Raw genomic sequence first — 72089 nt, 5'->3', positions numbered from 1 at the left:
GTGCCTAAGGACTCAAGGTCCCACTGCTCCTACCTCTTTAGTTAACGGGCGTGTGTGGAGACTTCTAGTGATGTAATCTTATATTCGGATAGCTTCAGGGATCAGAGGTGAAAACTGCTGGTAACATTAGCGTGTTGGTGATAGGAGTTCTGGCGTTAGCGGGCGAAAACGAATGAAAGGCCCATTAGCAGCAAACAAACGCAAGTTAGTCAGCCCAACGTGAGTTTGTTTTGCCTCTATAGCCAAAAATAGCCTATTAGTCATCCTCCAATGAATACTAGGCAAAACAACTATGGAATGCTGAATGGAGTAGCCAGGGCCAAGTGCAGCAACGAGCAACAACCTCCTGAAGCCCCCCAACATCCGGGATGATCAGCCAGAGTCCCAGGGGAAGAGGAAATGCAGGGCTACATCCATGAAAAGAGGCACATCCTGGTGCAACACCAGTGATGCATCACTCCTCATTGCGCACTCTTCCCAACACCATGGCATCCAAAACCTTGAAAGCGTGGACAGTCCCTGGGGCCCGGAGGCCTCGCTGGTCCTGCGTCTAGAGCCTGGATGCCTCGCTGTTCCTGCGTCTGGAGCCTGGATGCTTCGCTTGTCCTGCATATGAAGCCTGTATGCCTCACTAGTCCTGCGTCTGGAGCCTGGATGCCTCGCTAGACCTGCGTCTGGAGCCTGGAGTGGAATGTGGAGGTGCTGTGGAGTTGATGAACCATGGCGGTAGACATTGAGGTGCAGCAATTTCCCTTACCTGGTGGTAAAGTCTGGCAGGGCACGCAAGGACATGTTGCTGGCCTGTGTGAGAAGACCGTCTTGAGTCCCATGGAGCTGTGAATGGTAAAGGCGCTCCTGCCCACCACCGTAGGGAGGTCTGCATCGCATACTACAATCCACCACTACACCGGGTTGCACGGAGGGGATTACCAATGGTGGGCGGTGCCTCTCTGCATCAATGCCGGATGAATTTGCGCTGGCCAGATGCAGAGGAGGGTGAGGTCCCTGAGCTGCGCCGAACTTGTGTGGTGGGAGCGCTGCAACTTCACACCTAAGGGGGCCCTGCTGCATTACCTGTGTTGGGAGGTTTCCTAGTGGAGTTGGTGGTGATTGCTGTACCCAGGCTTGTGAAATCCCAGCTGGCTGAGGCTCCTGCTGGCTGAGTCACAGATTTGGAGAGAGTGAGGCTGATTGCGTCACTGTGTCAATGTCCAGGTAAGGAGAAGGTGGGACGCATAGCAGAGGAGAACCAGGGGTCGAGTCGCCCAGGCCTAGCACCTGGTGTGATGCACCCCCAGTAGTGGCTCATCCGCAATGATGGAAGAGCGTCACCTCACTGCTTTAAAGCAGACTCAGGAGAGCAGGAGCAACAAAGACCCACAGGACCCGGCCTCGAGGTAAGATGTCTTTCATTTAAATATTTACAACACCCGCTAACCCAAACACCCCCATGTCCCCGCCCCATCCAGTGTCCTTTCCGGTGTTTCCCACCTCTCAGCTGTCCAGTCCCCCCCACAGCACTTCTGTATGGCGAGCGCTGTGCACCCATGCGCAGCGGGCGTACCACTGGTGTGCGAAAGGTATATATGACGTTACAACGCACACCATTACATCGCATTCCATTACAATGCATTATAATACTACGCATGGTGCAACAGTAGGGAAAGTGCTGGATAGCAGACATGAAAACATTACTATTGCTACTTCAGTGAGTGAAACCCTAAAACTAACCCTTGCACCCCAAAACACACCCAGGACTCTAAAATTCATCTTTCATCCCTGAAAACACACCCTAAAATTCATATTTGACCCCCAAAACACATCCCAACTTTCATATTTTTACCACATAATACACCCCAAATTTCATCTCTGATCCCCGAAAACCATACCCACCCTAAAACTTAAAAAACACTGTTACTAACATCACAATGCATTGGAGTGGAATGCAATATAAAGACACCTGCATTGTTGTAGATGTTGTAGTTGTGTTTTAAAGGCATTACAATGTAATGCCTGCATTGTAATGGACGTCTCCCGTGCCAAAGGCAAGCCATAGCCAAGTCTGTCTGCGTCCGTCTCCACCGTGCTCAGCACCAAGGCCCTTTCGTCTCGGACACTCCACAGCTACAACGCCAGCAACCTCCTCGCCATCAACCTTGGATGCCACATCGCCTGCCAGGACCACTCTCGGCTCTGGACCGGACATGGCCATCGCCATCACTGACTGCTACTAAATCACCTGCAAGGAGCACCCCGACCATCCAGGAGGAGGCACTCCGACTGACGACACACTCTAATGACCAACGGTGACCATGGAACACCTCAACTTCCATATCTGGACCAACCCCAACCCCATCCTCTGTGGCACCCTCATCTGCATGGACCCCATTCCCCGATACCATTGTAGACCTCATTGCATCCCAGGCTCTCCCTTCCACAGACAACATCCTACTCGGTGTACTCTACTTCCACCTGGACAACTCCAGTGACCAGAATACCACCCCTTCCTGGCGAAGCTTGCCAACATCAGACTCAAGCAGCTAGTCACCACAGCAAGCCACCTAGCAGGATACACAGTTGAGAGTGTCTCCTTCGCTAGCAGGAATTTAAACTACAGCCACACCACCGGACTCTCCTGGACCGACCATCATTGCATACATCACGTCTTCACCATACCCACCGTACACCACAGCCATCATCGCCCCCCTTCGCAAATGGATGAAGGCCACCCAATACCTTCTCATTAACTTCCTCAGCGCTTACAGGTGAATACATCAGAGTGTGCAACCACCACCGATTAATCTCCAACTGCGCTGACACCCTGGCACCCCTCAAGAAAAGACCAGGCAAAATATAGCACCATGTTGAGCTTTATTTGCAAAGTGACTCATGTAGGCATATGCCTGACCTTGTGAAGCCCTGTGCCACATCAAGCCTGCATCAGGTATTATGTATGCAGGAAGTGTGTTCCCACACAACAAGGCCTCAAAGGAGTGGCACGGCAAAATCCTTCATATTTCACTGCAACAATTGTAGGACGGCACTGCGTCAATACCTTACGCCTGCCTGATGGTAGGCTTGAGGGTGATGCTGTGCCACATGGATAGGCCAGCCCCAGGCATTGCTGGAGTTGCGACAAGCTTGTGACATAACTGCAGCAATGTGTCACTTTAGCGCAGACAGATACGTCAGGATTCCAGACGTATCTGTCATTACTTGCGTCATGGAGCCCTGTCCAGTGAATACAGCACATCCATAGTGTCGCAAGAAGGGTGTAGTGAAAAGAGTTGCAAAGCTGTCTTGTCACAGCACTGCAACACTTTTCATGACTGAGGCCTAGGAATGCGCACTATCTTATTGATGGTGCGCACTCCTGCCCTGTAGTTTTGTCGCAGGGCTGGCAAGCAACATTGCATGCAGCGCTGTCCAGCACCAAAACCTGCTGAAATGAGGCCCCAAGAGTATCTCCATTTTTAAGACCATCTATTTTCTGGTCTTAAAGAACTGCCTCTAACTACAGTTAGAGGCCGTTTTTTTGGTCCTCCTACCTTCAGGAGTTACCTTGTAAATATCGCGAAGTGGGGTTAGCAGCATTTTTGCATGGGAACGCCTCCCTTGTATGTCATTATCGCTAACAGAAGTGGCAATCTTTTCTATGGAAGTTTTTGCCGGAAAACTGCAGCTAACAGACGTTAGCAACAGGTTTTACATATGGCGATAAAAATATTGCCACCAAACCGTCGGAAAAGTGCTGAAAAGGCGGCGTTAACTCTTTGTATATATGCCCCACAGTGAGCGTTTTAAAGCCATGGTTTATGCGGTGCTATAGGTTCACAGTAGCATTATGTTCACAAGTAGCCCTTATGTCATATTGTTTTAGTTTCTAAGTACGATTTCATAATACAATCGAAAGTCATCTCCAGGAATTGAAAATATTTTTATGATAATCATTAGCTGACCTCTCAAACATACAGACTGTGCCTAAACTCAAGCACTATCTGAATGAGGAACGCACAGCCTGTCTACTTGTCAGAGCAGGAAGGATCGCCTTGTGGGTTTATCATTGGTTGCAGCAGTGGAGTGTGGCCTGCAGGACATGGTAAACAGTCAAAATATTGAGTTAAAAATATCGAATGGACATAATATCGAGTTTAAAATATAGAATTGACAAAATATCGAATGGACAGAATATAGACATCAAAAATATCGTTTTTGAAGTAAGTAATGTAATATCGAATGTTAAAAATATAGATAGTTAAAATATCGAAGTATATAATATAGGTTATTAAAATTATCGAATTTTTAATAATATCGAATTTTTTATAGTGTTTCTTATGTTATTATATGTGTAAAAAGTGTGTATTTATGTTATAATTTATTTTAATTAATGAATTTTGTTTTTTTAATTTTTGTGTAATTTAATACTGTAGGGGGTTGTGGGTTTATAGGGGAATAGGGTGGGAAGTAATTTAATTATAATGAATTAAATATGTAAATTTATTTATTGGTATTCATTTCTAATTAATTGTTAATTAATTTATATTTGGTAATTAATTAAATTTTATTTGGCAATTAATTTTAATTAATTGATTAATTGCTAATTATGTTAATTTTACTAATTTATTTTTTGTAGTGGGTGGTGGGTTTATAGGGGAATTGGGTGGGAAGTAATATATTTATAATTAGTCAAATATGTAAAATTATTTATTGGTATTTATTTAGAATTAATTGTTAATTAATTTTTTATGGGTAATTAATTACATTTTAATTGCCAAATAATTTTATTTAATTTATTAATTGCTAATTATGTTAATTTTACTAATTTATTTACTGTAGTGGGTTGTGGGTTTATAGGGGAATAGGATGGGAAGTAATTTATTTATAGTTAATTAAATAATTCAATTTACTTAACTGTATTTAATTTGAATTATTGTTAATTGATTTTTAATTGTTAATTAATTAATTGTTAATTTGTAATTAATTTGTATTATTAGGTAAATAAATGTAATAATTAAATTTAATTTGTAATTTTAATTGATTAATTATTATATCACATTAAATTGGTAATTTTTTATAGATATTAATTTAATTTTTATTAAATAATATATGAAGTATTTACTTTCCCTACTGTTGCACTCTCTGGAGTGGAAATAGTAATTTTTACCCCTACGCTTTCCAACGCTTTCCCTACTGTTGCACTCTTTGGAGTGGGAATAGTAATTTTAACCCCTACGCTATCCAACGCTTTCCCTACTGTTGCACTCTTTGGAGTGGGAATAGTAATTTTAACCCCTATGCTATCCAACGCTTTCCCTACTGTTGCACTCTTTGGAGTGGGAATAGTAATTTTTACCCCTACGCTATCCAACGCTTTCCCTACTGTTGCATCCACTGGAGTGGGAATAGTAATTTTTACCTCTACGCTATCCAACCCTTTCCCTACTGTTGCACTCACTGGAGTGGGAATAGTAATTTTTACCCCTACTCTATCCAACGCTTTCCCTACTGTTGCACCCACTGGAGTGGGAATAGTATTTTTTACCCCTACGCTATCCAACGCTTTTCCTACTGTTGCACTCACTTGAGTGGGAATAGTAATTTTGACCCTCCCGCTATCCAACGCTTTCCCTACTGATTCACTCACTGGAGTGAGAATAGTCATTTTTACCCCTACGCTATCCAACGCTTTCTCTACTGTTGCACCCACTGGAGTGGGAATAGCAATTTTTACCCCTACTCTATCCAACGCTTTCCCTACTGTTGCACTCACTGGAGTGGGAATAGTAATTTTGACCTTCCCGCTATCCAACGCTTTCCCTACTGTTGCACCACTGGAGTGGGAATAGTAATTTTGACCCTCCCGCTATCCAACGCTTTCCCTACTGTTGCACTCACTGGAGTGGGAATAGTAATTTTTACCCCTACGCTATCCAACGATTTCCCTACTGTTGCACTCTTTGGAGTGGGAATAGTAATTTTTACCCCTACGCTATCCAACGCTTTCCCTACTGTTGCACTCACTGGAGTGGGAATAGTAATTTTAACCCCTACGCTATCCAACGCTTTCCCTACTGTTGCACTCTTTGGAGTGGGAATAGTAATTTTAACCCCTATGCTATCCAACGCTTTCCCTACTGTTGCATCCACTGGAGTGGGAATAGTAATTTTTACCTCTACGCTATCCAACCCTTTCCCTACTGTTGCACTCACTGGAGTGGGAATAGTAATTTTTACCCCTACTCTATCCAACGCTTTCCCTACTGTTGCACCCACTGGAGTGAGAATAGTATTTTTTACCCCTACGCTATCCAACGCTTTTCCTACTGTTGCACTCACTTGAGTGGGAATAGTAATTTTGACCCTCCCGCTATCCAACGCTTTCCCTACTGATTCACTCACTGGAGTGAGAATAGTCATTTTTACCCCTACGCTATCCAACGCTTTCTCTACTGTTGCACCCACTGGAGTGGGAATAGCAATTTTTACCCCTACTCTATCCAACGCTTTCCCTACTGTTGCACTCACTGGAGTGAGAATAGTAATTTTGACCTTCCCGCTATCCAACGCTTTCCCTACTGTTGCACCACTGGAGTGGGAATAGTAATTTTGACCCTCCCGCTATCCAACGCTTTCCCTACTGTTGCACTCACTGGAGTGGGAATAGTAATTTTTACCCCTACGCTATCCAACGATTTCCCTACTGTTGCACTCTTTGGAGTGGGAATAGTAATTTTTACCCCTACGCTATCCAACGCTTTCCCTACTGTTGCACTCACTGGAGTGGGAATAGTAATTTTTACCCCTACGCTATCCAACGCTTTCCCTACTGTTGCACTCTTTGGAGTGGGAATAGTAATTTTTACCCCTACGCTATCCAACGCTTTCCCTACTGTTGCACTCGTTGGAGTGGGAATAATAATTTTAACACTCTTGCTATGCTACGGTAATAATATTGTATATGTTTTTAATAATAATATGTAAATATATATATGTTTTAACAAATCAAATTGTATTTTTTTTATAACTTAAATTAATTATTTAATAATTTTAAGGTTATTTAAGTATTTTTAAGTACATTTTAGTTATTTATTTTTAATATTTATTTAATTTTACAATAATTTTAATAAATTCGATATTTTTATAAAGTACATATTTTTGTACTTACCTGTTTGTAGAAAGGACTTCGATATTTTTGTAGTCGATATTTTGGAGTCGATATTTTAAATGCCTATATTTTTGTAGTCGATATTATGTCAGTGATCCGCAGGACATACAATTAAACTTCTATCGCTGAGTTTCGTAAGGCTAAAACCGGTCTCTAAATGCCACGTGGAATTTAGCCTGTGTCTTGTAATGGGTTATTGGCGAGTAATATAAATATAACTGTGCTGGTTGTAGAAGGAAATGGTGAGTAGTATAACTTTGATTGTGCTCTCATAGAAGGTCCTTACTCCTCCCCACACATTCCTTCACTATGTTTCACATCATCCTTTCGGTTACATTTGTATTCAGGTTATACAAGAGTACCCAAGGTACATTTTGTGGGAGGAAAAAGCAAAGCTGTTCTCTTTTGTTGGCAGTATCGAGCGAGAAAGAGGGCGGATTCGAAATGGGGCCTTATGGGTCTTAAAAAAGCACATATTTGCCAAAAAATAGTTATAAAGTAAACCAAAAGATAATAATAGGTGCTATTTTTAACCCGTTCCATGCTCGCCTCGGCCAACGGCCGATGCGAGCACTACCTTACGGGTGCTGCGCATGTCCGTTGGCTGATGCAGCCCCACCCACTCTTTAATTCTCCCGCACTGTGGGAGAATTTGCACCGCGGTTAAGCGGTTAAAAGATTGCCGGTTTTCGTAGTGCTGAAAGCTTTTGGTCAAACAACTATGAAAGGATGCAATTTCTGTGTGTTTGTTTATTGAATGTAAGATGACAGTGGACTGGATGCCTGCTTTGCTGTGCTATATGGTCGTTGAACAGGAAGTGGTAATGTTTGTGGCATTAAGTGGAGCATTTTTGAAACAAGGGCACTCTTCAGTTTTCTTGTGGAAAGGAAATTAGGGCCAGATGTACAACCGTTTTTTTGCGGTCGCAAACAGGAATACGGCCCGTTTGCTTCCAGAAAAATAGGTCTGTGCAATGTACAATTCCAATTTTGAGAGTCAGTAACCAATAACTTGACTCGCAAAATAGGGCTTGCCACTCGCTATTAGGAAGGGGACTGCCAAGGGCGTCTCTTCCTAATAGCGAGTCACACTTCTATGTATGATTGTTTTGCGACCGCAATTGTAGTAGAAAACACTTGCAATTTAACAACTATTTCAAAAAGGTGGTAAGCTACTCGCATACAGGAAGGGGTTCCCAGGGGACCCCTTCCCCTTTGTGACTAGCAGCAAAAATATTTTTTGAGAGTAGGCAGTGGTCCTACGGATCACTGCCTACTCTTAAAAAATGAAACAGAAACGTTTCATGTTTCTTTTTTAAATGCATCCCGTTTTCCTTTAAGGAAAACGGGCTGCATTTAATTTTTTGAAACTGCATTATTTAAAAAGCAGTCACAGACATGGTGGTCTGCTGACCCCAGCAGGCCACCATCCCAGTGAGTACTGGCTATTCCCAATGGGGTTGCAAAGTGCGACCTGTCTAATGAATATTGATGAAGCGACCCCATTGGGAATCGCAAACAATGTCTGAGACACTGTTGTACATTCCATTTTGCAAATTGCAAATTGCGAGCCGCAGAACGATGCAATTTACAACTCGCTAAATGGAAGGATCGTACATCTGGCCCCAAGCCCTTAACATTTGTGAAGTCTCAGAAAGTAAGGGTATAGCATCCTCCCCAGGCACGGTAATTGCCAAATCTTACACCACCCAAGGAACTTATTATAACACATCTTTATTCTCTGTGCGTAACCGCGAACCCAACATTCTAAACCTGCTTTTAATTCACTATGCTCTAATGTTTACATTGCAGTTCTACGAAGTCCATCAGGAGCCACAAAGCTTCCATCATTACATACTCACACAGAACAACAAAGAGGAGATGAAAGGCAGGCCTACACTACGCCTTTATGGAGTAGGGATGTAGGTTTGAATCCGAGACAAACAACAGATGATTCATGTCTGGAAAATGTAGTGGCATATTTCCAAGGGCTTATCGCCAACAGAATGTTACATTTTGTGACATTCTGGTGGCTAACCCCTTCGCCATACTTACAAGGTGGCGTTAAGCCGCTTAACGTGGCTTACTACCGCCTTGTAAATTATAACCCTTTCACTCAGCACTTAGCATGAATTTCTAGGGGATTGGGGAAGTTTTTAGGGGCTGAGGGATTCGGGATAGTTTTTAGGGGGTGGAAGGGGGTTTGGGGTAGATTTTAAGGGATTGGGGTGTATTTAGGGCTCAGGGGGAAAAGGAGGGGGTGGTAAACTAAGCCATGGATAGCTGTTTACCATGTATGCCTTAACCATGAAAAATTATGGTGAGGGAATGCGTGGTAAAGCAATTTGTGGTTAAGACGCAGTCGTAGTAGAGACGGCGTTGTTAAGAAAGGCTTTGTAAAGGAACTTGTTGTTCCGACATACAACCCATAAAGAATCATTAGAAAATGACAAGTTACAACTTCTATATGTGCTGTATTCTAGAGCGCACATAGAAGTTATAAATCGCCATTATTGATGTTACAAATCGCCATTATTGATTGTTCCTGCACATAAACAATCATTCCCTGCAATGCAGGCACCCTTACACAATGGTGCAAGGGTGCCTGCATTGGCACTAGGCACCTAAATTTAGCGCTAGTGCTGGGGGAAATGCAGGGATGTGCGTATTATTGTAAACGGTGCATCCCTGCATTTCCAGAATGTTGGAGCACAGCGTTACCAGTTGTGGCGTAACATAATGCTCTGCCATTCTGTTGTACATATATGCCCGATAGTGTCTTGCGAGTTAGAGATGATGAGACCCTTTCGGTTCCTGATGGACTTCGTAGAACTGAGACATAATTGTTTGGGTGTGGTTTATAGAATTCCTTATTTAGAATGTTGAGTTCATGGTTACATGCTGAGGAATAAAGACATGTAATACCAAGCTCTATGTGTGGCATAATCTTTTACATGTATTAAGGCTGGAGAGAACGCTACAACTGAAGATGAGGTAGAAGACCCATAACCTGAAGAATCGACAGTGCTCACCCAGGGAGTGTTCCGTGGTCCAGCAAGATGCTCATGCATGCCACACGTGCCTCAGTCAAAGTGAAGATCACTGCGCTTGCATTTATCGCGCTATTGCTTTTAAATTACCTTTTTTTGTCTCCTTAGTTGTTTTCTGTTAAACACAGTTAGTCCCCTGATTTTAAAAACGTCACCGCCGCATTGCTGCATTATAATTGTGCCCTTCACCGCTATTGGAGCGGGCCGGACCCTCGCGCTAGTATTTTGGCGGGCGCCATCTTGGGTGGGTGCTAGGGAGCGCTAACATTCGCCGCGCTCTAGCAGTCTGGTGGACTGGCTAGAGGCAGCGCGTGGTCTGCTGGTATAAAGGGGCTGAGGTAAGAGCAATCTCGGTCTATGCCGCACTGCGCTTGCATTTATCGCGCTATTGCTTTTAAATTACCTTTTTTTGTCTCCTTAGTTGTTTTCTGTTAAACACAGTTAGTCCCCTGATTTTAAAAACGTCACCGCCGCATTGCTGCATTATAATTGTGCCCTTCACCGCTATTGGAGCGGGCCGGACCCTCACGCTAGTATTTTGTCGGGCGCCTTCTTGGGTGGGTGCTAGGGAGCGCTAACATTCGCCGCGCTCTAGCAGTCTGGTGGACTGGCTAGAGGCAGCGCGTGGTCTGCTGGTATAAAGGGGCTGAGGTAAGAGCAATCTCGGTCTATGCCGCACTGCGCTTGCATTTATCGCGCTATTGCTTTTAAATTACCTTTTTTTGTCTCCTTAGTTGTTTTCTGTTAAACACAGTTAGTCCCCTGATTTTAAAAACGTCACCGCCGCATTGCTGCATTATAATTGTGCCCTTCACCGCTATTGGAGCGGGCCGGACCTTCGCGCTAGTATTTTGGCGGGCGCCATCTTGGGTGGGTGCTAGGGAGCGCTAACATTCGCCGCGCTCTAGCAGTCTGGTGGACTAGCTAGAGCCCAATATTAATCAGTGGAAATGACGCGCAGCGTGTGCGCGCAGCGTGTAAGCCGTCGCTACGCCGGAGTCACGCCAGAGTCCAGCCCGTCTGCGCCCGTCCGCGCTGGGGACGGGCTGGACGGCGGGACCTATAGGTCGGACATAGTGGGGCATGATATATTGAAATATTCCTTACATGATATTTTACGCCTTCGACCTACTACTGCATCATGCTTCCATAGATTCACTCCTGAGGACCTCCTCGGGTTCAAGGGATGTGGGTGCTTCCAGATAGACCCGGCCGGCGTGAACTCCGCCTTGACCGCCCCCCCCCCCCCCCCCCCCCGGGAGCCTCGCTCGCTAGTATCTCCTAGTGAACTGAGTGCTTGCTCCTTAATGCGCGCTCACTCATTAAAAACAACATTTTCTTTAAGGAGCTTGTTTTGGAGAAGAATCCGACATGGGTTTTTATTACGGAAACGTGGGCCAAGGACTCCTCGGGTCCAGACCTTATTGAAGCAGTCCCTGATGGGTACTGCCTGACTCGGCACGACAGAGTAGGCCGGGTCGGTGGTGGACTAGCCATCCTGCATAGGGACAGCTTTCAATGTCATACTATGCCTCTATCTGACCCCAAGGATGCTATTCAGGTGTTGTACTTTTCATTACATGACTCCCATATCTCTCCATTTAACGGGATTCTGGTCTATCGTCCGCCCGGTCCTAGAGCAGACTTTAGCTTAAAACTGCTTCAGTTCCTGGAGCCCTATTTTGGTCGGGTGAATCTAACGATTCTGGGTGATTTTAATTTTCACTTAGAGTTATTGGAATCTCATGACACTTCCGTGTTGCTGGAAGCACTGACAGCATGTGGACTCACCCAACTGGTGAAAGGACCCACACACCGAGCTGGTCACACGCTCGATGGGATTTTCTCTAATGACCAGAGACTTTCAGTTATGGTTCCTTTCTCCCTCTCCTGGTCAGACCACCTGGCCGTTCCTTTCAACGTGGCCTTCCCCAGCCAGGAAAGTTTCTGGAAAGTTCCGAGTACTTTTGAAGTACGCAGGAATCTTAAAAACATCGGGGAACATTCTTTTGACCCATGGATTCCTAGTATGTCTTCTATTTGGGAGATGGATCCCTCTTCGGCGGTGCCGCATTATGATAACATTCTTACAGAGGCCTTGGACGAACTGGCGCCGGCTCGGTCCTGTTATTCAGCCAGGAAAAGACCTTCAGCCCCTTGGTTCTCTGAACAACTCAGACTCCTTAGGCAGGAAGTAAGGAGACAGGAGCGTCGATGGCATGCCAGTTGGGATCTCAAAGACAGGGAAGCTCACAAAACCCTGCTCAAGAGATATAAGTCGGAAGTCATCGGGACCAAACAAGACTACTTTGTGGCCCTGACTTCCTCCCTTTCATCTCCCAAAGAGCTCTTCAGGATCGTGGACTCTCTCACATCTTTCCAGGTCCCCGATCCTGTTGTTCCATCTCAGGAGCTCTGTAATGACATAGCTCTCTTCTTTCAGTCCAAAATATCCGACATCTATTCTTCTTTGGAGTCACAAAGGGTTTTAACGGCTGAGCCCCCGGCTACTGCGGTCCCGGATGTTTCCTCGGCGGAGCCTCCCTTGGCCGGCTATCTGGAATCTTTCCCTCCGCTCTCCCTACAAGATCTTGACATGCTGCTTGAGAAAACCAAGTCAGGGTCTCCGCTAGATGCCTGCCCTCTTAAGATCATGAAGCAGTGTAGAGGATCTCTTCTACCCCCCTTACTTGAGATCATGAATGGGGTTTTGAGGGAGGGCGTTTTTCCACAGCAGTGGAAAAATGCTGTGGTGAAACCTCTTCTTAAGAAATCCTCCCTAGATCCCAGGGTTTTAAAAAATTTCCGCCCCATCTCACTGCTCCCGGCCCCTGCAAAGATGCTTGAGTCCCATTTAAATAGGCATCTAGCTGCCTTTGTGGAGAATTCGGGCTGCCTGGACCCTTCCCAGCATGGTTTCAGGAGGGAACATAGCACCGAGTCCGCCCTCACCCTGGTCCTCGACTCCATCCGTATGAGTGTGGATGAGGGTCGGACATCCCTCCTGATCCTTCTGGACCTCACGGCTGCCTTCGATACCCTATCTCCCCGTATCTTAACATCGCGATTGAGTGAGATTGGGGTCCGGGGGGCAGCCCTGGGTTTGCTCTCCTCTTTTCTCGATCATAGGGAGCAGAGGGTAATGCTGGGAAAATTTCTATCTCCATCCCTGTCTGTGCAATGTGGGGTCCCTCAAGGGTCGGCGCTTAGTCCCACCCTTTTTAACATCTATGTGACCCCCCTTGCCAGACTTATTAGATCTTTTGGGATGGAGGTAGTTTCCTACGCGGATGACACCCAGATCCTCGTGTCTCTCCCAGTCAACTGAGCTAACGGCCTCCAGATTTAGATCTTGTATGGAGGCCGTCAGCCAGTGGATGATTTACAATTCACTGAAATTGAATGGGGAGAAGACCGAGGTGATGGTGTTTGGCGGAAGGGAAGATATTTGGTCCATGGAGTGGTGGCCTGACTCGCTCGGTCCCTGCCCTAAGCCTACCTCCTCGGCTAAAAATCTCGGGGTGATGATTGACCCTACTCTGGACATGCGCCAACAGGTCAACAGGTCAACAGGACGGTATCTACCTGTTGGGGTATAATCCATGTCCTCAGGAAAATTAGGAACTACCTTTCCCTGCAGGCAAGAAGGCAACTTGCTGTCGCCCTTTTGGGGTCTCGTCTGGACTACTGCAATGCGCTGTATGCTGGACTGAATAAGAGTCACATGCAGCGCTTGCAGGTAGTCCAGAATGCGGCAGCCAGATTCGTCCTTGATCTTCCCCGACGCTCTTCGGCCACGTTGGCCAGGAAGCAGCTGCACTGGCTTCCGATAAAGGAGCGGATTGTCTTTAAGTCCATGTGTATGGTCTATAAGGCCTTGGCAAAAAGTAGCCCTACAGGCATTGGAGCTATCTTGACCTACTACAACCCTGGCAGGAACCTCCGCTCCTCCAATCATTTTCTTCTTCACATCCCTCGCATTCGGAAAGCCAGATGGGGTGGTAGGGCTTTTTCCCTCTTGGCTCCTAAATGGTGGAATGACCTTCCATTAGAGCTCAGGTCCCTCCCCTCCCTTCAAACTCTCAGAGCTGCCCTTAAAACACGCCTCTTTGTCCAAGCCTATAAGTAAGCGTATGAGTGCTGCTTTCTGACCTTTTGTTAGGCGCCTTGACACCTTCAGGTTTTAGTCTGCGCACTATAAGATGCATAATAAATAATAAATAATAAATAAATAAATAAATTGGTGTTTGTGGAGTCAAAGAGCCAGTGCGAAGCTTTCAAACAAAACAAAAGCCTCCCAGAGAAGGTTACTTATTGTTGGACAGAAACCTGCTTTGAAGGCTGTGAAAGAGATACTGCAAATGACGCAACACTGAGCTGTATGTCATACGGAATGATAATGCTAAAGGCAGAAACAACCAGCTACAGAGGAGTGCTAATGGCAGTGATCGCCAAATGCAAAGAAGTACTAAAGGCAATGGAACCAGGTGCAAGGAAGCACTAGAAGATATCTATCCTGATACTGAAGAAACTATAAAGGCATAATGAAGCAGATCCCAGCGGACAGCAGACGGTGCTGGAGAGACCCCCACTTTCAAGGTTACTAAGTTCCACAAATGGCTATAATGCTACTGCCTGACACTGTTTCCAGATAGGTCGCTCCCATGCCTCAATGCTCCACCTGACTGTGCCCGTGTTCCAGCTCTCGCTGCTGCCCCGAGTTCGTGCCATCAGTATACTGTACCTGATCTCTTGTTTTTCCCTAATTGTCTGTTGCTGCTTGTCTGCTGTTTTTTTCTAATCTATCTGCCTTTTTCTTCTCTTATTTTCTCTGTAGCCCTCTTTGTGCGTTTTGGCCCTTCTTTTCTTCTCTGTAACCCTCTCTTTGCATTTTGGCCTTTCTTGCCACTTCTCCTTCCCGCCGCTGTTCCCCTTGTGGCCCACCCCCTCGCTTGCTCATTCATCCCCGCAACCACCTCCCAGCTGCTCCTTCCTCCCTCCCACCTCTCCTTCTTAATGGCGGCTGCTGCGCGGTGAAGAGACCAACCCTTGACCCTGTTTCCAGGCAGGTCACTCCCCACACCACACAGCTCCACCTGATTGTGCCTGTGTTCCCGCTCTCACTGCTGCCGCAAGTTTGTGCCGTCAGTATCCTGTGCCTGATCTATTTTTTTTCCCTAATTGCCTGTTGCTGCTTGTCTGCTGTTTTTCTACTCTCTGCCTTTTTCTGTTTTTTTTTTCTCTGTAGCCCTCTCTTAGCATTTTGGCCCTTCTTTTCTGCTCTGTAGCAATCTCTTGCATTTTGGCCTTTCTTGCCACTTCGCCTTCCCGCCGCTGCTTCCCCTGCGGCTCTGCCCCCCTCGCTCACCCATTCGTCCCCGCACCCACCTCCCAGCTGCTCCTCCCTCCTACCTCCCCTTCTTAATGGCAAGCCCGTCTGCACCTGTCAGCGCCTGGACAGCGCCCAGCGCCAGAACCCCTGGCCCACACGAGTGCCACAATACCCGACACCGCTAGGAAGCCAACATCCTCCTCGAACTCAATGCCGGCCGATCATTCACCTGCTTCCAGGCCACCCCGAAGATCACCCACAGACCCTTCTCCTGCCGGAGCTGCAGATTCACCAGCCACCAAACACCTGCACGTCCTGTCCCTCCAACAAGGGCAGGTCACAACCATCTCAGATGCATACTAATCAGCACCCGCTCCGTCCACAACTATGCCATAGAACTCTGGGACCTACTCGACTCTTCCTCGAAAGATGTCCCCTTCCTGATAGAGACGTCGATGAATCCATCCTCGGCACCCAACATTGCCATATCCTTCCCGGACAGTTACAAGATCAACCTCAGAGACTGCATCAACAGACCGGGAGGAGGAATCGCCATAGTCCACAGGAATACCCTCAGAATTTTAACCAGCACCGAAGACACCCTCAGTGCCGTCGAGCACCTGCACTTCTAGATTCACATCGATCCCAACACCACCCTCAGAGGAACCCTCATCTGCAGACCCCCCAGACCCTGGCACAGTTAAGCGACTCCATCACTGACGTCATCAGCACGCACGCCATTGCATCCACAGACTACATCCTCCTCAGAGATCTGAGCTTCCACCTTGAGAACGCCAATAACAGCAACTCCACCTCCCTGCTCCACAACCTCGCCAACCTCGGACTCAAACAGCTCGCCACGACACCCACCCACTCAGCCAGACACACGCTCGACCCCATTTTCTCCACCAGCAACCACGTCACCTTCAGCCACAGCACCGAACTCCAGTGGACCGACCACCACTGCATCAACTTCTCCTTCAAGAAACACACCACACACAACCACCCGCAATGAATCCCCCACCGCAGCTGGAACAAGGTCACCGAAGATCAGCTAATCCCTACCCTTGCCTGAGACCCACCAACCGACCCAATGACACCAACACAGCCGCCCGCAACCTCAGGTAATGGATCGATGACTGCGCCAACACTCTCGCCCCATCAAGAAACCCTCAAACAGATGCTTGACAGAAGGGCCATCTGGTTCACCATTGACCTCCAGGCATTCAAGCAGACCTGCCGAAGACTCGAGAAGACATCGGAAAACCACGCAGCCCTCAAGAACACCAGCCGCAAGCACCACCAACTCATTTGAAGCACCAAAAGGACCTCCTTCACGGAATGCATTGACAACAATGTGCACAACAGCAAAGAGCTCTTCAACATTTTGAAGGAACTTGCCAAGCTTAGCCCCAGCTCAAACGTCATCCCGCCGTCACAAGACCTCTGCGACTCCCTAGCCACCTTCTTTCACCGCAAGATCACAGACATCCACAACAGCTTCAACACCCGGACCCCCCATAAACCGCCAACACCTCAGACTCACCGCCCGCCAGCCATACCACCCTCCTGCTCTCCTGAAACCAGGTCAACGACGACAACACCATCAAAATCATGAACACCATCCGCTCCGGCTCACCATCTGACCCCTACCCTCACCACATCTTCAACAAAGCCAGCTTCATCATCCCACCCCAACTCCAGAAGATCCTCAACAGCTCCTTTGACACCGCCACCTTCCCAGAGAGCTGGAATCACGCCGAGGTCAACGCCCTACTAAAGAAACCCAAGGCAGACACAAAGGACCTCAAGAACTTCAGGCCCATCTCCCTGCTCCCAGTCCCGGCAAAAGTCATCGAGAAGATTGTCAACAGGCAACTGACCCGCTTCCTCGAGGAGAACAACACCCTGGACTCAGCCCAATCCGGATTCCGCAGCAACCACAGCACCGAAACCGCCCTCATCGACGCCACCGACTGAAGGAATCAAATTTTTGCAAGACCTGACTATACTTACCAACAGCCCATATATAACATAAAATAATAATAAGGCAGTCGGCAATGGAGATAGTCGAATTGTTTATTCAATCAAATGCAAGCCCTGGCAGGGGAGCCTCGGTCTACACGACCCATGGAGGTGCGCAGAGGAGACTGACTACGTACAAGTGATACAAAGCATATATACGTTTTCACACATTCAGGTTAACACCCTACAAGGAAAAATACAAGTTGTCAGTGAGCCAGCAGGAAGACCCATATAAGGCACTATTGATTGCTAGTAGCTAGGCCGGAGCTATTCCGGGGGCAGGTCGGAGAGGTGCTCTCAAGTCTATCTGGAGCCTCGGGAGTACAGGAACAGGCTCTGCTAGAATGCACACATCCCACAAGAGGGGCAGGTGTGACCTTGGGTTTCCCTGAGCTACACACTAAAGAGCAGAGAAGGAGGCTAAGCCTGGCAACATGGTTTCGTACCAAGAGCTAACTCACGTGACTTCTGGGAAGCAGTACATGAACACGGAGAAACGAAACAGGATGGCCGCAGTTATATCAATAGGTCTGAATAGGCCTGCATGAAATAATTGCAAAGCATACATATAATATGTAGTAATATATGGTTATTCATATGCGTATACAGTTATATGGTACATAGTGGGCCAATCATAAGTACATATAATTTTTATATCCCAACAGACGGCCCTTTTGGCCTACTATGGCCAATATAACTACATCACTCCACAAACACTCCCTCATCAATCTGCATGAGGTCTATTACTTCCTTCTGGATCATTTGTTTCTCAATCTTTTCCTGTTGGGAAATGGTTAGAGCAGACGTTATCCTAGTTGCACAGAAAGTGCAACATGCTGGGCCACATTGGAGGCATATACAAGAAGTGAAAATAACTCCAAAGGCTCCTGCTAAGATCATGAATATCTTCCAACCCCAGGTAGCCAGGAGTCCCCAAAACCATCCACTGAGGGACCAAGTGCCGTTCTCTACATGAAGCTTGCTGGCTAATCGATGCAATTTCTTAATAGCGAGATGTATGGTAGGGGCCGAATCGGGAATAAAAACGCAGCAAGAGCTGCCGATCACGCGGCAAGCTCCTCCCCTATCTGCCAGGATGACGTCTAACACCATCCGATTCTGAAGCGAAACAAGCCTCGTAGCCTGAAGCTCAACGGTCTGTCGAGTACTGTCAGTCTGCAATGTATAGGTATAATTACATGTGCTACTCCCTACCTTAACATGACCTCGTCCCCTTATACAGAATAGGGAGGTAGCATTTATTATGGGGATTGGCAAAGCTTTATCATTTGTAACATTGTGGTCCTTGAAATGTTGAAAATACATAGTAGAATTGAAAAGTTCAAAGTCCTGCATTTCTTCCTGCAACCAGGTGTCATTCTTATAATCAGTATATACGTTCATACAGGCTTTTGGATCCAAGGATCCCTGACCTCCATTCCCTTCAGCATCAAATCCTTGGTGCTGCTCTATATACTTCAAAATGGCTTCATAATCTCTTTCAGAATATATTTTAGAATTTTCGACATAGTGTGAATACATTAACGATAACAGTTGAAACCATGCTTCGCAGCTAGCTAGATGGGACAAAGGAAGGGAAATGAATAACTCATGCTGGTGCATGACTGATGGTAGCATCCCACAAACCCAACAATAAGTTTTGTTTGTGGTACTGTGGGTCTGGTGCAACATTTCAATAAAAAAATTCTTCGACTAAGTTTCCCTATGTCTAGCCTTATGTGGAGGCAGAGAATAAAAGAGATGTTCTTCTGGAGCAGGGGGAGTTCTCAACACTTTCTGCACTGGATGCTGAAATTCCAAATATACAAATACACACATCATTATTACAGTAATCTTGGCAAAGAAAGCAACGAATGCCACCTTCACTCTGGTGGGCCATCCGGAAAATAATTGCATGTTATTAATAGGACGCCGGGGGCGAGTGGTCGTTCATCTTCCATCATAAATCGAGCAAAAGGAAACATACTCTCTACAAGTCCAAATCTATCTTGGCCCCTTGCTAAAAGTCCAAAACTAATCTTTGTACCCACAAAGCACGCACACCACCAGAGGGTTTCTTCTTCCCACCAAGGGATCTTCTCCCTGTGTCCGTTTTAGAGCCTCACAGGCAGACTCTTCTCATCTCAATTGGAAAAGCAAACTTTCAGATTCCAAAAGCACGATCGCGGCCCTCAACTCAGTCTTTCTTTCTGAACAGAGCCAAATTAACACACTGTTCCAAGTTCTCTGCAAGGTCAGTCCAGTGTCTCGCTCAGTACCCCAATCACTCTACTCAAGGTTTTTCAACACAAAGTCTTGGTCTAATTTCTTCCATTAGTGAGTGGGGTATCGCGCTGTTTTTGGGGCCGCAGATCGTATCGACAACGGCCAGGTTGCTCCTGGTCAGAAAACAATTTGGTAGCATGGGTAACAGATTTGGTCACCCCTTGTGGCACCTCGGGACTGGCAGCTGCTTCTGAATGAGCTGTCACACCTTCCCCTTCAGGCAACACTTCACTTGATTGCCCTATCTCCTGGGCATCCGAAAAGGGCACAAAGCTTTTAATCAGCTCTCCTTCCTGGCTCGCCACTCCGTGTTTGTTCTGCAGATGAGAAGGCAGGGGCAGCGGCAAGGCGCTTCAGATGGCTCACATGGATCCAGTGTTTCCGGCCATGCACCTTCACCGCCGTCCTCGTAGCCAAGATGATCTGGTAGGGCTCGGACCACCTGGGCTCCAAACTTGATTTCCGTTGATAGTTCTTCACTAGTACCCACTGGCCGGGTTCCAAACGATGTCCAGGACCCTCCGGTAGAGGCTGCAATGTGTCCGATACCTGTTGATGGATAGAACGCAGATCTTTAGTCAAGGCATACAGGTAATCTGTCATCAACGGGTAATCAATATCCCTGAAGGATCGGGGCCTAGGGACTCCCCACACGTTGGCTGGGCGCCCAAAAATTACCTCATAAGGAGGCAGCCCGGTTCTAGTGTGAGGGGTCGTTCTAAGGGACAATAAGGCCAATGGGAGGGCATCTGGCCACTTCAATCCAGTGCTTGCACAAATTTTGGCCATCTTTAATTTTAAGGTACCGTTATATTTTTCAACCAAACCCGCTGACTGAGGATGTCTAGCGGCATGGAATTTTTGTCTTATTTTTAGTCCATCACAAACACTTTGTACCAACAGGGCGTTAAAATGGGGCCCGTTTACCGACCAAATAATTCGGGGCAAACAAAATCAGGGGAAATATTCTTTAATTAGAACCTTGGCAGTAGCAACTGCAGTGGCATCTTTGGTGGGGTAGGCTTCAACCAATTTACTAAAAGCACACACCACCACCAATACATACTTCAAGTTATTCACACGTTCTATCTGTATATAATCCATCTGTATGACTTCAAAAGGCAAAGAAGGCGGAGCAAAATTGCCACTCAAAACAGATTCTCTACCTCCAGGATTGTGCTGTAAACACACCGGGCAATATTTGACAATGTGTGCAGCAGTTTTGGAAATATTCCGGTTATTCCATACTGGGTCTAATATTGCACTAATTCCTTTTGCACTTATATGGGCCGCGCCATGTGCCATGGTCACTACTGCATATACCAATGCATTAGGGAGCAACCATCGCTGTTTCTCAGATCGGTCTATCCAACATTCATTCTTATCCAGTTTCCCAATGTCCCGCTCCCACCTCTGCATCTCTTCCATAGTCGCTTCTTTCTGTAACTCTTTTACACTTTCAATGGTATTGTCAAAAAGGGATGTTTCGGTGGTCCATCGGGCAGATGTACTAGGGAACATGGGACTTCCTTTAGCCTGAGCCGTTTCCTTTGCTACTGAATCGGCAAAGGCGTTTCCCGTTCCAGTAGAATCTGCAACTTTCTTGTGGGCACTGCACTTGATAATGGCCACCTTCTTTGGTAATGTCAGAGCAAATAACAATCAATCAATCAAAGGACCATGTTGCATATTCTGGCCATGTGTAGTAAAGAAACCCCTCTCCCTCCACAGCCTCCCGAAGCTATGGGCAACACCAAAGGCGTATTGGCTGTCTGTAAAAATGTTCACCCTCAGCCCTTCACTCAATTCACATGCTCTTAACAAGGCTATTAGTTCAGCTGCCTGGGCTGAGTGGTGTGAAATCCTTGCGGTTTCCACCACTGTCTTCAAAGTCGTAATGGCATATGCAGCTGTTGCAGTGCCACCTGGTAATTTAAAACAAGAGCCATCCACATACAATTCCCCTTGGGGTTCAAGTAAAGGGGTGTCAGATAGATCTACACGCCCCTTTGTTTCTTCCTCAGTTCCTAATATACAATCATGGACATCATCTCTTTTATCATTCTCAGGGAGAGGCAACAGTGTGGCTGGGTTCAAAGTAGCACATCTTTTAATAGTAATGTGTGGGGCAAACAGTGTCAGCTCATATCCTGTCAATCTAGCACTCGTCAGGTGTTGGGTATTAGTTCTATTTAAAAGGATATCCAAAGCATGCGGTACCATGACTGTGAGGTCAGTGTTTATGACTATTCCTTCTGATTGTCGGATGGCCAGTGCCACTGCAGCAGTGGCCTTCAGACAACTTGGGAGGGCTCGAGCAACAATATCTAAAACCAAAGAGAAAAATGCACAGGGTCTCTGTTTTCCACCAAAAGTCTGAGTTAACACTGACAACGAACAACCGTCTACCTCGTGCACATAAAGTGAAAAAGGCTTCCGGTAATCTGGGGTTCCCAACACAGGTGCAGAACAAAGAGCAGACTTTAAAGATTCAAAGGCTTCTTGACATTCATCCGTCCAGGGCAGGGGTTCATGCACATCTTTGGTTGTCAAATGCAACAAGGGTTTAGAGAGAAGTGAATCGTTAGGAATCCATTGATGACAGTAAGAGGTTATACCAAGAAAAGCACGAACATCACGCTGAGTACGAGGTACAGACATGTTAGTTATAACAGATATTCGTTCAGGAGTTAATCGCCTCCCCGCTTTCGACAGGAAATGGCCTAAGTAGGTCACTTCCTGTTGACAATATTGAAATTTAGAAAGGGACACTTTATTTCCTTTCTCAGCCAAATGGTGTAATAATTTTACTGTAGCCTCTTTGCATCCCTCTTTCGTATCAGAGGCCACCAAAATATCGTCCACATACTGAATAATTGTATTCCCAGCGGGCAGAATTAATTCATCAAGGACTGCCTTCAAGGCTTGACTATAAATGCTAGGACTTTCAGTATAGCCTTGGGGGGCGCGTGTAAATCTAAAACTTCGGCCAGCCAATGAGAATCCGAAGATATGCCTGCTATCAGGATGAATCGGGATGCTGAAGAAGGCATTCTTCAAATCGATCACAGAGAAGTACTGAGCCGTGGGGGAAATCATGGGCAAAATAGCAGTTATATCGGGCACCACTGGGTATTGTGGAATCACTATTTTATTAACCTCTCGAAGGTCAATCACGAAACGATATGTGTCCTTATAATCTGGGGCACCATCAACTGGTGCTTTCTTTAAAATCGGTAAAATCGGGCTATTACAATTATTTGCCGCTGTCTCTTCCACTACCCCCTTCTGAATAAGGTCACGAATATTGTGCAACAGAGCCTGTTCACCTTCTGGTGAAATTCTATACTGTGGAATGCGAGGCAGCTGCGCATTAGGTTTCAGAGTGATTGACACAGGGGCTATTCTTAACAGACCAACACCAGTGTCTCCTGTAGCCCACAGTGTCTGAGGAATTGTCGAAAATTCGGGAGGAAGACGTTCACTTTTTGCAAAGTATTGAGCGTCCGCCAAAGAAGGTTTCTGCATTGTCAAATACACCCCATCCGGTGAACAATAAATCCGAGCATGCAATTTCTTTAAAATATCCAAACCTAAAAGGTTCTCACCACAATTTGATGTCAATAAAAAGGGTGACTGTATAGAAATAGGACCTACAGTTAAAGGCAAAGGCTTAGAAACGGGGCTTACCACAGGTATTCCGGAGAATCCTACTGATACGTTATTTTGGCCAGACAAAGCAGCCCCTAGGACCATTGTATGAGCAAATTAACTATTCATTGCTCCAGTATCCAATAGGAATTTTCCCGATGCGCCCAACAGTTCCCCTTGTACATAAGGACCCTCTTGGTCAACTGGTACTGTAATGTGGCCCCCTCTCTGTCCTTGGCTGTCTCATGCATAATCTTGTCCGTCGTATCCGTCGTCTCTATAATTCTCGTTATAGTACTGCCTGTTTTGTGGGTTATCGAAATAGTTTTTTCGAGAATCCTCCTCTTCCCGTCGCATACTATTTCGATCCATATTTCCCCGTCCTCGTCCCCTACTGGGGCCATTTCTTGCCAACAACAAAGGACAGTCCGCTCTCCAGTGTCCCTCCTGCTTACAATATGAGCATTGATTAATACTGATATTCAGGGGACCTCCTCTTCCTCTACCTGCAGTTACACCCCTTTGGGAGGAACCACGCCCACCTCGTCCCGTATTCTGTCCTCTACTAACCTGCTGTAGCAGAACTCTGGTCTTTAGATCCTTCGTTTTCTTTTCAGTCTTTTCTTTGCTTTCATTTTCTCGATGCTCATAATATTGGCCATACTAAGGATGACGGACGGGGTGGCAGTAGTCCATGTACTCTCGGCTGCTTGGAGATGAGACATAATCTCCGGAAGCAGATTCGTAATAAATCTGTTCACAAACAATCGTATTTCTCCATCTGTGGATAGGTCCTGCCCACTAAAATCTATGAATGTTTTCTCAAACCTGGTAAAGAAATCTGACACACTTTCATCCTTCTTCTGTTTACAAGCTGTTAATATATCCCAATCTATTTTCCTAGGAGGGTCTGCATATAGGTAATAATTTTATCTGGTACTGCTAAAACGCCATCTCGAGGATTCTCTCCAGGTTTGCGTTCCTTATCCCAGGTCTTTAATTGGTCCCATGTTCCTCTTAACTCGGGGACATGGTCCGTATCATGTATTTGTCTCCAAATATCCACTGGAATTAGGAGACCAAAGAATAGCTCGATATCAGGTATCGTCATAATGGCTGAATTAGCAGCTTCGGTCAACTCTTTATAATAAGCAGTGGGATTTGTACGAGGGTCAGGAAGTTGAGCCTTTAAAGTGAGGACCTCACTTCGCTTCCAAGGGGTATAAACCCATTGTTCCTGAAGTCTTGCGTCCACGCGAGCTCGTGTCACTACATTGTTAGCATCCCGCATTTCAGGCAATTCAGGGAAAAAGAGGGGGTGTACTTCTCTCATAGGGTTCAGGGTTCCCCAGTCGGCTCATTTTCTATGCATTCATTCTCGATAATGCAAGAGAGTTGACACATTCTGATATACTTCATCGGACTGCAAATGGAATTTATGGGCTCGATCTCTAATATCCCTCAGTATTTGAGGAGGGAGCCCTTCCTCGAAACATTGCTCCCATAGCGAAATCAGTCGAATCCCCATGTTCTCTAGAGCTAGTTGCTGTGCAACGGGTTCAAGATCTTTCATGGTACTCCAAATGTCGGGGGGCGTGGCCAAGAGCGCGATGTAAGAAGACGTGCCCGGGTAGAGCTCCGAGCGAAGCTCCCCTTCCACGGGCGATTTCTCCTCCAATTCCTGTGCATTCGGGCCCAAACTCCGACCGAATGCACCCGGGGACCTGCCCAGCCATCCCTAGAAATTTCAGGAGGATCGGAGTACCGGACCCTCCAACCGTCAGCTGCCGCTGCACCTGCCCGCCCAGGGCTCACTTCCGGTCGGCGGCCCCATCTACCCAAGACCGGGGATCCGGCCCAACGAGGTAGGCCGCAACACGTGTGCACTCCCCGGCGCGATCCGGAGGGGAAGGAGACCGCGCCGCAACGCCGGCCGCCCACCAGCGCTCCAGCCGTGCAGGGGCCCCAGATTTAACGGCAAGGCATACAACCCTGGCCCACGACAGGCGGTGAAATCGGCCCGCCCTGCCGACCGACCCTGGAGGCATCCTGCCAGGCCCTGTGAGCACCGGAGAGGGGGAACACTCGGACACCTGGGGGCCCATTTGGTCAGCGTTGCCCCTGGCTCCCGGCAGGCCACGGCGAGAATTGACCCGCTCTGCCCCCTGGACCCTCACACTCGCCCGCCGCCTTGTCACTGGCCCAGCAAGGGGGACGAGACAGTACCACAGCGCCCGGTACCCCCGGTGAACCCACGGCACGGGGATACCAGAGGCTACAAGCAGGCACGCCACACTGACCCGCGGCGCCCTGCACTGCTGACCCGCCCTGCCTGCCGGCGCTGGGGACTTCCCGCCAAAACTGGCGGGAGCCGGAGGACGATCGCACTCCACTGCTTGGAGACCCGCACTATCGACGTCGTCCCTGGGCCTGAATGATCGGCGACGGTAACTGGGTGGCCCCACCTCCTGGACACCAGAACCCACCCGCTGTACAGATACAGCCGCTGGTCAACGTCGGACCCATCCAATACTGAAGAGCCCGGCCCGCGCGACACACGGACCGTGGCCACGTCGAGACAGCCCATCTAACAATCGGCCTTACACCAGGAGACCTGCCCAGGCCCTCGCGGGTGAGACCCCAGAACAGCTCCGCATTCTCCACCTCAGCCAATCCGGCACTGAGCTCCACGGTGCCCCACGCAACGTCAGGTGGCATCCAGGATCCCACACACCGCCCGGCACGGGCTGAGCTGACGGCCTGACCAGGAGAGGCTAGTACGCACAGGCCCCAACAGTGTTCACCGTGAAAGCCTGCCTGACCGGCTGCCTACCTGTGACGACCACCCACATGTCAGGGGGGACCAGAGCAAAGACCGGCACCGGTGGGACGCTGGGCAAAGGAAAGATGGTGAAGAACACAGAGGCTGACCAAACCGCCTCCAAACTGGACACTATGCTGGCGGCCATGGAACGCCTGGAGGAATCCATGCAGCTCACCCGTACGTCACTGGAGAACAGGATCGATAAAGTGGCTGTGGACTTAAAGCTCCTTCGAGCGGACCACAAGAAACTGTCCGACCGCACCACGGCCTTGGAGCAAACGATGGCGGAGACCACACCCAAGCTGACGCAGACAGATAAGCACGTCCGTGACCTACTCAACCGGGTGGAGTTCCTCGAGGATAGAGCGGAGGATGCTGAAGGACGGGCCAGAAGAAACAATGTACGCATAGTGGGCCTGCCGGAACGATGGGAACGGAGGGAGACTGCGGAACATATGGAGATCTGGCTCAGAGAGCTCCTACCAGAAGGCACACTGTCACCGCATTTTGTGGTGGAAAGAGCGCACAGAGTACCATCCCGTCCACCCCCGGAGGGCTCCAGCCCGAGGCCAATGCTCATGCGGGTGCTGAACTACCGTGACCGGGACGCCATTCTCCGCGAAACGCGGAAACTGTCGGACATACAGGTGGACAACGCCAGGGTGATGTTCTTCCCTGATTACACCATTCAGGTCCAGCGCCGGCGTCAATCGTTCCTCGAGGTGAAACAACGGCTCAGGCGCCTGGCTCTCAAGTACTCCTTGCTGTTCCCAGCACGTCTCAGAGTGGTGGCGCAGGACAAAACCCACTTCTTCGATACTCCAGAGGCGGCGGCGGCCTGGCTGGATTCAGGAGTGGATGCGAACTACGTACCTGCGCCGAAGGAGCAGCGCCGAAATCGAGGTACCCGCAGGCGGAGACAACGACACGCCTCGAGGCCCGGGTCGCCGACCACAGACGCAGAAATCGGACCCAACCCAGAGCAACTACTGATTGAACATCGAGAGGCCATCCGGAGAACGGCTGAGATCAGTGGATCACAATCGCCCATCCTGATCTCCAACGCAAGCCCAAGGTCACGCGGGAGCGAGGACGACGATTACATGTACGGACTGCCAGATGACTCGAACACTGAGGGCTTGCCGGATGTCACACCCCAAACATCGGATCTGATAGCATAAACGTCCCTCCTCAACCTAGCCCAGGCCTGGGCATTGCGATTGGCATCCTGGGACGGTTTGGTCACTTTCAAGGCTGACCTGTCCGGAAGTCCACAACAGCACTTCCGAGACCCACGGCAGCTACGCACAGCCCCATCTCCGGGATCTGAGCTCCACTCCTGATCCCCCCGCCTACCGGCCCGGCACGGCCCACCGTGACACCGAGAGAGGGGTTGGAGCGGTCCCATTGGCACGTCACTGGGAGCAAGCAACTGGTGGGGTGGACGGACCCCTAGAGGTGAGTGACCCCCCCTGAGGAAGTAGCAGATGGGATCCCCCCCCCGGGGGTGGACTATCCGAGACCAGCGACACTGGGAACCCTGACCTGTCTGCGGACACTGCCACTGACATTTGGTGCCCCTAGACACACTGCCCGTGGTGGGGAGCCGCCACAGCTCTCTTGGCGACTTGAACTAACTTGCTTTACTCACGTGCTGAACTTCGTCATCCCCCTATTGAACTCACGGATTGATTAAGCTCGATAGAGCGTTTGGGCGGCGACTCGTTCTGTCGTTGCCCTTTTGGTATTATGTTTCTGTTAAAGTTCTTCCTTTTGAGACTAGTGTGGACATTGCAATGCTACAACGTGCATCCCTGGGACTGTGGGAGTGGGCGAGGGGTAACAAATAGCCACTGTCCACGGCCGCTGTGTGTGTGTGGGCGGGGTGGGCTGGGGGTTGGGGGGGGGGGCCGGGTGCTTGAGCGCGATGTATACTGTGATGGCTACGGTTAAGTTTTGTACCTGGAATGTCAGGGGCATGCACACACCCTCACGTAGATACCAGGTGTACTCATATCTTAGGCGACATCAGGTCCAGATTGCACTACTACAGGAGACACACCTAGTCGCCGCTGAGGTGGCCGCACTTCGCCGCAGGTGGAGGGGGCAGATATACGCCACGACCTTTTCAGCATTCGCGCGGGGGACCCTGATCTGGGTCAGACCTGGGGTTCCATTCGCACTCACACACAGCAATATCGACACCGAGGGACGCTACGTCTTCATACAGGGCAGACTAGACGGGCAGCAAATTGTCATAGCCTCCATATACGCACCCAATGTGGAACAGGGGAAATTCTTCACGCGCTTGTCGGCAGTAATTGCGCCCTGGCCAGATGTACCCTTGATGGTGGGTGGGGATTACAACTGCGTACTAGATGTTTCCCTTGACCGCTCGTCCCCCCCAGCAGCAATCGCCCCAGCGCAAGCGACTTCCAGGGCCCTAATCGATTGGGCGACGCAATGGAACCTGCACGATGCCTGGGGAGTCAGGAATCCCACCGCCCGGGTGTATTCATATTACTCGGGAGCCCATTCTCTGCATGTTAGGTTGGACCGATACATGCTGTCCCGCGACCTGATTTCCTCCGTGACTGGCGCTGACTATCTGGGACGGACGCACTCGGACCATAACCCGCACACACTGGTCTATGGATGGCGGCGCCCACGCCCGCCCGTACCCACATGGCGCTTACAGCCGGACCTCCTACTCGACCCGCCATTCCGGGAGGAGATGTCCAGGAGAATCATACAATATTTTGAAGACAACACCGACTCGACCTCCTCCCCGAGAATTGAGTGGGACGCCTTTAAGGCAGTCACCCGGGGAGGCTGCCTTAGTGTGCAGGCGGGCCTGCGAGGCCAGGTGGAGAGGGATCTGATAAGGGCGGAGGAGGCCCTACTGGATAAAGAACGGGAGGCGACGGGAGGCGATGATTCCCATCTGATCTCGGCCAGGGCAGATCACGCTGCGTTGATGGAGCGCCTAAAGAACATTAACTTCGCGGCCCACTCCGCGCGCACTCACAACGCGGGGGACAAACCTGGCAGACTGCTATCATGGCTGATACGGCAAGACACGCAGTCTGCGCCGGCGTCGAGGTCTACACCCAGACACAGATCCACGAGGCGTTCACGTCACACTACAAGTCCCTGTATAGCACACGGCTGCGGGCCACCGTGGTGGAGATCGTGGACTATCTAACGACCCTACAGCTCCCGACAGCTACTGCTGCCCACCAGGCGGAGTTGGGTGCTGCAATTACCGGTGAGGAATTACGGGACGTGATTTTCTCCCTTTCCAATAGCAAAGCGCCGGGCCCTGACGGGCTCCCGGCGGAGTTCTATAAAGCCTACTCACTGGTGCTGATACCAGAACTGCTGAGAATGTATAAGGCGGCATTGGAAGATGCTGAGCTTCCGGTGTCCCTAAACGAAGCTAACGTGGTCTCTCTGCTGAAACCAGGTAGGGAGGCGACCGAACTTGGCTCATACCGACCATTGGCACTCCTCAACACCGATTACAAAATATTGGCCGCGACGCTCGCCCGGAGACTTGCACCGCTGGTCCCCGCGCTGGTACACGCTGATCAAAATGGCTTTGTGCCCACCAGGAGCACGTCCTACAACCTACGCCGGTTTTTTAAGATCCAACGGTATGCAACCCCTACCTGGCCGCATTCAGGGTGCATCGTGCTCGATCTGGAAAAAGCGTTTGACTCGGTGGAATGGCCGTATCTCCTCCGAGTCCTTGAGAAATACGAACTAGGCGAAGCCTATATCCAGATGGTGGGGCTCCTCTATCAGGCGCCCGAAGTGCGTGTCCGGACTGGGCGGTTGTTTTCCGACAGGATCCGCATTGGGCGGGGTACCAGACAGGGCTGCCCCCTCTCCCCTATGATATTCGCCCTGGCGATGGAGCCATTGGCGGAACTGCTCCGCACCTCCGGCGCCGCATGGGGCATCCCACTAGCGGACGGCATACACTCAGTGTCTCTATATGCCGATGATCTACTACTGTATGTCAGAGATCTCACATGCATACCTGAGGCTATCGCGGACATCTTCCGTACATTCGGAGATATGTCGGGGCTCCACGTTAACTGGGCCAAATCGGGAACCTACGCATTCAGTAGCGAGATGCCGCAATGTGAGGTGCGCATGATGGGGGAGACGCTCCGATGGCACCCGACGGTATTCAGGTACCTAGGGATCTTGATATATTGAGACCCCGTGGATCTCCTGGAGGGTAACCTGGTGAGAGCTATATCCTCACTCACGGCCCAGGTCATGTTCTGGAACTCCCTCCCGCTGAATGTGCCGGCCAGAGTGGCACTGGCCAAAATGATAATGCTCCCCCGGCTCCTCTATTATTATGCTAACCTGCCAGTGTATGTGCCAGCGCGCATATTCAGAGGGCTGGAAACTCTCACCATGCGCCTTATTTGGAACAAAGGGAGACCCCGGGTAGCGTTAAAGACTCTATATGCGGCCACGGACGCTGGAGGCTTAGCCGTCCCCAACCAGGAGCTGTATTACTTAGCAGCCCAGCTACAATGGGTCGCTTACTGGCTGAGCGGCAAGAACCTGATAGACACGGCCACGGCTGATACCACTCTGTCCCCCGTGCAGGTGCTCACACTCTTCCACCCCCTAACACAGGGGCGACACCCCACACAAGTCCATGTGGCGATCGCGAAGCGGTGCTTTGCGCGAGCCCTCAGACTTACCAAAGGTACAGTGCCCTACGCTCCGAACCTACCACTACTGGGAACTCCCTTAGGCACTAACATACTGTCCTCGACTGCGCTACGCAGCTGGACGGAGGCAGACCTGGACGACCTGAGCGGCCTATATAGCGACGGAGTGCTGCTGCCCTTCGAGACCCTGTCCACAGACACCGAGCTACCAGTGGGTCAATTCCTGGCACACGCCGGACTCCTACATGAACTGACGAAGGCATGGGGTGACATGAGCCAAGAACCGCCCACTCATCTTCTCATCCAGTACCTGCACGTGATGGGCAATGGGTCTCATATAGTGCACTGGCTAGCACAGGCACTACACACCCTTACTCAATTCTCCGCCCAAAGGCTGAGGGGGAAGTGGACGACCGACCGGGGCTCCGACTGGACGGACAAACAATGGACCGCAATATTAGCGGGCGCTAGAAATGTTCCCCGCAACGCGCGATTTAAAACCATCCAATATTATATCATTCATCGAGCATATTTGTCTCCTGACAAACTGAATCGCTATTTCGGACTCACTTCGTCGGCATGTCCCAGATGCGGCCTCCTAGACTCAGACTTCCTGCACGCACTCTGGAACTGCGCCAACCTCGCCTCGTACTGGTCAGCGGTCACTGACACGCTGACGGCGGCCTCGGGCGAAACTCTCCCCAAGACGTGGGAAGTATGCCTACTGGGGCTCTACAGGAGAACCAAGCAGACCAAGCTGCGGGCACGCTTTTGGGACTTAGGCCTCATTACGGCTAAACGCCTCATTACGAAACGGTGGAAAAACGCCAACCCACCTCGCCCTCCAGACTGGCGTCGCTCTTTTGGCAACTGGGCCAGTGCGGAGAGTGTGTCACTACACAGAGAGGAGACCGCTGGCCTACGGAAATACCCGATCGCCCAAGACTGGGACGCTACCCTGATCGCGTACCACAGGGCATGCGCCCGGGCCGGTATAGAATGCCAACCTGACGCGGAATAGAAGGGGCCCTGTCACTTGCTGTCCATATAGGGCACGGAATTTGCCCCCCCGCGCTGCCGTGTCCCCCCCCACCCCCCACTGCCGGCCCCCCCCCTCCCCCCCTCCTTCCCCCCCCGGCGCCAGCCCCGACTACCGAGATCTTGCACAACGAGCGATGTCCCCTGCCGCTCCCCGCCGCTGCCCTTCCCCCCCCCCGCTGCCCCCTCCCCTCCCCGCCTCCGGCCAGCGGCCGCGGGGACACCACATCCTCGATCGCCCCCGCCCCTGCGCAGCCCATACAGGGTGCACCACACACGGCTAGGATTCAAGACACACTACCACACGCACATACACTAGTCCAGCAGTTGTTGGAATGTTTCTCCCTCCCCCTCCTCTTTTAATTCCCAGTTATACCCTTTTGGTTGACGCAGAAACTGTTGATTTTGTACACGTACTAATGCTCGACCCCCCCCTCCCTGTTTCCGTATCATACAATGGCAACTGGGTGTTTTCATGTACAGGCAGCGGAAGCCCAGCGATCCATGTGACGACGGGGGATATGATCCTGCTCCAGCTCGCTACTGTACTGCACAGGGAACATAACTTACTGCAATGACTGTCGGATTTCTTACAACACCCTGGTCCTAGCGCAGTGCTATGAACCGCAAGCGCTGCGGCACGAGACATTTCCTAGCACCGCTACTTGTGAACTAATGCATTACCACTGGCTACTGTTTATTTTCACTCGTATTTAATTGACATGTCATTATGTACTGATAGCCGAGTACCGCTTGTAGTAGTGGTTTATTGTTATGACACTGTGTGACTGCTGTTTAACTCATCTGTGAAACTAAATAAAGTTTGGGACCATTGGTCTTAAAAAAAAAATAAAAAAAAAAAAAATGGTACTCCAAATGTCTTCCATCGTGTAAATAGCATTCCGCATCCATTGCGATGCCTGATTTACTATAGTCTTTCTTTCTTCCATACCTAACGAGGATCTAGTAAAAGTCCGTTGATCACTCAAATCGGACTTAAGGCGCTTAGGCGTGGTATCTAGGGCGGCCAAAGCTCGGGGGTCTATAGCGCTTTGAGACGGAGAGGAGAAAAATACTGGATGAAAGGGGGAAGAAACAACCGTGTCCGGTTGTAACGAAATCAAGGGTGAGGTAGTCAATCGGAGTGAGGGAGGGGGAAGTAGCGCACTCCATACAGACCCGTCAGATGGGCCCGTGGCCACTGCTCCTACTGGATCCTTAATGGCTACCGCAACCCCAGGCCGATCTATTTGTGCCAAAGGCACTGCTGGATATAAGCATTGTGGAGCGTAAGGAGGAGGCGGACAGGCTTCTAATAAGTCCTCCAGCTCATCTCCAGTATCGGGTCGTGCCACATAACGTTTGTCAGTTTCCAGACGGAACTGTCTGTCGATCTGTGCAATATTTTCCTCTACTTTTCCTTTATCATAAGCTATGGCTTTCTGAGTAACAGTCTGTCCAGATTTAATCTTTCCCAATTTCTCTTCCCTTATCTGTCGCCGTTTTCCCTCCTTCAACCATAGGTTCAAGGAGTCAAACATCGACTGGCGGCTCTTCTTCATAAACATTTTATTTTGGAGATAATTAATCTTTTTCTCATCGAATGACCCTGTTAAAGGCCATTGCAAGTCAGTTTTGTCATTGGTGTATTTATGCCATAGGGTATTAAACAGGATCGGGGTAAGACCATGTTTGACATACATATCGAAACTGGGGCTTCCCTCGGGAGGGGTAGGCTGTCTCTCTTCCAGCCGAGCACCTCGCCCACAGCAGCACCCGAAACATATTCTGCTGAAACAAGGCATAACAATAATAATGTCGCAATTCTTATTTATGAATTTCAATCATTCCTTGCATGCAGGCGCACCCTCTTCACCATTCACTCTCTCACTCTTCTCCTATTCTCCAACCATATAAAGTGCTTAAAAGCGTGGCAGTGTTCAAATGAGCTCAATACAACTTCAATGCAAATGACATGTCTTCTAAAACGAACAGAGCCCGTCGACTCCTGTTCGGGGAACCAATTCAAAAAAATTCCAAACCAACCGGAATTCAACCACAAAAAGAACAGTCCGTAGACTGTTCTGAGATCACTTGGTAGGCGAACCACAAACCCACTCTTAGGTCATCCCCTGGTCCTGTTCTGGTTGGGCCGGGCTTCGGGGCACGGAGTTTCAGAACCCTAGCTTACCCAGTTGCTTCCAGGGCTTTCCCGAAGTGAGTTTGGCTAAGCGAGCACTCCGTACTTTGCGAGGGAACCAAGTATTATCTCCAATATTCAAACAGATCCACAAGGTGTCTACCCGTGCAGCCCCTGCGCCGCAACGTTAGACCCCCCTGATTCCCTTGTGGACCGGCTTCCCCGGCCACCAACAAAAAACAGACTGCTGTTACCGAACGAACACTTTTTCCAAGCGTCATTTCCCAATATAATCAGAGAGTTCACTCACCTGGTGCACTCAGGCCGATCACGAATTCTCCACTGCCGACTTCTAGACAGACAGACACAGCCTGTTCTTCTCTCGGGTTAAGCCTGCAAGACTCCGGCGTAGGGTCTTCAGCAGCTGGGAGGGATACTGGGCTCGAGGGCGGAATCTCTAGTTGTCATACCACAAAACGGGTGTTTCCGATCAAAATTCTGTTCGTCCACCCACTTGGCCAGAACTCCTCCCTGTCCCTTCTACTCCTGTTTACAGGAGGGGACGACCCTATCGCAGAGTCCCGGCGGAGTCGCCAACTGAAGGAATCAAATTTTTGCAAGACCGGACTATACTTACCAATAGCCCATATATAACATAAAAGAGTAATAAGGCAGTCGGCAATGGAGAAGGTCAAATCGTTTATTCAATCAAATGCAAGCCCTGGCAGGGGAGCCTCGGTCTACATGACCCATGGAGGTGCGCAGAGGAGACTGACTACGTACAAGTGATACAAAGCATATATACATTTTCACACATTCAGGTTAACCCCATACAAGGAAAAATACCAAGTTGTCAGTGAGCCAGCAGGAAGACCCATATAAGGCACTATTGATTGCTAGTAGCTAGGCCGGAGCTATTCCGGGGGCAGGTCGGTGAGGTGCCCTCTTGTCTATCTGGAGCCTCGGGAGTACAGGAACAGGCTCTGATAGAATGCACGCATCCCACAAGAGGGGCAGGTGTGACCTTGGGTTTCCCTGAGCTACACACTAAAGAGCAGAGAAGGAGGCTAAGCCTGGCAACATGGTTTCGTACCAAGAGCTAACTCACGTGACTTCTGGGAAGCAGTACATGAACACGGAGAAACGAAACAGGATGGCCGCAGTTATATCAATAGGTCTGAATAGGCCTGCATGAAATAATCGCAAAGCATACATATATTACGTAGTATTATATGGTTATTCATATGCGTATACAGTTATATGGTACATAGTGGGCCAATCATAAGTACATATAATTTTTATATCCCAACACGACGACATCAGGACCCTGCTGGACAACGGCGAAACCGCAGCCCTCATCCTACTGGACCTCTCGGCCGCCTTCAACACCATCTGCCACTATACCCTCCACACACGCCTCCATGACGCAGGGATCCACAACAAAGCCCTGGGCTGGATCACCTCCTTCCTCACCAGCAGAACCCAGAGAGGCCTCCTCCCTCCATTCTGATCTGAAGCCACCAAAACCACCTGCGGCCTAACCCAAGGCTCAGCCCTAAGCCCGACCCTTTTTAACGTCTACATGGCACCGCTCACCGACATCATCCGATCACATGATCTCAACATCGTCTCATATGCTGACGACACCCAGCTGATCCTCTCCCTCACCAAGGACCCCGCCACTGCCAAAACCAACCTCCACACAGGAATGAAGGCCACATCACTGCCCACCTGAGAGACCTGCACTAGTCCCCGTCAACAAGATGATCACCTTCAAGCTCCTCACCCACGCTCACAAAGCACTCCACAATGCTGGACCAGCATACCTCAACAACCGACTCACCTTCTACAGCCCAAACCGCCAGCCTCACTCCGCCGACGTCGCCCTCGCCACTGTTCCACTCATCCACAGAATGGCCACTGGTGGCAGATCATTCTCTTACCTCGCTGCCAAGACATGGAACACCCTACCCATCCACATACGACAGACCCAGGACCTGCTGACCTTCAGGAGACTTCTCAAGACCTGGCTGTTCGTGCAGTAGCAGTACCTCCCCACCCCTTAGTGCCTTGAGACCCTCAGGGGTGAGTAGTGCGCTCTACCGCCTCCCAGCTGTACAGCCCTCCCCGACCCCGACTTAATGGCGGCCACTGCGGGGACAGGCGAGCAAGACCACTGACTCATTGTCAGTGAAATTGCTCTCCCACCCTCGCAGCTCCACCATTAAGTGAGGTGCCCCTGCCCCTGCACTCTTCAGTGTTGGTGATCGAGGCCCTCCTCCACCCGCAGGTTTCCCTGCGCCTCATCCCTGGTGGTCCAGTGGACCTCTGTCTCCTTTCTTTCTTTCTGCTCCTTCACTCGTTTTTCTCCCCTTTCTATCTTTCACCTTTCTGCACCTCTGCTCTTTTGCGCCTTATTTCTGCCCATTCTCCCTTTCTCTCCCTCTGCTCCTTCATTCGTTTTCACTCGTTTTTTTCCCCTTTCTATCTTTCACCTTTCTGCACCTCTGCTCTTTTGTGCCTTATTTCTGCCCATTTTCCCTTTCTCTCCCTCTGCTCCTTCACTCGTTTTCACTCTTTTTTTTACCCTTTCTATCTTTCACCTTTCTGCTCTTTTCTGCATCTCTGCTCTTTTGTGCCTTATTTCTGCTTATTTTCCCTTTTTTGTTTATCCCTTCTTTCCTCCCTTTACCTTTTCCAGCCGCAGCAGCCCCCGCGGCCCCTCCCCCCCCAGCACGACCGGCCCAATCCAGCTCCCCTCCCCGCCTCCCAGCTGTCCAGCCCTCCCCGACCCCTACTTAATGGCGGCCACTGCGGGGACAGGCGAGCAAGACCACTGACTCATTGTCAGTGAAATTGCTCTCCCACCCTCGCAGCTCCACCATTAAGTGAGGTGCCACTGCCCCTGCACTCTTCAGTGTTGGTGATCGAGGCCCTCCTCCACCCGCAGGTTTCCCTGCGCCTCATCCCTGGTGGTCCAGTGGACCTCTGTCTCCTTTCTTTCTTTCTGCTCCTTCACTCGTTTTTCTCCCCTTTCTATCTTTCACCTTTCTGCACCTCTGCTCTTTTGCGCCTTATTTCTGCCCATTCTCCCTTTCTCTCCCTCTGCTCCTTCACTCGTTTTCACTCTTTTTTCACCCTTTCTATCTTTCACCTTTCTGCTCTTTTCTGCATCTCTGCTCTTTTGTGCATTATTTCTGCTTATTTTCCCTTTTTTCTTTATCCCTTCTTTCCTCCCTTTACCTTTCCCCGCCGCTGCTGCCCCCGCGGCCCGTCCCCCCCCAGCACGACCTGCCCAATCCAGCTCCCCTCCCCGCCTCCCAGCTGTCCAGCTCTCCCCGACCCCTACTTAATGGCGGCCACTGCGGGGACAGGCGAGCAAGACCACTGACTCATTGTCAGTGAAATTGCTCTCCCACCCTCGCAGCTCCACCATTAAGTGAGGTGCCCCTGCCCCTGCACTCTTCAGTGTTGGTGATCGAGGCCCTCCTCCACCCGCAGGTTTCCCTGCGCCTCATCCCTGGTGGTCCAGTGGACCTCTGTCTCCTTTCTTTCTTTCTGCTCCTTCACTCGTTTTTCTCCCCTTTCAATCTTTCACCTTTCTGCACCTCTGCTCTTTTGCGCCTTAATTCTGCCCATTCTCCCTTTCTCTCCCTCTGCTCCTTCACTCGTTTTCACTCGTTTTTTCCCCTTTCTATCTTTCACCTTTCTGCACCTCTGCTCTTTTGTGCCTTATTTCTGCCCATTTTCCCTTTCTCTCCCTCTGCTCCTTCACTCGTTTTCACTCGTTTTTTTACCCTTTCTATCTTTCACCTTTCTGCTCTTTTCTGCATCTCTGCTCTTTTGTGCCTTATTTCTGCTTATTTTCCCTTTTTTCTTTATCCCTTCTTTCCTCCCTTTACCTTTCCCCGCCGCTGCTGCCCCCACGGCCCCTCCCCCCCAGCACGACCGGCCCAATCCAGCTCCCCTCCCCGCCTCCCAGCTGTCCAGCCCTCCCCGACCCCTACTTAATGGCGGCCACTGCGGGGACAGGCGAGCAAGACCACTGACTCATTGTCAGTGAAATTGCTCTCCCACCCTTGCAGCTCCACCATTAAGTGAGGTGTCCCTGCCCCTGCACTCTTCAGTGTTGGTGATCGAGGCCCTCCTCCACCCGCAGGTTTCCCTGCGCCTCATCCCTGGTGGTCCAGTGGACCTCTGTCTCCTTTCTTTCTTTCTGCTCCTTCACTCGTTTTTCTCCCCTTTCTATCTTTCACCTTTCTGCACCTCTGCTCTTTTGCGCCTTATTTCTGCCCATTCTCCCTATCTCTCCCTCTGCTCCTTCACTCGTTTTCACTCGTTTTTTCTCCTTTCTATCTTTCACCTTTCTGCACCTCTGCTCTTTTGTGCCTTATTGCTGCCCCTTTTCCCTTTCTCTCCCTCTGCTCCTTCACTCGTTTTCACTCGTTTTTTTACCCTTTCTATCTTTCACCTTTCTGCTCTTTTCTGCATCTCTGATCTTTTGTGCCTTATTTCTGCTTATTTTCCCTTTTTTCTTTATCCCTTCTTTCCTCCCTTTACCTTTCCCCGCCGCTGCTTACACCCGCGGCCCCTCCCCCCCCCAGCACGACCGGCCCAATCCAGCTCCCCTCCCCGCCTCCCAGCTGTCCAGCCCTCCCCGACCCCTACTTAATGGGGGCCACTGCGGGGACAGGCGAGCAAGACCACTGACTCATTGTCAGTGAAATTGCTCTCCCACCCTCGCAGCTCCACCATTAAGTGAGGTGCCCCTGCCCCTGCACTCTTCAGTGTTGGTGATCGAGGCCCTCCTCCACCCGCAGGTTTCCCTGCGCCTCATCCCTGGTGGTCCAGTGGACCTCTGTCTCCTTTCTTTCTTTCTGCTCCTTCACTCGTTTTTCTCCCCTTTCTATCTTTCACCTTTCTGCACCTCTGCTCTTTTGCGCCTTATTTCTGCCCATTCTCCCTTTCTCTCCTTCTGCTCCTTCACTCGTTTTCACTCGTTTTTTCCCCCTTTCTATCTTTCACCTTTCTGCACCTCTGCTCTTTTGTGCCTTATTTCTGCCCATTTTCCCTTTCTCTTCCTCTGCTCCTTCACTCGTTTTCACTCTTGTTTTACCCTTTCTATCTTTCACCTTTCTGCTCTTTTCTGCATCTCTGCTCTTTTGTGCCTTATTTCTGCTTATTTTCCCTTTTTTTTTATCCCTTCTTTCCTCCCTTTACCTTTCCCCGCCACTGCTGCCCCCGCGGCCCCTCCCCCCCCAGCACGACCGGCCCAATCCAGCTCCCCTCCCCGCCTCCCAGCTGTCCAGCCCTCCCCGACCCCTACTTAATGGCGGCCACTGCGGGGACAGGCGAGCAAGACCACTGACTCATTGTCAGTGAAATTGCTCTCCCACCCTCACAGCTCCACCATTAAGTGAGGTGCCCCTGCCCCTGCACTCTTCAGTGTTGGTGATCGAGGCCCTCCTCCACCCGCAGGTTTCCCTGCGCCTCATCCCTGGTGGTCCAGTGGACCTCTGTCTCCTTTCTTTCTTTCTGCTCCTTCACTCGTTTTTCTCCCCTTTCTATCTTTCACCTTTCTGCACCTCTGCTCTTTTGCGCCTTATTTCTGCCCATTCTCCCTTTCTCTCCCTCTGCTCCTTCACTCTTTTTCACTCGTTTTTTTCCCCTTTCTATCTTTCACCTTTCTGCACCTCTGCTCTTTTGTGCCTTATTTCTGCCCATTTTCCCTTTCTCTCCCTCTGCTCCTTCAATCGTTTTCACTCTTTTTTTACCCTTTCTATCTTTCACCTTTCTGCATCTCTGCTCTTTTGTGCCTTATTTCTGCTTATTTTCCCTTTTTTCTTTATCCCTTCTTTCCTCCCTTTACCTTTCCCCGCCGCTGCTGCCCCCGCAGCCCCTCCCCCCCCAGCACGACCAGCCCAATCCAGCTCCCCTCCCCGCCTCCCAGCTGTCCAGCCCTCCCCGACCCTTACTTAATGGCGGCCACTACGGGGACAGGCGAGCAAGACCACTGACTCATTGTCAGTGAAATTGCTCTCCCACCCTCGCAGCTCCACCATTAAGTGAGGTGCCCCTGCCCCTACACTCTTCAGTGTTGGTGATCGAGGCCCTCCTCCACCCGCAGGTTTCCCTGCGCCTCATCCCTGGTGGTCCAGTGGACCTCTGTCTCCTTTCTTTCTTTCTGCTCCTTCACTCGTTTTTCTCCCCTTTCTATCTTTCACCTTTCTGCAGCTCTGCTCTTTTGCGCCTTATTTCTGCCCATTCTCCCTTTCTCCCCCTCTGCTCCTTCACTCGTTTTCACTCGTTTTTTTCCCCTTTCTATCTTTCACCTTTCTGCACCTCTGCTCTTTTGTGCCTTATTTCTGCCCATTTTCCCTGTCTCTCCCTATGCTCCTTCACTCGTTTTCACTCTTTTTTTACCCTTTCTATCTTTCACCTTTCTGCTCTTTTCTGCATCTCTGCTCTTTTGTGCCTTATTCCTGCTTATTTTCCCTTTTTTCTTTATCCCTTCTTTTCTCCCTTTACCTTTCCCCGCCGCTGCTGCCCCCGCGGCCCCTCCCCCCCCCAGCACGACCGGCCCAATCCAGCTCCCCTCCCCGCCTCCCAGCTGTCCAGCCCTCCCCGACCCTTACTTAATGGCGGCCACTGCGGGGACAGGCGAGCAAGACCACTGACTCATTGTCAGTGAAATTGCTCTCCCACCCTCGCAGCTCCACCATTAAGTGAGGTGCCCCTGCCCCTGCACTCTTCAGTGTTGGTGATCGAGGCCCTCCTCCACCCGCAGGTTTCCCTGCGCCTCATCCCTGGTGGTCCAGTGGACCTCTGTCTCCTTTCTCTCTTTCTGCTCCTTCACTCGTTTTTCTCCCCTTTCTATCTTTCACCTTTCTGCACCTCTGCTCTTTTGCGCCTTATTTCTGCCCATTCTCCCTTTCTCTCCCTCTGCTCCTTCACTCGTTTTCACTCGTTTTTTTCCCCTTTCTATCTTTCACCTTTCTGCGCCTCTGCTCTTTTGTGCCTTATTTCTGCCCATTTTCCCTTTCTCTCCCTCTGCTCCTTCACTCATTTTTACTCTTTTTTTACCCTTTCTATCTTTCACCTTTCTGCTCTTTTCTGCATCTCTTCTCTTTTGTGCCTTATTTCTGCTTATTTTCCCTTTTTTCTTTATCCCTTCTTTCCTCCCTTTACCTTTCCCCGCCGCTGCTGCCCCCGCGGCCCCTCCCCCCCCAGCACGACCGGCCCAATCCAGCTCCCCTCCCCGCCTCTTAGCTGTCCAGCCCTCCCCGACCCCTACTTAATGGCGGCCACTGCGGGGACAGGCGAGCAAGACCACTGACTCATTGTCAGTGAAATTGCTCTCCCACCCTCGCAGCTCCACCATTAAGTGAGTTGCCCCTGCCCCTGCACTCTTCAGTGTTGGTGATCGAGGCCCTCCTCCACCCGCAGGTTTCCCTGCGCCTCATCCCTGGTGGTCCATTGGACCTCTCTCTCCTTTCTTTCTTTCTGCTCCTTCACTCGTTTTTCTCCCCTTTCTATCTTTCACCTTTCTGCACCTCTGCTCTTTTGCGCCTTATTTCTGCCCATTCTCCCTTTCTCTCCCTCTGCTCCTTCACTCGTTTTCACTCGTTTTTTCCCCTTTCTATCTTTCACCTTTCTGCGCCTCTGCTCTTTTGTGCCTTATTTCTGCCCATTTTCCCTTTCTCTCCCTCTGCTCCTTCACTCGTTTTTACTCTTTTTTTACCCTTTCTATCTTTCACCTTTCTGCTCTTTTCTGCATCTCTGCTCTTTTGTGCCTTATTTCTGCTTATTTTCCCTTTTTTCTTTATCCCTTCTTTCCTCCCTTTACCTTTCCCCGCCGCTGCTGCCCCCGCGGCCCCTCCCCCCCAGCATGACCGGCCCAATCCAGCTCCCCTCCCCGCCTCCCAGCTGTCCAGCCCTCCCCGACCCCTACTTAATGGCGGCCACTGCGGGCGCGCCGCTGGTGCACCGAAGGCGCGTCAAAGGCAAGCACATCTGCGCCCGTCTACGACCCGTCTGCAACCAGCACCAGGAACCCTGGACCTCCGCCCCGCCAACGCTACGACCCAGCAGCACTCCACGCACTCAACCCAGGCTGCAACAACAACTGCAAGCTAGCATCACCAGCCGACACCCATGGACCCTTCAGCTGTCACCGCTGCCGGCACACATGCAGCACCGCCAAGAACACGGATCCAGCACAACCCGCCCACAAGAACACAACCGAACCGAAGACCCTGCAATGCATCCTCCTCAACGTCCGATCCCTCCACAAACACGCAACAGAAATCTGGGACCTCCTCGACAGCACCACCCCAGACGTAGCATTCTTCACCGAAACCTGGACCAACACCACCTCGGGACCGGACATCGCCATCGCCATCCCCCAAGGATACAAGATCTCCAGGAAGGACCACCCCATCCACCCAGGAGGAGGAATCGCCATCGTCCACAAATCCAGCCTCCGCCTGAGCACACTCCCTGACGAGTCCACAGAACTGATGGAACACCTTCACTTCAAGATACTGGCCAGCCCCACCGCCGCCCTCCGAGGAACCCTCATCTACTGACCCCCTGGACCCCGCGGACCCTTCTCCAACTCCATCACGGACATTATCTCCCCGCAGGCCATCGCAACCACCAACTACACCCTGCTGGGAGACCTCAACTTCCACCTCGACAATCAACTGGACCCCAACACCACATCCCTCGTGGACAACCTCCACAACATTGGACTCCGCCAGATGGTGACCGAGCCCACGCACTCAGCAGGACACACCCTCGACCCCCTCTTCACTACAGGAAACTCCATCACCTTCAGCCACACCACCAAACTCCCATGGACCGACCATCGTTGCGTCCACTTCACCTTCAGAACACCCACCATCCACAGACACCAGCACCTGCTTCCACAAAGAAACTGGACCAAAATCACCGATGACCAGCTCACCTCCTCACTCAACAACTCCACCCCAACCATCGCGGAAAACGACGACCCCAACACCGCAGCCCGAACCATGCATAGATGGATCTCGGACAGCACCAACACCATAGCCCCCCTCAAGAAAAACAATACCCGTGCCAAGAAAGCCAGATGGTTTACCACCGAACTTCGAGAGTCCAGGCGCACATGCCGCCGCCTTGAAAAGGCCTGGAGAAACACCAAATCCACAGAAGCCCACAACAACTTCAGAGCCGCCACCAACGCCCACCATCAACTCATCAGAGAAACGAGGAAAAAAGCGATTGAAGACAGAATCTCCACCCACGCACACAACAGCAAGGAACTCTTCAGCATCATCAAGGAGTTCGCCCAACCCACCAGCGAGTCTACCGACATCCCTCCCTCACAAGACCTCTGCGACAAACTCAGCATCTTTTTCCACCACAAAATCAAGAGCATCTACGACAACTTCGACGAAGACAACCAACACACTGAACCCTCACCAACCACCCCGACACCCGGAAACCAGCGATTGATGACTGGACAGCCCTCACCACCGAAGACACACTGAAGACAATGAAGTCAATCCACTCAGGGGCCCCCACGGACCCCTGCCCCCACCACATCTTCAACAGAGCCGCCAACACCATCGCACCCATGCTCCGCCAAACCATCAACCGCTCCCTGGCGACCGCCTCGTTCCCCGACGACTGAAAACACGCCGAGGTCAACCCCCTCCTAAAGAAACCCTCAGCGGACCACACCGACCTCAAAAACTACGGACCCATCTCCCTGCTCCCGTTCCCAGCGAAAGTCATCGAGAAAGCCATCAACAGCCAACTCGCCACATTCATTGAAGAACACAACATCCTCGACTCCTCCCAATCCGGCTTCAGAAAAAACCACAGTACGGAAACCGCCCTCCTCGCCGCAACAGACGACATCCGCACCTTACTGGACAAAGGAGAAACAGTAGCCCTCATCCTCCTCGACCTATCAGCGGCGTTCGACACAGTCTCCCACCGCACCCTAATACGCAGACTCTACGATGCAGGAATCCAGGACAAGGCCCTCGACTGGATCTGCTCCTTTCTCTCCGGCAGGACGCAGCGGGTCAGACTCCCCCCTTTCCTCTCGGACCCCACACCGATCACCTGCGGAGTCCCCCAGGGCTCCTCCCTCAGCCCGACGCTCTTCAACGTCTACATGGCTCCACTTGCCCCCATCGTCAGAACCTACGGACTCAACATTGTGTCATATGCAGACGACACCCAGCTCATCCTCTCCCTATCCAACGAGCCCAACACCGCCAGACGCAACTTTCAAGAAGGCATGGAAGCCGTCGCCAAATGGATGAAAAACAGCTGCCTTCAACTAAACACCAACAAAACAGAAGTACTCATCATGGGCCCAAACCCAAATCATCCTGGACTCCGAGCTCAAAATGGACCGCCAGATCAACTCTGTCTCATCTTCCTGCTTCCACACCCTCTGCCTCCTTCGTAAGACCTTCAAATGGATCTCCTTCGAACACCGAAAGACAGTCACTCACGCCCTGGTCACCAGCAGACTCGACTACGGCAACGCACTCTACGCCGGAATAAACAAAAACCTCATCCGCAAGCTACAGAACATTCAGAACGCCGCCGCAAGACTGGTCCTCAACCTGCCAAAACACTGCCACATCTCCCAGCACCTGCGCACACTCCACTGGCTCCCAGTCGAGGCGAGAATCACCTTTAAGATGCTCACCCACGCACACAAGGCCCTCCACGGCACCGGACCAGCATACCTGAACAGCCGACTCAAATTCCACGCACCCCAAAGGACCCTACGATCAGCCCAGCTTTCCTACGCCGTGGTCCCCCGCACCAGAAAGACCAGATCGGGAGGCCGCTCCTTCTCCTTCCTCGCGGCCAAAGCATGGAACGCCCTTCCGCTCCACCTCAGACAGACAACATCGCTCCCCATCTTCGCAAGAAACCTCAAAACCTGGCTCTTCGACAGACCCCCTCCTTGATGGAATGGAACCTGCACCCCCCCATCCCCCCCACCCCTAGCGCCTTGGGACCCTTACGGGTGAGTAGTCGCGCTTTAACAAACTCCTGCTTGATTGATTGAAGAACAACCCCCAGTGACTAAAAAAGTCATAATCTGGCAGGCGATGCCCACACAGGTTTGGCGGTGCGGCAGCTAGGCGGTCCTGCTCCCGCACTGCCAAACTCATAATCAGGCCCTGAAGCAGATACTCATTGCTGCCAGTGCTGAGAAATGTGCAGATTGACAAGCTGTTGACATGGAGGCCAAAGAGGCCCAAAATGAGTCAGTCATGAACATGAAAAGTAAGCAGAGACACAAGGTCGATGTACAAAAATTGATGTCTCCAAAGAAAATGAAACTGTGCTTCAGATGTAGATTTTCTGTATAGAATTTTTTTAAATAAATTCACAAATGCTAATGAAAACAAAGCTGAATACAAACAGCAAAAGAATAAGAAAGTGGAACAATTGTCATATGTGATACATATGAATCAGATTGATGTAAATAATTAATTTACTCTCTTAATTTCTATGCAGGTAAGTACTTAATCAATAATAACTCAATCGGAATGAAGGAAAACAGAGTCCGTGGTGTAAGAGTTTCTAAGGGTTTTATTCCTCATAAAGGAATCAGGATATCATGTTCTGACCACCACACAGGATGTCAGAAGGGATAGATGAGCGCGCCGTCGTTTATTGACAATACATAGCTTATATACTTGATTTACATCATAATGTTCAATGTAAGAGGCGTAACAGCTGAGAGAAGACAAGATAACAGTATACACGTGGTGCTAGTACATCATCAAGAGGCGTAAACTAGGCGTGTGTGCTAGAAACGTCACTGATAGGTGACGCAAGTGGGTGGCACCAAGGGGTGGTGCTAACAGAATGTTGCAATGTCAGCGGAAACCGGAAGCTTGGATGCGCGCGCAGCTGCATGACGTGTGATAGACGGGGTGCAGGGGACTTGACATTTACACTGGCGGAAAGAGACAGAAGTCTGGCATGTCAGATCAACTTGTGCTTCTATCATATCTGATATCTGATGTTTAGGAACTAAGCTATCTGGGCAGAAAGGTCTCTAGAGCAGAAGCTATTCTATACTTGCTGTGAGTGCGTGTATAAGCGCCTGAGTGTCTGTATGAGAAGCGTGGGGGCATGGGGCCTTCCATGGAAGCATGGCAACAGAGGCTATGAATTACTTGCATAAAGACAGGTCGGCCCTTTAGCCCTGTAGCTGAGGAAGGATGTTTACTGAAGCTAGCAGGCTGGAATGTATCTTCGGGGAGGAAAACAGATAACTCGAAGGTTATAGTCAATCTTGGCAGGCAGCAGGCTGAGCTGAGCACGGAGGGCCGCGCTAGAAGTAAGTCAGAGTTCACGGGTACGGGGGCTGCTTGGGCAGAGGCCCTCGCAGTCAGAAGCCAGAAAAGAGGCTCGGTGGCAGAGATTCAGGGCCTACTTTCAGCCAGGCTGAAAAACGTAGGAGTACACTTCAAAAAGACGTTGGCATAGCATACTTAGGAACGGACCATCAAACCCATTCATGGTGGGTCTGAAAGAGGACAAGTTAACGTTGGACGCAAATGTATTTGCGTCTTCATAGCTGGTACAGGAGGGAAGTTACATGCACTTTTAACTCGTACATGGAGTCGGTGGGGTACTCGCTAGGGAACACAACATGACCATAAAATTTATATTACCTCATTCCCTCCTTGTTCCCTACGGACCCTTCATGATATATCGATCCTCATAAATCGATCAGTTTGTTCTTGTAACATTATATGTTCGTCTTTCTTTCTTTGACTGTTTGAGAGGCAACTGGAATGCTCAATGCAGGATGTGGCACACAGTCCACATATCGCTGGCCCACACTGCAGGCACAGGCAACAACTGAATACTATAACAAGGCCAATGCCTAGGAACGATAAGATCTTCCATCCCCAAGCTGTCAACGTAGTCCAGAACCAACCGGACCAAGTCCAGGTGCCTGGATTCTGATGTATCTGATTTGCAATTTTATGTAAACGGGTGATAGCTTGATAGACAGATGGTGCATTTTGAGGAATGAAAACACAGCAACTTGACCCGATGACCTTACAAGCTCCACCTCTATCTGCCAAGATGACGTCAATCACAAGACGATTTTGAAGGACAACAGTCCGTATAGCAGACTGCTCCTCTGTTAAGTTACCTAGAGCGGAGGCAGTTTCGTTCACTACTGCTTCGAGTGTTCTCGTTAATCTGCGTATTAATTTACTGTTTTGGACAGGTCCTAGGAAGAAAAAGAATCCTTTATTGAAATCAGTGTACTGTTCCCATGCCGTTTCTGTGTAGTCGACAAGGGGAATATCTCTTTTGGGTCTATTCGGTGCTAGATTCGTATTTCTATGGTAATCAGGAGGAGCTAGGAAAACAGGTGGCAGAAGGAAGGCAATGTAACAGGTACCATCCCAATCTGGAGGCAAACGTATGTATGCGGTATGACCACAAACAAAGTAGGAATGACTGATAGCTTTAAAGGACGATTTACCATGGTCACTAAACTCGACCACAGTAGTGCATTTACTATGACCTACGTGTACTGAACCTTTCTTGCTAACACATAATTCACCTGTGACTGGTAGTACTAACATATGGGGCAGAACTGGAGCAGTTTCAGATTCAACAGTGAGGATCATAAGGCTAATTGTGTAATTACCTAATCCATATACTTCATTTTCTAGATCAGTTCCTATTCGAGTGGGAAGTCCTTCTTGATCAGGATAACAGACGTTGAGCAGGACTAAGTTCAAGTTTCCCCAAACCCAGCCCCCATCGAAAACAGCAATATCAGGATCTAAAGAATTAATTATTTTAAACCATGCTCCACAGGAGCCATTGTGAGTGAATGGGTACGGAAAGAGAGGCAGAGCTCCCTTGTAATTCTGGTAGGGAGGGAGTCGGCCACATATCCAACAGTCTGTAGCATTATTTGTCTGATGGGAATGGTGTAACATACTAATAAATGTATTGTTGCGCAGCGCAAGTCTGTAAGAGAGTTCATGTGCAGGAAGTTCACTAAAAGTGTGTTCAGCAGAGACATTGTAAGCAGATTGTTCACGCCTGAAAATAGGCCAGTACATAGGAAGCAGAATGCTGGCAATAATAATTAGAATACTCAGAATAAACATGATTATTAGTGTCACTATGCAGTGACTACGAAGTGATTTGCAATATGTTCTTCTCTTTTCCTCTCTCTCTCTAACTCGATCTAGGGGATACATGTCAGAAACTATTTAACCGATTCACCTAGGGGAGGACTTAAACAATTAAACTGTCTGACTTGCTAGATCGAAGCTTCATTCGGTAAAGTTCTTGAGGAGTCTTTTCTCTTTTAGGCACAGTAACGTCTTGTGCTTCGACACAGTCTTTGGTGGGGGTGGACGAGTCAGAGTCCTGTTTCAGTCCGTTTTTTAGTTCATTGCATAGTTTGATGTGACTCGTGTGGACCCACCCCTTTCTCCCCTCGATTTTCACGGCGGTCCTGGTGGTAAGCAGAACGGTCTTTGGAGACTTCCAGCGGGGCTCCAGCGGACTTTTCCGGTCGAAATTCCGGACGACTACCAGGTCCCCTGGACGGACCTCATGCGCCTTTACATCGGTGTTGTCAGGGAAGGCTGCGGCAACCTGTGAACGACATGATTGGAGTGCAGACATCAAGGAGGCAAGGTAATCTGTCAACATGTTACAATCAATATCAGTGATCTTTTTCGGAACGGGCGTCCCCCACATATTCGGCGGTCTGCCAAAGACCACTTCGTACGGGGATAGCCCTGATCTCGAGTGGGCGACCATTCTCATGTAGAATAGTGCCACGGGCAGGGCGACTATCCAGTCGACCCCTTTTTCCTGACAGATCTTGGCAAGACGGATTTTTAGTGTCTGATTATGCCTTTCTACAAGGCCAGCTGCTTCGGGATGTCGGACACAGTGGAACCTCCACTGATATCCTAGCAAGAGGGAAACTTGTCTCATCAGCTCGGACGAGAACGGCTGTCCGTTATCTGAATACACGATACGGGGCAAACCGTACCGTGGGAAGAATTCACGAACCAACTGTCTGGCAGTGGTCGGAGCAGTGTAGTCTGGGACTGGGTATGCTTCGGTCCAGCGGGACAGAGCACAAACAATTACAAGGACATACTTAAATCCTCTACAGCTATTCATCTGGATATAATCCATCTGGAGGACTTCAAAAGGGTGATCGGGAGGATGAAATCCACCTTGCTCAACAGGGACACTTTTACCTGGATTGAACTGACAACAGATCATGCAAGTACGCACTTTCTGTTTTGCTGCTGCTCGTAAGTGTTTGTTGTACCAGAGATTCTGTAAACTGTCTAACATGGCTTTCTCTCCAAGATGGGCAGGACTATGTGCTGTATTTATCATGACTTGAACCATTGAGTCGGGGAGAAACCATATAGATTTTCCCTTCGTCACCCAACCTTGATCTGTCTGAATCCCTCCTAGTTCAGTCCATTTCTTTATCTCCTCTGGAGTAGCATGTGTCTGGATGTCAATTACGTCTAGGGCGGGATCTCTAACTGTCATACACTGTGTTTGTACTATTGTCTTTGTCACATCAGTAGTCTGGGTGTAAGTCAATGCTGTATGTTTTGCTGTCTGGTCTGCCAGGTCGTTACCCTGGGAAACAGAATCTGTGACTTTAGTATGTGCCTTACACTTCATGACTGATATGCCCGAGGGCAAATGTATTGCTTCTAACAGTGCTTGAATGAGGGGGCCATGTTGTATCTTGGCCCCATGGGAAGTCAGAAAACCTCGTTCTTGCCAGAGGACTCCGAAGTCGTGTACAACTCCGAAGGCATAGCGGGAATCTGTGTATATGTTAACATTTCTGTTCTTGGCTAGAATACAAGCTCGGGTCAGAGCGATGAGCTCTGCTGCTTGAGCAGACAGGGTGTCAATACGATGTGTTTCTTTAATTTCAGTTTCAGTGGTCACGGCGTACGCGGCCACTAATTCTCCTGTACTTGTTCTCATGCATGAACCATCCACATAAAGTGTCAGGTCTGGATTTGTCAATGGGACATCTGTTAAGTCTCGTCTAGGTTTAGTTACTGCATTAATTATTTCTATACAATCATGCGGAGCTGGATCTGTCATAACTGTAGGTAACAGTGTTGCGGGGTTCAGGATGCTGCAACGTCTGATTTCTATGTGTGGCTGGAATAGTGTTAATTCATAACCTGTCAGTCGTGCTATAGTTAAGTGTTGAGTCTGGGTTCTGTTTAACAAAACCTCTACAGAATGTGGTACTTGAACTGTTAACTGATGACCTAAAACAATTGAATCACTTTGTCTTATTGCTAACGCTGTTGCTGCTACTGACTTTAAGCACGCAGGGAGTGCTTGAGCTACTGAATCCAATGTACTAGAAAAATAAGCACAAGGCTTATGTGAACCTGCTTGGTCTTGAGTGAGGACAGACAACGCTGTGCCATCACGTTCTGTAACAAAAAGTGTAAACGGTTTGCTGTAACATGGTGTCGCTAAAACTGGTGCTTGGCATAAAACTTTCTTTAATTCTTCAAAAGCTTGTGTGTGTTCCTGAGTCCAAGGGAGGACAGTCGAAGTCGCTGCCTCCTGTGTCGTTAACTGGATGAGTGGTTTAGCTAGAAAAGCATACTGGGGAATCCATTGTCTGCAGTACGAGGTGAGGCCTATGAAGGCCCGCACTTCCTTTTGTGTCTTGGGTTGCGGCATGTTCACAATTAACTGAATGCGATCGGGAGTGAGCTGTCTCCCCACTTTGGACAGCAAGTGACCCAAGTACACAACTTGCTGAACACAGAATTGTAGCTTCGAAGGAGACACCTTGTGTCCCTTGTCGGCCAGGAAATGTAAAACTGTCAGTGATGCTTTTTCACATTCGGGCTCACTTCGTGCGGTGATCAGCAGATCATCGACGTATTGTAGTAAAGCGGTGTTAACTGGCATTTGAATACAATCTAGTTGTCTTTTCAGTGCTTGACTATAGATGCTGGGGCTTTCTGTGAATCCTTGAGGTGCGCGCGAAAATTTGAAACTGCGTCCATTTAAACAGAATCCGAAGAGATATTGGCTCTCTGGATCAATAGGCACGCTGAAGAAGGCGTTCTTGAGATCAATTACAGTAAAGAACGTTGCTTCTGAATCAATAGCAGTCAAGAGAGATGATATATCGGGGACCACAGGATACTGTGGGATAATGCATTTATTCAATTCTCGAAGATCAATCACCAGCCGATATACTGGCGGTGCATTGGGATCAGTACGTTTAAGAATCGGAATGATGGGTGAGTTACAGATATTGGAGTCGGTCTCGACGACCACTCCTTGGGCAATGAGCTCTTCAATGATTTTCAGTAAAGCCGCTACAGCATCGGGTGGTAACTTATATTGTCTGATTCTGGGTAATACAACACCTGCCTTGAGGGTAACGCGGTATGGTGTAATGTGCATACATCCTACATCAGTTGGGCCTTTTGCCCACAAGTAATCAGGTACATTTTTCAATCTGACGTCAAACTCACGAAGGACGTAATGACCCTTGAAATCCCGCAGAAAGAGTCTAACCCCCTCCGGGGAGCAGCATATTATGGCTCCTAGAGCCTTCAGTGTTTTAATTCCTAACAGATTTTCCGGACATGATTTTGTTAGTAACAGGTCTGTAACGCGTGATAATGGACCCACAGCCAGGGGAACTGGTTCTGAGACTTCATTTACAATAGGTTGTCCTGAAAAACCAAGGGAAACATTTTGTGAGCCTGAGAGGGGTGCCCCTGGAACTTCGTCATGACTTATTGTAGTGCGACTTGCCCCTGTGTCAATTAAAAACTTTCTATCTTTCCCCAATACTTGACTGTGTACATAAGGACCTTCTTGATCTACAGGAATCTCGATAAGAGGCAAGCCACCTTCCCTCTCTAGGCTGTTTCATGTATATCGGGAATATTCGGGGTAAGCAGACTGGGCATACTGGTACATCTGTTGTGAGACTTGCTGAGTTGCAGCAATGGGCTGTGGCTGTGGTACTGCTACGGTCTGTGCTGTCTGTGCGGATGCATGCATGGGCTGTGTATTCTGTGTAGACTGATGCTGGTTATGGTCTTGTCTAGGAGGATGCGGTCTCTCTTTAGTTTTACCTGTCGCTATGTTATGCTTCAGAACTGCACATTCGTGTACGTAGTGACCTGGCTGCTTGCAATAATTGCATGTCCCTTTAACAGGAGCTGCAGCGTGACTTGTCTGGGTCGTACCTTTCCTGTGACTGTCGGATGGGACCGTCTGGGCTACTAACATTTTCATTTTCGTGTCTTTCATGCGCTTCTGTTCCTGATCTTGTTCTTCCCTAATTCTATTCTGGTGATATTGTAACATTTGTAACATCTGGGATGGCGTATTTGCTTGCCATGTACTCTCGACTTTATACACTCTATTTTTAACTAACGGTAGGGAATTCTCGACTAACTTTGATACAAAAAGATGTGGGTACGACTCGCTACTTGGCTGGAGGCCACTATTGATAATAAAACATTTCTCGAATCTTGAATAAAAGTCGCTAGTATCTTCATCATGTTTCTGTTTACAGGACGAGATTGCATCCCAATCCTCCTTTCTAGTCGTCAATAATCTGGGCAGGACCTGTACTATTAAACCTGGTAATGCTTTAGTTTTGTCCCCAAGGCCTAACCCTGGAACCCGTTTCTTTTCTTCATCCTCTATTTCTGCCCAGGCAATCTTTGCGTCTCCCACCTCCCAGTCCTTTTCCTTTAATTTCTCGAATATACCCGTAGGCAATAATACTTTCAACATTTTCATGATATCATCATATGTGTAGTCCCCCATCAGTAACATGTCTTTGAGCTCTCTATGAAAACCTGCAGGGTCTTTATCATGGCACGGTACTAATTTCTTCATTTCTAACAGTTCTAATTTAGTTAGAGGCGTGTGTACATACACGCGTTTCAAAATTTTATCCTCACCCATAACAGGGTGCACTTCTCGCAAGGGGTTCTGACTTTCAATACCACCCCCGCACTGCATATGGTACATTTTCCTTTCTGGAGGTGGGGCGGGAACATATTCAGGACTTACAAAGGTGTCATATCTGCGTCGTTGTTCTAGAATTATTTGAACTAATTTAGTGCTTAAGCCTCTCCATCTATCCATCAGTAGTGCTTCTAGTGTCTCATGTAAGGGACCTGGATCGGAATAATGTTTTCTGTACTTAATGAGAAGGTGCTGAATCATATATATACCTGCTAATTTCTGTTCGTCGGGGGAGAGGTTCAGAAATGTCTGTGCTACGGTGTCATCATTATATATGTCTGCATTTTCGGCCCATGATACCGCTGATCGGGCTAATTCTTGTTCATCCATAGAATTGAGTACATGGTACCCAACTCGATCTCGAAGCCGTTTATCAGTTTCCTGGAACTGATGTTCAGCAGAATTCGGATTCGTTAAGGCAGAGAAGAAAACTCTCTTGCTTTCTGGACGGATACCCTTCCTAAGGTAGTTTCCCCTACCTACATATGCTATAGTACTTGTAGTTGGTTCTGGTTCTTCAGATTCTTCTTCCTCCTCGGAGGAAGCCTTTTCTTTCTCTTTCTCGTGTACTGCTATCACTGCTTTCTTAATCTTTTTATACATGGCCTCTATGCAATTTTGTCTGTCATGTTTTCCATCGGCTATATTTTGACCCCACTTGTTCAATGCATCTAATTCACTCTGATCTGTTCCGGGCCTGTCTCGTTCTCTTATTAGACAATTTATGAAAAATCGTAGTATCAGTGCTTGCATGGTAACTTTCTGTTTCTCCAGGGCATCCTTAATACTGTCGGGGTCCTTTCCCGTTTGAACGAACTCATATATTCTATCTAGGTGCTCCTTCATTCCTGCATAACATAACAAACTATCAGTAGCAGATCTTAACCGTAAAGACGCTAATATCATTAAGTCGTCCTGTCCAGGTTCTGGATCATATCTACAAACTGACATATTTTCTTTTAGTGCATCAAGACGGGATGAATTAGAAGAACGGGGGGATCTGTGCGTAAGAGGACTCTGCATACCTCTGAGATTTAATCTGTGAGTCGGTGGCGGGGTCTGGAGACCCGCGGTCGCACCTCCTGAAGCGGAAACTTGGGCATTATCTCTGTGTGTTGTCAGTATCTGAATTTGTCTTTTAGTAGGATCTGATTGAAGTGGTTTCGGCAGATCAGTTTTAGGTGAGGGAAGTGGCGGAGCTGGCGGAACGGGACTAGTCTTTTTCGGTGTCGGCTGAGAGTGATCTTGGGGGGCAGTACCACCCCCGGCCCTGTCAGTAGGCAGGGCACGAACAGGCAGATTGGTGTAAGCTGGCGCTACATCTTCGAGATATGAATTTAGGAATATGTCTTTAGTAGTCTTATGCATTACTTTAGTTGGAACTAATGGTGACGGCAAATTTTTCGGTATTTCTGAAATGGCGTCAGGGGTACCATCGGCCAAAAGATACATGTTGTTCACTTTGCCATTTAGGATACGATCTATTTGTTCTACTTTTACTCGAATTCCCTCAGTAACTAATTCGTTTTCTTGGGCCTTTTCTGATTCTTTAAGCCTGTCTTCTCTACGGAGTGCTCTATCAGCACGCTTACGTGATTCCTTACGCCAAAATTCTATGGCGTCTTTCTGAGATTGTCTAGCTTTCTTTTTCCGTAATATTTCTTCTACCTTTATGATGCACTCGGCATCCCATGTTCCGTTAACTGGCCATCGGTATCTTTCCTCTAGGTGCTTGGTATAATCTGTCCATAACTCTAGATACAAGATGGCGTCTATGCCATGCTTATTATACATGAAATTACCTGGAGTGTCCCTAGGGGGGATTGGAATCTCTTCCTCTAACATCCCTTTCCTAGTTCCTATCTGCTTTAATTTGTTAAAAAACGGCATTGTGCCTACTTGATACTGGAATGCTTGATCCTTGATACTTAATGTCAACTGTAACTATTTAAACAAAAAAACACAATAATGCACAAAAACAATCACATTCATACCACGACATTAATCACATGAAACATTTAAAGACATAGCTAACTTCCCCCTACTCTGAATGTACCGCTCAACGATACAGATACACTGCTGTAACAGTGCAGAAATTCGGAATACTTTATATACTGCTAAACAGTACAGATACACTGCCTAAAAACAGTGCAGACCGGACTTGCGTACCCAAACCCGTCTAGATACGACCCAGCAATGGTACTCACCGGGAAGCACGGAAAACAGAAGGCCTCGGAAAACTCGACTGGACTCGACTCGGAACTTCGGAAAACTTCGGAAAACTTCGGAAAACTTCGGAAAACTTCGGAAAACTGGTGGGCCTCTTCACACCTCGGACCTTGCTTCCTTCGGCTGGGCTCTGGTCGGGATCCTCCGCACTCCTCACCGCCTCGTCTGGGCACTGATCGCAGTCTTCGTCACCTCCGTGTGTCAGAGGGGGATGCAGGAAATCCTGCCAGTACACGTGTTGTCCGTCTAACTGATGGCAGGGGACACGGATTGCAACGCACCTTCCGGCGCGTGAGGTGGGGGAGGGGTCCCTGTTCGGGCGCCAAAATGATGTAAATAATTAATTTACTCTCTTAATTTCTATGCAGGTAAGTACTTAATCAATAATAACTCAATCGGAATGAAGGAAAACAGAGTCCGTGGTGTAAGAGTTTCTAAGGGTTTTATTCCTCATAAAGGAATCAGGATATCATGTTCTGACCACCACACAGGATGTCAGAAGGGATAGATGAGCGCGCCGTCGTTTATTGACAATACATAGCTTATATACTTGATTTACATCATAATGTTCAATGTAAGAGGCGTAACAGCTGAGAGAAGACAAGATAACAGTATACACGTGGTGCTAGTACATCATCAAGAGGCGTAAACTAGGCGTGTGTGCTAGAAACGTCACTGATAGGTGACGCAAGTGGGTGGCACCAAGGGGTGGTGCTAACAGAATGTTGCAATGTCAGCGGAAACCGGAAGCTTGGATGCGCGCGCAGCTGCATGACGTGTGATAGACGGGGTGCAGGGGACTTGACATTTACACTGGCGGAAAGAGACAGAAGTCTGGCATGTCAGATCAACTTGTGCTTCTATCATATCTGATATCTGATGTTTAGGAACTAAGCTATCTGGGCAGAAAGGTCTCTAGAGCAGAAGCTATTCTATACTTGCTGTGAGTGCGTGTATAAGCGCCTGAGTGTCTGTATGAGAAGCGTGGGGGCATGGGGCCTTCCATGGAAGCATGGCAACAGAGGCTATGAATTACTTGCATAAAGACAGGTCGGCCCTTTAGCCCTGTAGCTGAGGAAGGATGTTTACTGAAGCTAGCAGGCTGGAATGTATCTTCGGGGAGGAAAACAGATAACTCGAAGGTTATAGTCAATCTTGGCAGGCAGCAGGCTGAGCTGAGCACGGAGGGCCGCGCTAGAAGTAAGTCAGAGTTCACGGGTACGGGGGCTGCTTGGGCAGAGGCCCTCGCAGTCAGAAGCCAGAAAAGAGGCTCGGTGGCAGAGATTCAGGGCCTACTTTCAGCCAGGCTGAAAAACGTAGGAGTACACTTCAAAAAGACGTTGGCATAGCATACTTAGGAACGGACCATCAAACCCATTCATGGTGGGTCTGAAAGAGGACAAGTTAACGTTGGACGCAAATGTATTTGCGTCTTCATAGCTGGTACAGGAGGGAAGTTACATGCACTTTTAACTCGTACATGGAGTCGGTGGGGTACTCGCTAGGGAACACAACATGACCATAAAATTTATATTACCTCAAGATGACAGGGTGGAGGGGAGGTCAGAGCCAGTGTAACAGGTAAGCAAGCAAAAAGCCTGGGGGAGAGGGGTGTAGGGGTGGGAGAAGAGGGAAAGGGAAGGGGGCTGGACAAACAAAGCCAAGGAGGGTGGCTAAGGGGTTCAGTCTTCCCATAGGAAGGGGGACCGAATAAGAACGTACTCGTCAGCCCTATATATCAGGTTATGGATCACCTTCTCATAGGAGGCAATCCTAAACATAGCCGGAAGCCATTCCCCATGGGTTGGGACCTGCATAGAGCACCAATGACACAGTATACAGATTTGCGCTGTTGTGAAAGCTGTGGTGAGAAGGTGGCAAGCATGGTGTGTTAACCGGGGGAGGTCTGCCAGGTAGTGTAGAAGGAGTAGCTGACTTGGAAGTGGGGAAGGTATATCCTGGGTGTCTCCCAATGGGGACTGAAAGGATGGACTTTGGGCATTCCGCAGAATTGACACCATGTTGCAGGAAGCATGGTTTCACTTCCATCAGGTGGAACATGGTCAGCAGAGCCATGCAGGTGTCCAATGCAATCCCTGCTGGATCTTAAAAAGACTGTACTTCATCTGGACCTCGTGGGTCCCCTCTCCCAAGGACTTCAGTATCTCCACCCAGTCCTCATCCTTGTATTTCACCTGGAAATGGGTCTGCCAGATCTCTCTAAGGCACCCTACTTGCGGCTGTGAGTATAAATGGCAGATCAGAAGGTTATACAGTCCAGACATCACACCATTAAACTGGCTCCATGTATTAAGGTGCCTGAGCACTAGGGATGGGGGACAGGGTGGCGGGCCTATTATACAGTCCAGCCATCACACCATTAAACTGGCACCATGTATTAAGGTACCTGAGCACTAGGGATGGGGGACAGGGTGGCGGGCCTATTTTGCTTGCTAGACAAAGGGACAGTTGCATATAACGCCAGTGCTGGGTTTTTTTGGCAGGCCGAATTGCTGCCACAATGCCACAAAGGGTTGAGATCACCCTCAAAGAGCATGTGCGGCAAGGTATGTATGCCTGCTGACCATCAGGGAGTCCAGTCAAGCATGTCCCCTCCAATGAGGATGCCATGGTTACGCCATATGGGAGCTTTGTCATGAAGTAAGGCATGCACAGAGAGGAGCCTGTGGGCTCGGGCCCAGGTTCTGTACATTGCCTGAACCATAGGGCTCAGGGCTCCAGCTCCGGGGGTATGGGTAGGTAGAGAGGAGCATCATTGGCGAGCCATGGACAAGCCGGTTTTCAATTGTCACCCATAACTGGGAACCTGACCCCAGGTATGCACGAATGCCAACTACACCAGATGGAGAGCCATACAACAGTGCTCCAAAGAGAGAAGGCCCAAGCCTGTCTGCAATACATTTTTTAGTGGCTAAATGGAAGTTCGCTGACCCCCAAACGAAGGCTTTGCTGGCCTTGCCTACTTGTCAGAGTTTCGAGAGAGGCGACAGCAGGGGGAGTATGTCCAGTATGTAGATGAAGCATGGGAGGGTTACCATTTTGACCTCTTGTGTGCATATTTTTGTTTGCGCATGAAGGAAAATGTCTCCCCATCAGACAAGTATGCAAGGGTTCCGGGAAAGAGAACCATTTTTAATGGTTTGCAAGGATAAAGAAAATCTAAGTGCATCATGCTTAGAAAAAAAATGGACACAGAAATGATCCAGAAGCGATGTTCTACGCATGCCCTCAAGACCAAGCGGCAACGTCAGCTGAGGCAAATATCCACTAAGCGAAATTGGTAGTTGCCTAAAACTTTGTTTAAGAGTTCTTCGGTGTTATTGCCAAGTGACAGTGAAGAACATGGATGTGCGATGATTCTGTTTACCTCAGAGAAAGGTGCGCATGTTGGATGGGCCGCATGCAAGGAAGAAGACAAGTCAAAGAAAAGTTGGCAAGTCAAATAATAACAGTAACTCAAACATTGTCCTAAAATTACATTAAAGGTGAACAGGTGTTCCTTACCTTTTATTACAGACGGGAAACAACACTTACAACACAACTTTTACAACGCACTACCTTTACAACAAAACTTTTACAACGCAACATCCATTACAACGCATTCCATTACAACGCAACCATTACAACGCATGTCACTACAACGCATACCACTACAACGCATGTCATTACAACGCAGTCATTACAACGCATATCATTACAACGCATACCTACACTATCCAACACTTACCCTACTGTTGCACCCCCTGGAGTTAGAATAGTAATTTTTACCCCTACACTATCCAACACTTACCCTACTGTTGCACCCCCCTGGAGTTAGAATAGTAATTTTTACCCCTACACTATCCAATACTTACCATACATGCAATGTAATGGTATGCGTTGTAATGGTATGCGTTGTAAATGCAGTATGCGTTGTAGTGGAATGCGTTGTAAAGGTAGTTTCAAAGAATTCTTTGTAATGGCAAGCGTTGTAATGGAATGCGTTGTAATGGATGTTGCGGTGTAAAAAATGTGTTGTAAAGGTATGCGTTGTAAAAGTATGCGTTGTAACGACATACATCCTTACAGGCAGTGGTGTGTCAATAAACACAAATTGTCTTCAGTGCCCTGCCTCACACAGTTGAAGACTAAAGCGTATACATAGGCTGCATCGATGCCATTAGAAAGTTAAATAGTCAATGTTCATTCATAGCCACCATAAACCACAAAAAGACGAAAGTACAAGCACCCGCCCATGTACTTCAAGGTATTGAGTGCCTGTTTATCCAGTTACAGTACTGCTGCTGATATGGAACTGATATTTGTAAATTACAACATGAATGCTCATCCTGAAATAGTAAGCCAGTTACCATCTTTGTTTCATGGATTAGGAAAACTTAAGATCATGAAAGTGCGACTGCATGTCAATGAGGACACTGATCCTGTTGCTCAGACAGTGTTGAATTGCATTCCATTTACAAGACGTTGTTGAAAAGAAAACTGGGATATTACTAAAGCATGATTTATTTGAGCATTCTACTGGTTGACACCATGGGTTTCACCCATAGTGGTAGTGCCCAAAAAGGACAGTGGAGGAGCTGTACATATCTGTGTTGATATGAGTCAAGCTAACAAGGCAATTAAAAGAGAATGGCTTCCAGGGGCACACATTCCTGACATGATCACACAGCAAAATGGTGCCATAGTCTTCTCTCACCTTGTTCTGAACAAAGGATATCATCAATTGGTACTCAAAGGAAATTGCTGGTACATTACCACCTTTTCCACCAATATTGGTTTGTTCATATGTAATTAAATTTCGGAGTGTCCTCAGCTGCAGCACTTTTTGTAGACGTCATTTGATGTATAATACAGCCTGTTATGAATGCCTTCAATTACAGTCACAACAGAAAGGTCTTTGGGGGCCACATGAAAAGAAAACAATAAACCTCTAACACAAGTGTGTTGATTACCTGCTGATGCAGGTCCAACCTTGAAAGCAGAGTAGTGCGAATTACACTAAACAAAAACAAATTTAGTATTTTTTCTCTGATGGGGGAATCACACCAGATCGGGGTAAAGCACAAACTTTGTCAGCCACCCATCTCCCACAAAATGTTACCATGTTACTTTTTTTGACACGGCCAGTTACTTTTCTAGGTATATACATGACTTTGCCACAGAGAGACTCAGTGAATTGCACTGCTTCAATTCACTGGTCAGGTGAATCTGAACAAAGCTTCCAGAAAATGGCCTACTTTGATCCATAAATAGCAGCAAGTTTCCCTTTTCCACAATTTAACAAGCAAGATTGTGTATGTCACCGAAACGCCGCGTCGACAATTTGTTTGTTCTTCTATAACTGTAAAGTGACCAAAAAGGAAAATATTTTTTGTAATAAATTTTGTTTTTGTACGACTCATCCTCAACATTCCTCGCCACAGCCACATCTCAACCCACCTGAAGAACCTCTACTGGCTCCCCATCAGAAAAAGGATCACCTTCAGAATACTTACCCACGCACACAAAGCACTCCACAACAGAGGCCCTGAATACCTCAACAGCCGACTCACGTTCTACACCCCCACCCACCAGCTCCGCTCCACCAACCTCGCCCTCGCCATCATCCCACGGATCCGCAGAGCCACCACCGGAGGAAGATCTTTCTCCTACCTAGCAGCCAAGACCTGGAACACCCTCCCCACACACCTACGACTGACCCAGAACCACCTCAGCTTCAGGAAACACCTCAAGTAGCACCCCCCCCTCCCCAACGCCTTGAGACCCCAACGGGTGAGTAGCTCGCTCTATAAATTTACTGATTGATTGATTGATGACGGCTGATAGCCAGAAATCGGTCCTAAGATGCTTGATTCCGGTCCAGGGAAGAGATGGCTTGGCAGTTCAGGCTGGACTGTTCCCATGAGGCCCAGGGTCAAGGCTGATTTGCATATGGTCATGTCTCAACTGGGGTGGTGTGGTGAGCAAATAAACAATGGATTTAGGCCCAGATCTCTGTACTGCGTTGAATGTATGACATTGATCTTCATTCTGTCCATCAACTGTTGTTTTTGCATTTTTCAACCCGAGTGAGACGGGTATGCTCAGACGTGAGTCCTGTGCTCTCCACGCCACTGGAGTCAAGCTATCCTGGCTGATGACGGCTGATAGCCAGAAACCGGTCCTAGGATGCTTGATTCCGGTCCAGGTAAGACATGGCTCGGCAGTTCGGGCTGGACTGTTCCCATGAGGCACAAGGTCAAGGCTGATTTGCATATGGCCATGTCTGAACTGGGGTGGTGTGGTGAGCAAAAAAACAATGTATTTAGGCCCAGATCTCTGTACTGCGTTGAATGTATGACATTGATCTTCATTCTGTCCATCAACTGTTGTTTTTGCATTTTTGAGAAGTAACCAATTATTACCAATAAACAGCTTATCCGGTTACTCATGTGAACCTTACAAGAATGAAACCCAGAGAGAGCCATACCGAGATTTTAACATATGGTGCAGGTATTATTGTTCGTGCACAGTCATGCGCTGGTCCTGTGTCGAGGCAGTTACTCTCAGTCAGTTCTGTATTGCCATGCAACAACACCAATAGAAGATGAAACTACAGCCCACTAGCCCAGCATGTTTAATGTATCTTTGCATCATGCGTGTTGTGGTGGGGAGGAAGGGAGGAGTGCAGTTATATTTTTAAACCAGAGGTTAGTCTGCTTCTAAGCACTCATAAAAGTTGGCAGTAATTTGTAATTCTTTAAATTATGTAATCTTAGCTCCTATAAAAGCGCAAAGTGATTTTTCAGTTTGGTGTTGGGCGCTAAGAAAATGATCTGCTATACTGTTGCTTTTGTTGTTGTTTTAAGAGGGATAGAATCAATTATCTTCCTTTTCAGCAAAACACTGGGGAGGGGGCCACTGTTTAGCCCTTTCTCTGCAGCTATCCTTCTTTTGAGCCTTTGTGTAAGTTATATGGTCTCCAACATACAACATAACATAGCATAAAATAACAAAACATAGCCTAGCCAAACATAACATACCAGCATAACATAAGAAAGCATTGCTTAACATAACATAACATACCATTACATAACATAACAAAACATAGTCTAGCATTGCCTACCATTGCATAGCATAACATAACTTAACAAAACTTAACAAAACATACCATAACGTAACATAACACAACATAGCCTAGCCTAACAAAACATAACATAACAAATCGTAACATAGTACAGCATAACATAACATAGTTTAACATAACATAATATAACATAACAAAACATAGAATAACATAACAAAAGATAACAACAAAACAAAAACATAACAAAACAAAACACAGCGCAACACAACACAACCTAGCCTAACTTATCATAACACAGCCTAGCCTAACACAACACAACATAACATAGCCTAGCCTAACATAACATAACATAGCCTAGCCTAACACAACATAACATAGCATAGCATACCAAGGCACAACAAAACATAGCATAGGAAAACAAAACATAGCATAGCAAAACATAGCATAGCATAACAAAACACAACAAAACATAGCATAGCATAACAAAGCATAGCATAGCATAACAAAACATGGCATAGCAAGGCACACCAAAACACAACAAAACATAGCATAGCATCACGACACATAGCATAGCATAACAAAATAAAGCAAAACAGCAAAACACAACAATTATAGCATAACAAAACAAAACATAGCATAATCAAGCATAGCAAAATAAAATACAACAAAACATAGCATAACAAAACATAGCATAGCATAACAGAACTAAACATAGCATAGCATACCAAAACAAAACATAGCATAGCAAAACACAACACAACATAGCATAGCATAACAAAACAAAACATATCATAGCAAAACAAAGCATATCATACCACAACAAAATACAACAAAACATAGCATAGCATCACAGCACATATCATAGCATGACAAAGCAAAGCATAGCATAGCAAAAGACAGCAAAACATAGCATAACAAAACAAAACATAGCATAACAAAGCATAGCATAACAAAATACAACAAAACATAGCATGACAAAACATAGCATAGTATAACAAAACAAAACATAGCATAGCAAAGCACAACAAAACATAGCATAGCAAAACAAAACAGCATAGCATAACAAAGCATAGCATAACAAAACATAGCATAACATAACAAAACATAGCATATCATAACAAAACACAAAAAAATAGCATAGCATAACAAAACATACCATAGCATAACAAAACAAAACATAGCATAACAAATCATAGCATAACAAAACACAATAAAACATAGCATAGCAAAACATAGCATAGCATAACAAAACATAGCATAGCATAGCATAGCAAAACACAAAAAAGCATAGCGTAGCATAAGAAAACACAACAAAACAGAGCATAGCATAACAAAACATAGCATAACAAAAAAGCATAGCATAGCATAACAAAGCTTAGCGTAGCAAAACAAAACATAGCATAAAAAAACAAAACATAGCATAACAAAACAAAGCATAGCATAGCATAGCAAAACACAACAAAACATAGCATAACAAAACAAAACATAGCATAACAAAGCATAGCATAACAAAATACAACAAAACATAGCATATAAAACATGGCAAAGCATAACAAAACAAAATATAGCATAGCATATCAAAACATAAGAAAACATAGCATAGCATTGCATAACAAAACAAAAAAACAGAGAATAGCATAACATAACAAAACACAACAAGCATAGTAGCATAACAAAACAAAACATAGCATATCATAGCAAAACACAACAAAACAGCGTAGCATAACAAAACAAAACAAAGCAGAGCATAGCGTAGCATAACAAAACACAACAAAACATAGCATAGCATAACAAAACACAACAAAACATAGCATAGCATAACAAAACACAACAAAACATAGCATAGAATAACAAAACATAGCATAGCATAATAGAACACAACAAAACAGCATAGCATAACAAAACAAAACATAGCATAGCATAACAAAACATAGCATAGCATATCATAACAAAACAAATCATAGCACAACAAAGCATAGCATAACAAAACAAAACATAGCATAACAACACATAGCCTAGCATAACAAAACATAGCATAACAAAACAAAACAAAACAGAGCATAGCGTAGCATAACAAAACACGACAAAACATAGCATGGCATAACAAAACACAACAAAACATAGCATAGCATAACAAAACACACCAAAACATAACATTGAATTACAAAACATAGCGTAGCATAACAAAACACAACAAAGCATAGCATAGCAAAGCAAAACATACCATAGCATAACAAAACATAGCATAGCAAAACACAACAAAACATAGCATAACAAAACATAGCATAGCTTAACAAAACAAAAGATAGCTTAGCAAAACACAACAAAACATAGCATAGCATAAAAAAACACAACAAAACAAAGCATAGCATAGCATAACAAAACAAAGCATAGTATACCATAACAAAACAAAGCATAGCAAAATACATTTATTTCAGTTGCAGTTTAAACACCATCAGGCTAATTTATTGGCAAATAAATGAATGAATAATTAAATACAAACAATAAATACATCTCCATCAGCTTTACAGGTCTTGGACAATAATTTTAGTTCGACCTAATAATTTAAGTTACATGTTCTGCTTGTATGATGACATTGCCATAGCCAATAGGTCTCGCCTTTGGGACCTTATAAGTGTTTAGCCATGCAACAGTTGATGTTGTTTCACTAAGGATATTGTGCTGCATAACTAAATACTTATAAGGTCCCAAGTGAGACCTATTGGCTATGCCAATGCTTGTTTCCTTTGTTATTGCATCCCTTCTTTGTCAGCAGTAAGGAAGCGTTACCATGGTTGATTCTTTGCGGCCGGTGAGGAGTTCCCACTTCCAGGTAGGAAGTCTACTCCTCGACTATTCAATCTTATTTAACTTTCATAACCTCGCTTCTGTTGGAAAAAAGGTTTTAGTTCATTGAATACTCCAATCATTAAGTGCGCAGTGCTTTTGAATTGTGAATTGGCACTTGCTGTAATCTTTATTTTTTATCTTCCTCTACTTTTTGGATGTCCTCTTACTTTTCAGATTTTTTGAGTTTAATGAATTTGGTATGTATCTGTGTGGTATGATATATATGGTTTCTCATATCTGATTGAAAGCAGAGATTATGATTAATCATGTGTTTGTACTTTTAGGAGTAATAACCAGGAGGAGCTGTAGCTCTCTATGTGAATGAAAGACGGGATGTGATATACATCTGCTTATAGAGGTTTAGTTCTGCTCTTAGTGAGACCATATGAGAGTAGCTATTGTTTATATGTTTCTTCATTGTATTAATCTTTTTTTACAGGATTCCTATACCTCGCTATTTCTTTCCCAGGATCCCTTCCCTCGCATGATCCCCCTAATCCTCTGTGGAATACTATCAGAGTTGGGGATGTCAAGAAGTGGACATCTTTATGCATCAGCCGGATTCTGAGGAGTTTTCATCTCATTGTTTATGAGAGCCTGGAACTTACAGTGTTAAAGTAAATTTCATTGCCCCAGCATACATTACATTATTTGATTATATCCATACAGCTCCCCATTGTTAATCTCAACCCAGGACAAGCCTTAAAAATGGAATGGGTACCAACATTAAGCAGGTTACCACCCTTTCATTCACAACTAGATGGATTACATGTACAGTATATTATCTTCTGCTCCTGTTGCCTATGTCCCATTATTTATGTGGGCAGGGTAAGTTGTCATTGAGAACCAAATATCTCTCTGTCAGGAGACTCTAGATAGCATGGAACCATAAAACTCCGTATGGGCCATGGACAAGATGTCGGCTGCGACAGACGCGCTGTAGAGAGCTCTAGAGTGGGCAAACCTGTTTGCCTACACTATCCTACCAACCAACTCCAATAGTGTAGGCTTTTACCCTCTACAGACTTTTGGCGGGCAGCCTGGTCCCAACGGAAGCCCAAAATAGCCCTACTGGCATAGCCACAAAGAACTGCAGAGTCTGGACCTGCGCAGACGGACATCCGCAGAGGGAGACTTCAGCCACCTGGTGTTTGGTGGTGCCACTGCTAGAAGCGGAGGACGGCAAAGTCAAAGGCAGAGTTCCGTTGGAGGGTCAGCAGTGTCGGGGCACCCAGTAGGCAGTGCTGGACAATGTGGGACCTGGTGCGACTCACATAGGGTTTGGGGGCCCCACTGGCTGCTTAGTTGCCCTGGTGGTGCTGCCTGCGCTGCCGTCATGGGGAAAGACAGACTGCAGAGGTGGGCTCAGCTAACCAGAAGTGATCAATACAAGGCGTAAAACACTGCAATATGCCCGGACTTCCTAGGAATCTCTACGTGGCTGATGCACCGGGGGAGCCCATGAGCCCCCAGATCCTCGCAGCCATTGAAGCCTCCAGTGTGATGGTTCAGCCAAAGATAGAAGAAGTCTCTCTGGATGTAGGACTACTTCTGGTAGACCTTTGAACAGTAGTAGAGAGGCCCCTGGCCACATACCAAAAGGTTTCAATATTGGAAACCAAAGTCTCCTCTCTGATAGCGGATCTCGCAGAACTAGAGCTGAAAACAACAGTGCTGGATCATAGAGCAGAGGTCTGAAAGGGACGCTCTCGCAGATGTAACTTACACTTTGTGGGCTTCCCGGAGGGAGCTGAGGGCACCACACCTGAACTCTTCCTGGAGAAATGGATCAAAGGAACACTGCGTACAGCCACCCTCTTCCCCTGCTTTGCGATAGAGGCAGCGCACTGGGCTCTGGGCTCACCCCCCCTCCCCCCGGTGTGTGCCCCTCCGCGCACCCTCATAGCCAAGATCCTCAACTATAGAGATCAGGACTGCATACTTCAGGAGGCCAGATGCAGAGAAGACCGGTCTTTGAGAATCATGCTATCCGCATTTTTCCTAACTTCACATACATGGTACAGCAACAAAGGATGTTCTTTGGGGGCGTGAAGCAGAAATGAAAGGCAATGACTCTGCAATACATGTAGCTATACCCCGCCAAACTTTAACACCTTCAGCGCGGCGCGAATTCTTGCGCTGTGCTGAAGGTTCTAATGAGCCAACGGGCTCATGACGGAACGGTTCCGTCATGAGCACAGGCCAACCGATGCTCATGATGGAACCATTCCGTCATGAGCATCGAAGGGGTTAAGTCATACACAAAGGAAAAAAACACTACTTCAACACCCCCGAGGCACTTGGGACTGGCTGGAAGTGAGGGGAGATGGCCAGATACAAGCCCCAAGAGACCCCAATAGACTCCCTCTAGAATCCTGGGCTTCAAGGAAGTCAAACAAACATGGTCAGCGGAACAAACAAGCCTCAAGATCTGCACAGGGAGTAGTGGTAAGACAACACTTCTCGCGTCAGCCAAGCCTGCTACAGACGGAACTCGAGGAGCACTGATGGAAGCTGTCATGGGGCCAGTTCAGAAGTCAGTTTGGGGGATATAGTGGAGGACACCGCCCCAAACCATGAACACTTGAACCTGCCCCCAGAACTGCTGGATTGTGTCTTCATACCTAAACCGGTTACTAGAACTTAGACTTGAACATGCACCCCAGAACTGCTGGATTGTGTCTTCATACTTAAACCGGTTACTAGAACTTTAGTGGACTGGAGCACAGAAGAAAATTCTCAGAAACATTTGAAAGGCCCACCAACATTACTTACGCCTGATTTGAAATGCCTTACTCGACATCAGCGGATTGTCATGAACGCTCTGGACAGCGAGCCGCCACTTCCTTCTCTCTTCTTATGTACCCCTCTTATCTCTTCCTTCCATCTTGTAACTCTTGCACCCCGCCTGGACACTTCGCCTCAATTCCTCCTGTTTACCCTCTCCTCCTCCTTTCTCCCCTTTTCTCTCCCCCGTTTTCGCCGCTCTCTAAACTTTACATTGTAGACTGCATCCAGTCCCCTCTGCTGTACTGGGACTGGAGTTGATTGCAGTATAGGAACGAGTGTGAATGAGTGAGTGACATAGCGGAGGGTGTACGGGGCACAGATGGCTCTCGAGTAGTGGGGCTGTCGTGCACCCCTACGCTCCTGTGGAGGGATATTAGCAGTGTGTGTGCTGTATGATTGTGTATGATGGTGTGTGATGGATTCGAGGGACATGACTGTTCTCTCTTTCATTAGATACTAGGGCTGTATGCCCATTGGTTTTGCTTCTGATTTTTAATTGGGTGTTAACTGTTAGACCATGACTGGGAAAGCACAGTTGGTTTATTAAGTGTTTAACTGGCGGGTGGAAGAGAAACTACTCAATTTTGAAGTATTTTCATAGACAGCACTGGGGGTGGCGGGCATTGCAGATTTTTTTTTTAAGAACACGATAAGAGATGGCCCATTTTAATATTGTTACATGGAATATGCGGCTGTGTAACACCTTTGTGAAACGATATAGAGCACAAACCTACCTTCATAGACGGGGTCCCACATTGCCATGCTACAGGAAACACATTTGACTGACGCAGAGGCCCAGCAATTACACAAAAAATGGAGAGGTCAGATGTTCCACGCAACATACTCCAACTATGCTTGAGGGGTGGCAGTTTGGATAGCCTGACAGACTCCCTTTCAGGTCCTTGGCTACACAGAAGACATAGAGGGGCCATACCTATTAGCAGATGGCTTACTAGACGGCAGGGAACTCTGTTTGCTGAATATCTACGTCCCCAACAAGGATGATGGCGACCTTCACATAGACTTAGAAAAACAACTGGTATTATATGCAGGTATCCTTTTTTGTGGGCCGGCAATTTGAACTGTGTGCTAGATGGCGCTCTGAATAGGCACCCCCAAAAGCACATACAAAAGGCAACATGATGACTGCCCTACAGGGGGTAATGCAATGTCAGGGATGTGTGGACTGGTGGCAGATGGTAAATCCAGAAAAGTAGGAATATACATGCTACACCCAAGCCCATTCGGTCTATAGCCGCCTTGACTGTTTTTTTATTAGTCGTGACTGTGCTGTGGCCGCCATAGGTATAAAGATATTAGGTAGATTCCTCTCAGATCGTGCCCCCGTGGTATTGCACTGGGGAACCAGGCACATCAGACCCAAGTTACCGCTTTGGCATCTACAAACTAGAGCACTGAAAGATGACCTTTTTCTAACAGAGCTTAGCGAATCGACTACTAGATACATTACCAGCAACTGGCTGTCCATGAATTCAAGAGGGATGGAATGGGACGTGCTAAAAGTAGTGCTCCACTCAGAATGCCTGTCAAAGGTGGACGGCATGAGGCAGTGGCTAGAGAAAGACCTTACAGAAGATGAGAATATATTGACCTCGCTGCAGAGTAGCGGCCCTTAAACAGGATCAGACAGTGTGGAGTCGTTGCCTGCCCACCGCAGAGTGGGAGAATTATGGGACAGGTTAAAGTGCCTGGTTCGATGGGAATACCATCAACTCCTACATAGGGTAGGGGACAAATCAGGTAAATTACTGGCGCGGCTCCTTAAACGGGAACACCCCCCCCCCCCCATCATACTAGCATTAAGCCAAGCAGACAGAACCCTACTATATACTCAGATGGCAATAAACACACTTCTGTGCACACATTTAGCAGCAGTCTACATGAGCAGCCCAGTAGCATCTAGGTCGAGCATAGAACAATTCCTAGAGGGGATACCTCTATCACATCTTAAGGATGAACAAAGCAAAATTCTAGGGGAGGAAATCCACCTGGAGGACCTCCGAGAGGCAGTGCAGAACATGACAGGCAGTAAGGCTCCCGGGCCAGATGGCCTACCAGTAGAATACTATCAGACATTTGCTGATATACTACTTCCCAGGCTATTAGGGACCTTGCTCGAGGCTAAATGCAAGGGGATACTTCCATCATCCATGCAGGAAGCCAAAATAGTTATGCTTCCCAAACCGGTCAAAGACCCCACATCACCCGGCTTATATTGCCCCATATCCATGTTGGGGGTGGACACAAAAATCCTGGCCAAACTCCTTGCAACGAGGTTGAACAGAGTAGTCACCCAGACAGTGCACGAGGATCAATGTGGATTCATGCCAGGCCGGGGTGCCCACATAAACTTACGCAGACTCGCTCATATGCTTCACTCCACTGAGGGCATGCATGTTCAGCCAGCCCTGGACATCGAGAAAGTCTTTGATACCCTGCAATGGAATTACGTATGGGAGTTACTAAACAGAATAGGGGTCAGCTCAGACTTTATTTCTTTGGTTCACCAAGTGTACTGCTACCCAACGGCTAGAGCACGCAGTGGCGGACTAGCCTCTACCCTAATTTATATAGAGCATGGCACAAAACAGGTGTGCCTGCTATCCTCACTCCTATTTGCACTTGCAATGGAACCATTAGCAATCTGACTGAGGAGAGATATGGAACAATGGGGCACACTCATGTCATATCCCTTTACTCTGACCATGCGCTGCTATAGCTGCATCACCCTGTATAGGCCATACAGAACCTTCTGATAGTGTTGGCAGATTTTGGGGTGGTGTCAGGACTGACTATTAAGCACCAAAAGTCATTCATGTTCCCCCTGGCAGGATTAGCGGGGAGGGACATTGCAGAACTCCCCTCCTTGACATTTGCGTGGAAATGCATGGGTCGTTACATGGGCATCCAAGTTGCCCATATAGCTGAAACCTTATATGCCTTGAACAAGGGAACAATTCTTACGGGCCTAGAGGCGTCAACACGCTTCTGGAACCGCCTTCTGCTAGCGGTCATGGGGTGAGTAGCTCTAGCAAAAATGGTACTACTGCCTATATAGATTGCAAAATTCATTCTGTTGAATCCTCATCTGCACTTTGACCACCCTGAACAGTCTCTTAGTATCCCTTGTATGGGCTGAGAAATGCAGTAGAGTGAAACTAGACCTCCTAAAATTAGACATGGAACAAGGAGGCTTAGACCTCCCAGACTTGCGCCCCTACTATCTCACAGGACTCCTCCAATATGCGGCACAATGGTGCGCAGACGGCCCGAACATGAAAAGAGATTGCTAACAGATTGGTACCCAGAGACAGATATACTTAAATACCTTATGATGGGTTCGAGGACTCCTCGAGATTTCCCATTTGTGCTAAGCCATGTTGCCTGGGCCTAGGGACGAGCAGTGACGTGTGTATTGCGGAGAGCCCCATATGCCACACACTTCCCTTAAGATGGCTCCAAGGATTTTATCATATGCAGATGGTGATGCATCTATCTGGGTGGTTCAACTGTGGTTGTGTTACTGCAGGTGACCTCTACCTCAATGATACCTTCATTTCAAAGAATGTTACCAGGTCCCAGGAGGCCACTTTCTGCAATATGCTAAGGTAACACGTACTGTACATGAAATATGGCCTTCATTCCCCAAGGAGCCAGAAGAATCCCCGCCTTACTCACGATTATAGACCCGGGATTCTTTTTGGGACTAATATCCCGGAATATCGAAGCCCTGAAAGCTGACCTTAGAGTTGACTTAGTAAAAACCCAGGACATATGGTCAGAGGACCTATCTGTGG

The sequence above is a fragment of the Lissotriton vulgaris genome, chromosome 6, assembly GCF_964263255.1.
Source record: "Lissotriton vulgaris chromosome 6, aLisVul1.2, whole genome shotgun sequence".
Taxonomy (NCBI): domain Eukaryota; kingdom Metazoa; phylum Chordata; class Amphibia; order Caudata; family Salamandridae; genus Lissotriton; species Lissotriton vulgaris.
Note: the sequence above shows the minus strand (reverse complement) of the source record.